The sequence below is a fragment of the Micrasema longulum genome, unplaced genomic scaffold (assembly GCF_059751315.1).
Source record: "Micrasema longulum isolate JH-2025_06_02 unplaced genomic scaffold, ASM5975131v1 h1tg002083l, whole genome shotgun sequence".
Taxonomy (NCBI): Eukaryota; Metazoa; Arthropoda; class Insecta; order Trichoptera; family Brachycentridae; genus Micrasema; species Micrasema longulum.
In genome coordinates, this window is record NW_028279250.1 from 1 (window position 1) to 62,577 (window position 62,577).

At 32.6% G+C, this 62,577-nt stretch overlaps 2 protein-coding genes across 2 annotated transcripts; one reads left to right on the plus strand and one right to left on the minus strand.

The window, feature by feature from the left end:
- The first annotated feature begins 32,882 nt into the window (after window positions 1–32,882).
- LOC148273088 (beta-1,3-glucan-binding protein-like) lies at window positions 32,883–46,109 on the plus strand. The gene is made up of 8 exons (XM_088239159.1): window positions 32,883–33,056; window positions 37,834–38,058; window positions 39,464–39,672; window positions 40,919–41,064; window positions 42,521–42,684; window positions 42,831–43,082; window positions 43,538–43,683; window positions 45,819–46,109. Exons 1-8 carry the CDS (start codon window positions 32,924–32,926, stop codon window positions 46,011–46,013), a joined length of 1,470 nt encoding a protein of 489 aa, XP_088095285.1. The 5' UTR covers window positions 32,883–32,923; the 3' UTR covers window positions 46,014–46,109.
- Window positions 46,110–48,954: 2,845 nt separating this feature from the next.
- LOC148273089 (beta-1,3-glucan-binding protein-like) lies at window positions 48,955–59,829 on the minus strand. Its single transcript, XM_088239160.1, has 6 exons — window positions 59,597–59,829; window positions 56,460–56,599; window positions 55,072–55,238; window positions 53,193–53,417; window positions 50,275–50,417; window positions 48,955–49,183 (listed from the first exon to the last, which is right to left on the minus strand). The coding sequence occupies exons 2-6, from the start codon at window positions 56,576–56,578 to the stop codon at window positions 48,995–48,997; spliced, it is 843 nt and encodes a 280-aa protein (XP_088095286.1). The 5' UTR covers window positions 56,579–56,599; window positions 59,597–59,829; the 3' UTR covers window positions 48,955–48,994.
- Window positions 59,830–62,577: the final 2,748 nt, after the last annotated feature.

Here is a 62,577-nt window from a genome sequence, read left to right on the forward strand (position 1 = left end):
GTGGTGCTCTGCTAATAAACTGCAATTGAATATTAAAAAATGCCAGGTAATGAGATTTTTTAGAATAAAAAATCCCATATTATTCGATTATCTGATGGGAAATACTCAATTAATCTCAACTTCTGAGGTGCGCGACTTAGGTGTCATTTTCGACCAAAAATTATCCTTCATTAGTCACATTAACAACATAACTAGTAAATCTCTGAAAATGTTGGGATTCGTGTTACGTGTGACTAATGAATTCAAAAACATAGGCACTTTGAAGTTGATGTATACTTCTTTAGTGAGAAGTCAGTTAGAGTACAACTCGACAATTTGGACTCCTTACTACAATTGTCATCAAAATTCTCTGGAAAGGGTCCAAAAAAAATTCTTAAGATACATAAATTTTAAACTTGGAATTAGTCATGAATTTTTAAATTACGATTTTTTATTAAAAACATTAAATTTGCTTAAACTTAACGATAGAAGAAAAATTATAGACCTGTTAAATTTGTATAAAATTGTGCATTCTATATGGGATTGCCCAGAACTTTTGTCACTCGTCAACTTCAGGGTGCCTGGAAGGATAACTAGGCGGGTGCCACCGTTTTGCAGTAGTAACTCACGCACAGTGTATGATTGTAATGCCGTATTGAGCCGACTTCATGAACTCGGCAATAGTTGTTCCCACATATCGGATATATTTAATGTGGGGTATTGTTCTTATAGAACAAACCTTATAAATTTTTTCAAAGATGAGCAGTAATCATATTTAATGTAGTTACTTCATATATGATTTTCTGTTTTTTATTTTATATATATTTTTATTATAAACCTTATTATGTTTAAAATTTGATTTACTTTTTATATTAATTTTTAAAGTTCTCGTATACTTTTTATTTCAAACTTTTGTTTTATTTAAACTTTTTTTAAAAAAAAATATTATGTTATATAATTTTTAGGCTTGATTATTGTTCCTTAGTTTTGAGTGCAAATATGTAGTTTAAAAAATATCAAACCTTATATGTTTATATTATAAATTTGTAAAAGGCAATTATGCCGTGTATGTTAATAAATAAATAAATAAATAAATAAATAAATTCATTGTTATGCCATGTGCTTTATTACCTATTTCCATATATTTTGTTTTACTAACATTTAATTTCAATTGAACATTCATATTTCTTCAACTCTTTCATCCGTTGACTTTTATGAAGTAAAAGAGCCGAAACCTTTATCGTGGGTAAGATTCATTCGGCTGAACCAATTCACCCACTATAGTCCTTAAAATATAACTTATTAGAATGATAGTTGTCAGCAAAAGTGACGACATAACTTTGTAGTAACGTCTAAGGAGTGATTTATATTGACACACGAAAAATCATTCGTATCTGGCATGTTATTTTTTTTTTAATACAATTCTTGACATATAAATCTACATAATTATATAAAATCAGCTTTAAAACTAAAAAAAAACTTTTAAAAAACATATTTTTTTTATTTCCAAGGTTACGTCATTTCGCAAAAATGTTAGAGATAGGACAAATTGATTAATGTAAATAGATCGAATTAAAAAATAATTCATTTGTTGTCGTTCATGAAAAAAAGTATTTAATGTCTTATTATTTAGTAAATAATTGTCTTAAACAAATTATAATAGGCTTGTTTTTGCGTTTTTATATCAATTTTCAGAAACAGAAATTTATGTTTGCATGAAAAAACTGATAAAATCGATTTGATCGGTACATGATCAGTGATCAGTAATTGCCCATCACTAGTGACGTTTGGCTGCTGTCAATTTAATCGAGCTATATTTTAAGGACTCTAGGCAACGCCTGGAAACAATTTTCCAATTTTTTCATATATTTCTTCTTTTACCAGTTAGTTAATTAAACAAAAATTTGGACATACTCAAGACAATATAAGAAAAATGATTGTTTTTCTGATCTTTTAGATTATAAAAAGCGTATATCGACGGCAGCTACGTGATTTTCAGGAAATCGTTGACAAACTGCAAGAAAACTCTACTTGTCTGGATCTTAATATGAATACCAAAAATACTCGGATTATGAGCAACAAATCCTGTCCAGGCTCTGATCAGCCTCTTTTTGGTCAGAAGATCAAGAAATTTGACAGCTTTAAATACTCGAAAGTTCACATACCTGCCCCTGATACGTCACGATTGACATTAATTTTCAACTTTGTTTCTAACCGTTCAAATTTTTATGGCACACCACTACAAATCTTGACGTCACAATGAAGAGCTTAAGCCCTACGGGAAATTGGATTCGATAAATGTTTTTTTGCGCGCGGTAAATCTTGGAGCAATAAATTGTAAGGCAAGGTTTCCTGAAAATGTATGAGAAAAATAACAAAAAACATTTAAATAAAAACGAACTTCTTTGAATGACGTCACTGGTTCATGTGAATCAACCTATGACATGAGAGCTATGAAAGATTTCCGGTTCGCTTGCCATGGATCAATGGACCAATGGGAATAACTGAATGAGAATACGCGGATGAGAACCTCTGACGTCACACGCGGAGTTATTCCAGAAATACAATACTTTAAAAAAATTGTAGCGCTGATAATACGCTACATAAAAATTTGGCTAAGTTTGGTAGTCTATTAACAAATAAAAAAACAAAACAAAAAACCACTGAACTTTTCTTTTCAAACATGTCGAGTTTTTCTAGTAACTTGTTTTTTAAATAATCTATTATTAAAGTTTTATAGGAAAGCATTTCTCCACAATATCCATACTGATTTTAAAAATACAATTAATTATTCTAAATCCATTTCATATATTTTTTTCGTATTTATTTATATATTTTTTTCGTATTTTTTTCGTATGTATTATTATTATTATTATTATTACGTGCAAGTAAATAATATCATGACGTTCAGAGACAGATACGATAGAACACCATATAGGTAACGCAGCATAAGTTGAGGCCAACAAACACACTTACTGGCCAGTATTATTTTTTTTACCATTGACATTTGAAAAATTTAAATTGAATTTATTGAAATCTCCAGTCACATTTACAATAATACGCTTATAATATAAACGATATTTAATACTAGACAAAAAAATATTTTAAACTTATAAAACAAACAAACAAACCATCACGCCGATGCCCCGAAGCCATATCACTCTATCTTTGCATACAGACCTCGCTTCCTCTACATTCATACATCTTCCCATGCACGCACGCCAATTATTCCTACTCTTGACGTGTCTATCTTTAAGTATTTGATGGACTTGATCGTGCCATGTCTTTCTCGGTCTTCCTTGTTTTCTGCATCGTTGATCCTTTTAGCCGTTCTTTTGCTGTCCATTCGCTCTACATGTCCAAACCAACGCAGCACCCCTTTCTTGATTCTGTCGATAATGCATGTCTCAGCCTTACACACTTCACGGATCTCGACATTTGTGAACCTATCATACATCGTTTTACAGATTCGCCTGAAGGATCGCATTTCGACAGCATTTAACCTACTTTTATCATCAATTTTCCAATTTCATACTTCGCTCCCATACATTAGAGTTGGCTCTATAACTCCATTTATGAACTGCTAGTTTATTTATATTTTATTATGGATAACTAATATAGCGCCATTTTCGTAATAAAATACCTCAAGGGCGCTTTACATGGTGATTCTATTGTTAAGTTAATTTAATTGAAGCTTTTAAATTTGTAATTTAATTAAAACAATTTATTTTGTTGTCACGTGCTACGGATTTATTCAAATGATTTAGAGAACAAGTGGGTTTTAAGTTTTTTCCGAAACATCACTTCACTTTCACAGTCTCGCACCTCTGCTGGGAGAGCATTCCATGCCATAGGGCCTGCGACCGCAAATGCGCGTTCACTAAATTTAGTGCGCTGTTTGCGTAGAGGTATAATAACTTTTCCTCTCGCCGTAGACGTAGCTGATCTAAGCGTGAGACGCTTGTCAGCTAGTTCATCTGGAATGCATAGTTCCCTTAGATATTCCGGAGCAGAGTTGTGCAGTGACTTATACATAAGCCAACAGAGTTTGTATTCGACCCACTGTGGAAAACGTAGCCAGCGTAGTTCCCGAAGTAGTGGAGTGATATGACTGAGCTTAGAGATTCCGAAAATAAGTTTCGCTGCGGCATTCAGTACAGATTGTAGGCGAGTCATTTTGTTCATTGGTAGACCTGCATAGATACCATTACAATAATCGACTCTAGACACTACAAACGCATTTATTAATTGACGGGCGGCATCAACCGGCAAATTTTTGCGTATACATTTAATTTGTCTCAGCTGGTAGAAGCATGAACTTATCGTTCTACTTATTTGAGCGTCAAGGGATAGGTCAGAATTGAGTAAAACTCCCAGTAGTTTAACGGTGGGTAAAGCGGTACTCCCTACATTAGGTAGAGTCGTATCCTGGATCAAATTTTGTTGTCTGGCTGAAGCCACCCACAGTTGTTCAGTTTTTGATGGGTTTAATGTTTAGCCTCCTGTGATAAACATTCGTTTGCCAAAGTAAATTTCAGTGCACCGTTTACCCTGTTCCCAGCACTCACCCTCCTTTCAATATCTTTCTCGGTCTTTCAATATTTTATAATAAAATTTGGAAAACCATAAATGAAATGTTTGTACATTGTTGGTACTTGGTAAATTAAAAATATAATGAAAAAATAATATGGTATTTACTCAACACTACTCACGTACGACGACAATGCCTGCATGCTGTCGCTGATTTCCATTTTGAATTTATTATTATTCAAGTTGAATATTTCACTCGCATTGGCTCCAATAAAATTATTATACAAGTTGTAAATTCTATGTATGCATGCATTTTTTGCTGCATTAGTGTTTACATCGGTGCAGTAAAATAATTTGGTGTGACGGGTACGTTTAAAAGGTACATAGAAATTAATTAAACTTAGTAAATTGGGGCAGTTAGTAATGACATTTAAAAGCTTAAATAGAAACATTAAGTCAGCAATCTGTCGTCTATTATCCAAAGAGTTTAATTTATAATGTACTCTCGCTTCGTTATAATTATTGATTTGGAATTATTTCTGTATGATAGACATTTTAATAATTTATTTTAGACTTTTTTTATTTTATATTTGTAACTTTCATAGTATGGGGACCAGATTAAAGTTGCATGTTCAATCCGACTTCTAACATATCCGTAATTCAAAATTTTTAGAGTATATATATCTTTAAACATTTTAGTGACTATCGTGACAAAACCTAACATTTTGAATGCATCACCCGTAATATGCCTGACATGTTCGATATAGTCGAGTTTACTGTTTAAAAGAACACCGAGGTCCCGAGTTTTTTTTTTTTCAATATACATAAGAGGTAAAAAAGAGTATTAAAAAATTAAGGATAATTACATAGCAATGAAATACATTTTAACAGTAAAAATAGTAAACTAAAAAATTCCACAAAGGCATGGCCTGTTCGTGGGTATACAAGAAATGTTTATGAATTTTTGCTCCTATAATAAATAGAATAAATACTATATTTGTGTAATATAAGAAAGAGAAAAGAAAATATTCCGTAAAAGATTATAAGGTCCTTTTTTATTATATAGTAATTATAAAATGAAATAAAAATATTTCAAAAAACATAAAAATATTCCTTATTATTTAAGGGCAACAAAATCTATTAACATATTACTTTACACACTGTGTAACATTCTCCATTCTGCCCAAGTGGCCACTTAAACCAGCCATTGACAGGTCATAAGCCCTGTAGATGTTTAGACTTCTATATTACCTTCTCTTAAATGTTCTTCATCTCTGTTGTAATATGTTAATATAAACAGCTCCCCGGGGAGTTGAATCCAGTCCTTGTCTACAAAAATTTGGACAAACTCAAAATATTGTTAACAAAATATATCATAGAAAAAAAGGTTAATATCTTTTGTTTGAATCCAGGACAGTGCGATAAATTTTGAAAGTTTGGGATCAATGAAATATTATCAGTAAAAAAATAATTAAAAACTTTTGAGCCTATAAAATATGCATGTCTCTGTGCGAGCCTCGTTTTACAATGTGGTATTTCTTACACACAATTCCTTCTTTGACTTGATCTATTTGAATTACTTGTAAATATATTTTGGTTCTAAAACAATAAATTCGTCTTATTTTTAAAAGTTTAGCTTCTTGGAACAATTGGAAAGAGGTAAAAGTGCGATTTTTGTGAAGCGTTATTTTTAAGGTAGTTTTTGAACAGTTTCTTGAACATTCTTAATATATTTGGTAACAAGGTTATATTGATGATGAATAGTGTCAATGTTTCGAGTAAAGGTGATATAAAAGCATTTGGATATGTTCAAATATAATTTATTACGAGCACAATATAGAGAAAGTCGGTCCAGATCTTTTTATAGACAATAGAATCGTTTGGTGATTTTAACGTCATCAGCACCGAGACATATAGACAAATGTTTAAACTCTTCAACAATGTCATTAATATATACAATAAAAAATAATGGACCAAGATGGGAACCTTGTTGGATTCCCGATGGAGTTGGTCAAAAAGAAGATTGGAAACCTTTTACAGTGACCGCTTGCGATCTATTCGTTACATATGATGTGATCCATCTTAAAAGATTTCCTCTTATGCCATAACTCCCAAGTTTTTGTCGGAGTATTTTATGATTAATTTTATCAAACGCTTTTGAGAAGTCGGTATATATGACATCGACTTGAATGCGTTTATCCATCACGCATTGGTGTGTCTGTATAGGCTTCCGAAGGTATCAGTAACTGTAGACATGGGACTTGTGTGTTTACTATTCCATATCGTGCTCTATCGTATCTGGCCCTGAACTTCATGATACTATTATGTGTGTAGAAATAGCGCATAGGATTGGGATTTAAATTGCCATCAAAGCTCCAAACAATGGTTTGAATGATAAATGTGTTATGAAAATAATAATGGACGCTGACGCAGTAGGTAAGTATTTACGATTCAATATGTATATGATATTACATAATGAATAGTTGATTTGAATCCAATTCGACTTTTCTGGTGCCAAATAATAGGAGCGATAACAGATGTGGTTCCCTTCAAATATGCGAGTGATTTCATACTTTACGGGGGATATTATGCAAATTTCTACAGAGCTTTGTTAAGAATTCTAGCAGAAAATAGCCATGTTTTGGCAACAGACTTTAATACGAGTAGTTTAAGGAGGAAAATTCTTAGAAAATTGATTTTTTGTAAAATGTTCATACAAAATTCTTAAATATTACTTGAAACGTCAAGGATTAGCAAAATTAACTTACACGCTAATTAACGACTGCGTAATCCTGACATCTTCAGAGTTGAGTTGAGCTTTTCCTCATTACAGGATATTATCATTACTTTTCTAGCATGTGCAGGGAGTACAATAAGATTCATAAGTGCAACGCATTTTCAGGAATTACTCAACTTAATTTAAAAAGATTTTTTTATCTATCATTAAGTAATATTTACAAGAAACTGTAATGTGATTTTTTCTGCGCTTTCTTTTATGTATTTAAAATTAATTTTCTTCGAAAATGTTTTGAGTTTGTCCAAATGCTTGCAGACTAGCTGGATTTCCTTCCTAGGGAGGTTTTTAGATCTTAATTTGTTGCAACCGAGTGAAAACATTTTAGGAAGAAAATACGGACAGCCTGCAAACATTTAGATATACTCAAAATATTTTTGAATCAACTAACTGGTATAAAAAGAAGTACAAAAATTCGGAAATCATTTTCAAACGTTGCCTAGGAGGTGAATTGGTTCAGCCGGATGAATTCACCCCTATCATAAAATGTTTCAGCTCTTTTACTTCACAAAAGTCCACAAATGGAAGAGTTGAGGAAATGTGGATGTTTAAACTGGCAAAATGGCGAATGTTACACAGTGTGTAAAATGGCCACTTAAACCAGCTAACGACAGGTCGTTAGCCCTGTAAATGCCTAGACTTCTATACTCCCTCCCAAAAATGTATTCCCTCTGTTGCAACAAATTTAAATCTGAATAACTCCCTATGGAGAAAATCCAGCCAGTCTGCAAACATTTGGACATATTCAAATCATTGTTGAATCAACTAGCTGCTAAAAGAAGAAGTATAAATTTTTTTTTTATGCGTTAGAAATTCATTTTTTTTAAAGAATAAGTCTCAGACGGAGGTTGAAGGATGATGTAAAAAAGATGCATCACAGCTTATAGAAGTTTCAAATTGGAAAATGGCTGCTGAGGACATGCGGAGTTGGAAGCAAAAGTTAAAGGAGGCCAAGGCTCGATTTGGGCTGTGGCGCCATCGAAGAAAAAGATAATGATTTAAAAGTGACGCACAGGAATTTGTTTAAAAAAAAACAAACTAGTCAGAAACCCGTTAAAGGAAAAACCAACTGTTCTGTGTAATACTGACTACCAACATAAGCAGAAAATAATAGAGACGTATTTAGTAATACCGGTAATTAAAAAAACACGCGGCTTTTAAATATTGATATGTAAGTGCGTGAGTAAATAAATCTATAAAATATTTCTAATACAAAGGAAGTTTTACTTCAAAGTTTTTTTTCAAACTAAGCCTAAATTTTTTTTTATTTTATTTATTAACCCTTACGGAATATTAAATTCATTTTACAAATATAATACACACATTTTTTATTTATATTCTGTTGTTCAAAATAATATTTTTTACATCTTTTGAAAAGTTTGTCTGAGTCTTTTGTTCAGTTTTGTCTGGTAGTTTATTGTATAATTTCAGTCCCTGGTTTATTAGTCTCGACTGTCCTTGTCTTGTTTTAGAAAGTTATAAATGATATTTTTCTGATATTCTCGTATTATGTCCATGTTCACTACAATTTTTTAGAAGTTTTAGTTCTTTGTCTACCATTACATCAGTGGCTAATTTATGGATAAATTTTCATGATTCTAGTTGAAAAAGTTCAGTTATATTTAATTGCTTAGTTTGTTTAAAAGTTCTCTAGTTGCAGTAAGATAGGGAAAGGTCGAAATATCGTATTATCATCGCTGTGATTTTTTATAAATTTTTGTAATTTTGAAATTATTTTGTCCATGACGTCACGAGTTGCCGTCGGTGAGTTGTATTGACATTTGAAAGTAGAACCCGTAGCAGTCAAAATACATTGAACATTGAAAAAAATGGCTACCTGGAAATCGGAAATCTATCACAACACATAACAACACTTTGATGGATTGGTAATTGTTCTCAAGAGCCTGTGACGTCTCAAAGTAGTTTATTTTTGTTGAAACTTCGCCGTTCAAAAAAACGCTCTGAATTTTACCGGGTACAAGAAAACATTTTTCGTATCCAATTTCCCACAGCACTGAACTTCATCATGGCTTTAGTAAATACATAAAAGTTTATTTATATATACGCAGAAATTGATAAGGGTAATACAAAGTGCTTGGTTGATGTAATTTTATCAGATACTGATTGACTTAAGTGATATTAAATAGTTAACTGACATTTGTTGTACACGGACGTCTTATAACGATTGTGACATCGGCGTAAATAATTTAATACGACAACTCTCACCGATAGTAAAAGGATGTCGCATCGTATTACCGCCATGTATACGTGTCAATTGACGTGACGTTCAGCACCTTCCCCGCAAATAACAATATTTGCAAATAAATACATTAAATATACACAAATATCCAATTACTAAAAAGGTCTTAGAATTTTTTTTATGATTTTCCGTTTCTATTATAATTATTTTTCATTTTGCGAGGATAAAGAATACATCCATGGCCGGTTTTCGCACTACCAGCGCCCTGGGCGGGATTTCTACGGCGCCCCCTATCTTCCACCCCTTTAAACCCATACAAAAAAAGGCAAAGTTTATAATGAAATAACCATTTGTTATAAAAATACTAATAACATTGTACTTCTCTAGTCTTTCTATCAACGAACTCTTTTATTTAAATCCTTGTCTTCCGAAATTTCGTTTCGATTGACAAAGATGCCAAGTTTGTCAATCTAGATTGAGATATTGTCGATCGTAGATAAGTTTTTATCAATATTATGTATCTTTTTTGGGTGATACCGTGTATGTTGGATTTGATCCGACGTTTCGGCTACCATTGCAGGAGCCATCTTCAGGGAAAAACTGTGTGTTTTATAGAGAAATGTATGTGTTTAAGTACTAGTAATTTGTACCGTGTCACAGTCAGCAGTAGGCACATTTCTTGTTTTGTAGGAAAGAATAATTATGTTTATGTACTAGTAATTTGTACTGTGTCGCAGCCGGCAGTAGGCACATTTCTATTCGTTTTTGTCATATGTAGTGCTGGGAACCATGTTGAATTTAATTTAAGCCCGTCGTCTTTGTTTATATTATTTGGATGTCTGTGTATTTGAAGATGGCTCCTGCAATGGTAGCCGAAACGTCGGATCAAATCCAACATACACGGTATCACTCAAAAAAGATACATAATATTGATAACAGTGACCGTGAAAACCTTCGCACCTATTTAAGTTTTTATCAGTTTAAGCTTAGAAAAACTCCTTTCCCCACTAGCAACCGTTACAGGTATAGTGATCAATATTCGCAACGCTATCCATACAGTTCTTGTAAGTTTCGATCTTTGATAAAATTCAAAACAATGACAGGATTAACCACATTCTGATCAGACAAAGATGATTTCAGACTTATGAGTTAATCACACAACAAACAACCATCTGTATCGGATTTAGAATCTACTGTTAATTTCAATTGGAAATCACGACAGAGTTTGCCAAGATCTGGTTTTTTAAACAAGATTTCAAGTACTCATTTAACTTTTGAAATCCTTCATTGAGTGAAATTAAGGTAGTGTCCAAAAAGCTGTGGAAAAATTAAACTTAAAATTTCTTTTTTGGAGAAGTTATAGGCTCATCATGGGCCACTATAACGAGTTTGTCGCTAGATTTAGGAAATTTACGAGTAAGTTGGACTGGAGGATAAAATGGGGCGCCTGCAGCGCCCCTTTATATCTGGCGCCCTGAGCGGTCGCCCATCCACCCTCTATCCTAACGCCGCTACTGAATACAGCTCTACTAATTTAACAAATTAGAAAAATTAAACAAATATTTTTTTAAACTTTAAAAAGGTATGCGTATAATATTTATATCAGCGATGTGATATGTTTTTGCCCGTCTAAGAACGTGGTTATTAACCCAAGTTATACAGTTTAAGCAACTTTAATTTAATGTTTTTATTTTATTGCAACAAATCCTGCCCTGACCCTGATCAGCCTCTGTATAATTATGGACAGAGGATCGAAAAAGTTGACAGCTTTAAATACTTAGGAGTTCAAATAACTGAGGATGGAAGCATGCACAAAGAGCTTGCAACACGCCTAGGAATTGCTGGAGCAACTTTTAACATGATGCGTGTTGTTTGAAAATCTAGTCTATACTCGCTCAAAATGAAAAGCTAATTATTTAACTCTTATATAATTTTGACACCTTACCAAAGCTCAAAACACCAAACTTCTGAGTTTTGAGAGTCAGTGCTTGAGAAGAATATTAGATATAAGGTGTTTCGATTTTACAACTAACATTGAAGTCCGAGAACACAGCAGCTTCCCATTACGAGCGTCTTGAGGGTGCGGCGGTGGACCTGGCCTGGACACGTACTGCGTTGCCTCTTCTTTAAACCTGCGAGCTCACGCCGTCCTGGAAGGCCGTCGATGATGATCTTTCGACTTTATTCGGCGGAATTAAGGGGCGCTGGATTGACGTGGGAGGAGGCGGAAGTACTGGCTAGCGATAGGGTCTTCTGGAGGCAACTGATGTCCATATGATCAAATTAGGAGCGGATGTGGAAAAGAAGAAAAGAAGATAATTTGATGTCTGCATATTTTAGAAAAATTACAACCAATTTTGCATGAAATGAATACAGAATATAAAAACAATTGTAACTTTGTTTTTTTTATTTTATACCGGAGATGCTTTATTATTTACCTTGTTTTTGCTATACAAGGTTTATATTTCAAAAGTGGATTTTTCTGCAATTGAATTTCTTTAAATTTATCTAAACTGTTGGGATCAGGAGGAATACACTAATGTGGGCCAAGCAGGAACTTCACAGCATTTGCTCATGCGAAGAGGAAAACACTTAAAACTCTTCAGGAGAAGCCGGCCTGTTGGCAGCAGTCAACAGGCCTTCCGTTCCACAAGAGAAGTGTCGGCATTTTGTTCCCTACTTTGGTTTATTTTACCAATTGCCTGCACTATACGAGTGTGTAACTATGATATAAATGTAAATATTTTCTCGTTTTCCACAGTGAACAATATCGATTATTAATCTATTAAAATGAAGAACTAAAGACGTTCGGGAAATTGGATACAAAAAAAAATGATTGCTCGCGGAAAAATTAGACCATTAAGTTTTACGCAAAGTTTCTTGAAAATGAACGAAAAAAAATATTATTATTATTTTAATAAAAATGCATTACTTTAAACGACGTCACTGGTTCATATGAACAAACCAATAATATGAGAGCTGTGGAGGATATCCGGTTTGCTTACCGTAAGCGAACCAATCGGTAAGCTGACAAAGAAGAGCCTCTGACGACGCACGCGGAGTTATTTCAGAAATACAAAACATTAAAAAAAATTAGCGCCGATAATACGATACATAAAAATAAAATATATATTTTTTTAATTAGTTTAATAGTCTGTTGACAAATTAAAAATAAAAAAACACACTAAACGTCCTCATTAATACCTAGTAATTAAATTAATTTAACAATGATAAAATTAGCGTATGCCATGAATAAACAAGTACAACATATTTTATCAAAACATCATCATTATTCCCTTTCCACACCTAATGGTGCATAGGGCACTGCATTGGCACACCAATAGCAGTGTATTTTGTCAATTTTTGTTACATGAAGGTAAGATGATTAGTCTTACGCTTCAAGTACCAGTCCAGGGACTACGAAATATAAATTGTAAAAACACATTTTAAAATCAATATATCATGTCAACCATGTCAGGAATCGAACTCGAGACCTGTTTTTCATAGTCCTAACGCTCCTATGTACCTCCGCAAAATTTTTCAACTGTTATCAGTTCATGGTTTACCACTTCGGTCTAATTCTCAAAGCACTCTCTTAATACCGATCCACAATTCCTCTATCTTCTTTTACTTATTGAGTGTCCATGTGGCTCGACTGTGGAAACATCTCCTTTCTCCTCCTTAATCTCTTTTCCTTTCCCTTTTCCTTTTCTTCCCTTTTCCCATTGAGTCTATTCTCATATATCTCATATTATTATTAAAATTTTGTATCAAAAAATGTTTTGTTACTTAAATTATTTAAAAAAACGTTTATTTTATAGGTTGGTTGGAAGAAATTGCTATTTGGTAACAATCCCGCCAATGTACAATGAACATTATTTACAAAAAGTTAAATAAATGAAAAAAACATATAGCAAATACGAGTATATAACAAATATAACTCATTATTCCATTTTAGAATAAACGAAGAGCTTGCGCTGATCCCAAATACCCACCTTTAATTTTGAATATATCGACGATGAAAATTATTTATGTTTTAAACTTATTTCAGGTGAATTTAAAATGCTTTCGATGTAACCTTTCAAGAACAGCCCGGTCTGAAATTAGGAAAATGAAATGCTGGCTGTAATTTGAAAGGAAAGTTTGTATTAAAGAAAGATTCCGAAAGTTTCAGAGTCGCTCAGCGAGATATTAAGAAATTCCTCAAATAAGCGAGTATTTACATAATATTTACATTTTGCTGAAACTGGTCGTTAGTCATTTTGCCGCAGAACTTGAGCGTTTTGTGTTGCATAAATATAAATCTTCAAAAAATTTACATTTAAATTTTGAAGATTTACCAGAAAAAATGCTGGGTGTTTAGCGCTAACATCTTTTTTAAAATTATTTTTTTAATTTAAATTTCATTGATAAACCCTTACGGGTTACATACATTTAACAAAATGTTTTTATTAACATATTATAAGAGAGATAAAGAACATGTAAGAGAAGGTAATATAGAAGTCTAGGCATCTACAGGGCTTATGACCTGTCAATGGCTGGTTTAAGTAGCCACTTTACACACTGTGTAACATTCACCATTCTGCCTATATTTGAACATCCATATTCCTTCAATTCTTTCATCTGTTGATGTTTGTGAAGTTAAAGAGCTGAAACCTTTATTTTTAGTTGAATCCAGTCCTAGTCTACGAAAATTTGGACAAACTCAAAATATTGTTGGAAAATGTTTTTACTTTTAAAATTCACATTCTACTGTTAATAATAATATTTTTAACATCTTTTGTAAAGGTTGTCTGAGTCTTTTGTTTAGTTTTGTCTAGTAGTTTATTGTATAATTTCAGTCCATGGTTTATTAGTCTCGATTGTCCTTTTCTCGTTTTAAAAGGTTGTATATGATATTTTTCTGATATTCTCGTATTGTGTTCATGTTTACTACCGTTTTTTTTTCAAGTTTTAATTCTTCGTCTACAATTACATCAGTAACTAATTTATGAATAAATTTTAAGGATTCTAGTTTAAAGAGTTCAGTTACATTTAATTGTTTAGTTTAAAAAGTTATTTAGTTGCTGTTAGATATGGGAGGTCATATACTAACTTTAATATTTTATTTTGCTGTCTTTGTAGTCTGTTTGTGTCATTTTGATTTCCTGTTCCTCATAGTAGTTGCGTATAACATATTTTAGTTTTTACATAGGCTTCATACATTAGAAATGTTTCCTTCATTGGATCAAAGTTTTTGATTTTAAAAAAAGACTATCAAGTCGCCACTTTGCTAATTAAATTGTTGATATGAATTGTCCATGTCGATTGTCTGTCTATTGTTAGTCCTAAGTATTTAACATGTCCAATTTCAGTAAGTCATTCATTATTTATGAAAACATCTACTTTTTGACATTTTTTTCTAAACTCAAAATGGATAATATTGCATTTCACTTCACTTATTTATTTATTTTTGTTTGTTTATTTTTGTTTATTTATTTACTTTACAGAAACAAACAGTCAACAATGATAAAATAACATAAAAAAGATACAGTATAAAGACAGACCAGCAAAGTTTATAAATAAAAATCATACATATTAATTTGTGGTAGGTACTACAAAAGGGTGTGTTTGTGTATATTTGTATGAGAGTGAGTGAAGAGTTGTGAGGGTGTATATCTGTGTGGAAGTCAGTGTTTAAGTGTGTGTAAGCGTGAGCATCATTATTATACCTCATTCACTGGTGCATAGGAAACTGAAAAATTGTTACAACAAATGCACTGTATCTCGATAAAAAATGAGTAGCTAATACACGTACAGGGTGATCTTTAAACCCTGTCACATCCGAAACCACGATGATCAGTATGAGGAAGAAGATTAGCATATATAAAAAAATATTTAGAACGCAGAAAATTTTTCAAAATAAAATATTTAAAAAAACAAATGGTTTCTTACTTCTGCAGGGGGGAAGTGAGGGGGGCGTGGCCAAGTGGTTGACAGTGTATCAAACTCCCCGCTCCACTCTCGCTTCTTACAAAATTTAAAAAATAAATTAAAAATTTATTTTAATTTGCCAATATGTCTTCTTGCTCATACTGATCATCGTGGTTTCGGATGCGACAGGGTTTAATGAACACCATGTATAGTCTGAAACAATTAGGACTTGCCTACCGTGCAAGAGGTCTCGAGTTAGATTCCTGACAGGGTTAATATGAAATATTTATTTAATTGGATGTTTTTATACTAAAATATTTCATAGTCCCTGGACTGGTACCTGAAGCGAAAGACTGATTATCTTGCCTTCATATAACAAAAAAAAATATCAAAATACGCTGCGATTGATGTACAAATGCAGTGCCCTATGCATTATTAGGTGCGGATAAGGAATGATGATGATGATGATATTTTTTTTTTTTTTTATGTATCGTTTTATCAGCGCCATGATTTTTCAAAGTTTTGTATTTTTGAAATTACTTCGCGTATGGCGTATCTAGTTCTCTTATCCTTTTTCTCTATGAGTTCTGCTGATTCGTCAGTGTACTTACAGTAAACCTGAAATCTATTACAACTCTCTTATCATTGGTTGATTCGGTAGAACTACTGATGTCATGCAAAGTTGTTTATTTTTTTATACTCTTTAAAATTTGATGCTTTAATTTTTACCGCGCTTCAGAATATATCTTTTATATCTTATTATTTTATATATAAAAGATATTAGATATTAGAAGATAGATTTTTTACAACAAATTAGTGTGTGAAATTTCTTGGTGCAAGAGTATTGTATTTTTGTCATTTTAATCCACTTAGTTCGATAAAACAATTACCGGTTTTATCGCTTTCTTTCCCTTTTAAAAAGTTTAAATGTAGATGGGCTATAAATTTTAAGTAAAGTAAATATAAAGTTATTCACTATTTAAATTCAAATTAATTTTTATTGGACCAAAACAACATAACATTTGTAATGTAATTTGCATTTGCAAATAAAACTTAATATTTATGGCGTTTAATAGCGAAATATCACTTACTACGAATACCGATAAAAACATGTGAAATAGATTTAAAATAATTAATTGTATTTTCAAAAACAATATGTATATTGTGGAGAAGTGTTTTCATGTATAACTTTTAAAAAGAAGTTTAAAAAATATTTATGTCACTAGAAAAACGCGACATGTGACAATTGTAGCGTCAAAATTCATGACGAGGTTCTATAAAAATTTAAACGGTTAGGAACAAAATTGAAAATTAACATGATTCGTGACGTATTAGGTGCGCGACCAATGGAATGGCCGTTTTTTCGAGAATTCAAAATTATAAATTAAATAAAAAATTTACTTGACATAGACATTTATTACTATAAAAATGTAAAAAAAAGTGATATTTCCACATTCTATAGGTTCTCTAGCGAATTATTACTCTGAGGTTTCACTAATGCAGAATATGTCGATCTCCAAAGTGATCGTGTTTAGCTGCCTAATTGCTCTTACATTACTTTTTTACGATGCACATTCATGTATATTTTATTTTTGTGTCAATTTATAATATTATAAGGAGTAGACTTTTTTATACCTGTATATTATTTCTATGACTAAAAATTGTACTGGTTTTAACTGTCAAATGACTCCTTGTTCTTTTTATTCATGTATTATTTTTATTTTTTATGTTTTGTAATTTATATTTGCTTTAATTTTTATTATTATCGGTATGTTTTCTGTCGGCCTCTTGGTGTAATGGTCAGCGCGTTTGCTTACCATGCGAGAGGTTTCGGAATCGATTCCCGACATGGTTAATATGAAATATTTATTTAAAAGAGTGTTTTCATACCAGAAAATTTCACAGTCCCTGGATTGGTACTCGAAGCGTAAAACTGATCATCTTACCTTTATGAAGCAAAAATGATCAAGATACGCTGCGATTGGTGTACCAATGCAGTGCCTATGCACCATTAGGTGCGGAAAGGGAATGATGATGTTTTCTTATTTATGTTTCATTTTTTAATTATAGATGGTATACTTTCCAATTCATATTTATGATTTAATTTTTGATACTATCGGTATGTTTTCTAATTTACATATATGTTTCATTTTCATGTTATAAATGGTATATTTTCTTATTTATATTTACTGTTCATTTTTTTATATTTATTGGATTTTTTAAGCTTTATTTAATGAAAAAAAATCCATGAAAAAAAGAAGGTCCTGCCTAAACACAGAAATTTCCTAGCTAGTCGGGACCTGAGACAATGAACCTCTGTACATTTTAAAACTGTGAAATAAATAAATAAATTGGACTTTATTACATTTATTCATAATTGTTGTCTGTTAGCTTTGCAATAAAATAAATAAAACATATGGTATAAAGTTTATATTTGAAGCACTAACTTTGTGGTTATTCATTATAATAAAATAAATAAAACAACTCTGTTTTTAACCACTAATTTTTATTTTTCACCGACCGGTTTCAAAGCAAACAAGCTTCTTTGTCAAGGTTTACGTAACTAATGAATTGATTACTTTTTATTTTATTTCTATCATGTTCATTAAATACTACACGTGGACCCAATAAATCAAGTGTTTTTTTTCTTACACGGGTGGTAATCTGATATCATTATTTTCGAAGTAAGCCAGGAGAGGACTAAAAGAAATATTGTTTATTTGGTTATTAATTATTCTTAGTACTTCATGTTGAAGATAAAATATTAAAATTAGACAACTTGGAAATCTTAGAAATTAAAAAAGCGATTCATAATAACGCAATAGCGTATTAAATCGAAACAATGCTCAATACACTATGAGATAAACTTTCACCGCTGATAAAAATAATCATATTACACAACTTTTATATTGATAAGGGATCATTCAGTTTTGATACATGGGATATTATGTATATGTGATATTATGTATCCCCGTACTGCGGGCCAACTGTTTGTGACACCTGATTTTTTATAATCCGAATCATTTCTATTAAACTTATATGTTATTCTTATTTATATATTATGTAGGTGCATATAATATGCATTTGTGTGTTTGTTTTGAATCAACGTTCGCGTATTGTCAAACCTTATTTTATTGTTGTCATTATTTCGTATTTACTGCATTTTGTGGTTACCTACTGAATTGTATAGGACTCGTCGCACATTATTCATTCGACGTGCATCAGTTAAATTTGAAAAATAAAATGCTTTTTTTTTTTTTTTTTCAGAATACGGTTTTGAAATTTAACATACTTAAAAAAAAAAAAAAAGCAATTTATATCATTTCGTCATTTGAATTTTAACAAAAAGGTTTCTAACTTTTTACTAAGCTCTTTATTGTACCATTTTCAATACAATTTACAAGTTTTAAGCAAATATATTATTTTCATACTTCGGCACCCATACACACGCACCCTCTCCTCATTCATTCCCACACGCCATGTATCCTCTCCCTCATTCATTCACGCATACACACATTCACATACACATGAATACAAACGTCACACAAATACAATTACTAAACTTATTTTCTTATATATTATGTGTCATTATATTTACAGTGGATTTTTTTAATTGGCTTTAGTATTGTTAAGATTTTTCTAATTATTTTGTTTATGTAATAGCTGTGAAAATCCCAAATAAAATAAAATAAATAAATAAATAAATATTTTTGACAGCGCAAAATGTTTTTCAGCACATTTTTTGTTTATTTATACCACATCATGCCAAAAGCACCAATTACTGCCTCCACCTTCCATGGAAGCATTTCTCTACAATACCGCAGAGTGTGTGCGGACCAACTACTGCTTCACAAAATTATGACAGGAATAGTTGACTGTACAGAGCTGCTTGGTTTAATATCAATACATGTGCCAGCCAGGATTTGTAGACGGTACCACCTGTTTCATGTACCAATGAGTAAAACATCGTATGTTAAAAATGCTTTTTTTCGTAGGACTTTTTCAATGTACAATACAAAATTTAAAAATATAGATTACACAAACATCACTCTGTCAGATTTACAATTTACACTAAAAATGTATTATGTAACTTAGTAGACATTATAATAATAAATATGTACATCTCCCCTCCCCTCCTTATCCTCTCTTCAAGCATTTTTGTCCTTATCCCGTCCAATTTACAGTAACTTAATGTTCTTAAAATTAATATTTAAAAAATCTTTGATTATTGAGTACATGAAAATAACATTTTGATATGTATAAATTGTATGTATTTATTTAATATGTAATATATTTTCTTTACTAACTTTGTATACTATGTGGAAATCTGTTATTAGTTCTGAGTTTATACACTATATCTGTTTGTTTACTAAAAATATGTATGTAGAACGAGTTGATTTCCCTAATAAAATAAAATAAAATAAAAATAAAATAAAATTACTGTGGCGGATAAAGATACAGTTATGTGGGTAAAATAGAACGCGTTTTCGAATTCGGTTTTACATGCTTTATTTTTTTTTGTATACTTTCACATAATATTATAATATACTTATTTTCTCTCGTTTGAAAGAGGGAAGGAAAAAAATAACACAGAGTCAACAAAAAAATAATCTTTTCACGTGTTCTTTTGGATAATTATTGTTCCATTTTATTTTTTAACAAGTGGAATTATACGAAGTAGCTTTTCACAGGTACACTTGTTTTCTTTTTTTGCATTGTGTTTTCTTTTTTTTATTTTTTTATAAGAAAAATAAATATTAGCGTTCTTACAATTTACCCTAATATTTCAGGTGCCAGTTTTTAACGAGTTGTAAAAAACTCACGATTAGAAAGTGGAAATCAAGTTGGGGTAGAGTGGGGTTTGAACCTCAGACCTCCGGTCCATGAGTCCGCATCACTAGCCATGGGACCGGACCACAACCCGACACTTATGTATAGGTAACTATAATTGGCCCATAGTTTTGATTTTGTTTTTAATATTGTGGATAAAAATAATAATAAAATAAAATAGCTACCATTATCATCATTATCGTTCCCTTTCCGCACCTAACAGTGCACAGGGCACTGCATTGGTACACCAACCGCAGCGTATCTTGATCATTTTTGTTACATGAAGGTAAGGTGATTATTCTTACGCTTTAGGTACCAGTCCAGGGACTCTGAAATATTATATTGTGAAAACACCCTTTCAAATAAATATTTCATATCAACCATGTCGGTAATCGAACCAGAGACCTCTTACATGGTAGGCAAACGCGCTGACCATTACAGCACGGGGCCTACAATAGCTATTCATAGGTTAAAATACTGAAATAGGAAGGGTGATATATTTGTTTTAATGGTGGTTTGACCCTGCAATATTTCACTATTCCTGGACTGGTATCTGAAGCGTAAGACTGGTCTAGATATGCCGGGATTGGAGTGTCAAAGTAGTGCTCTATGCACCACTGGGTGCGGATGAGAAAATGATGAAATATGTTAGACTTAAGACAGTGTTTAAATTTTTAAAAAAGGATTGATAATCAATTCTCAATACCTCGATAAAGGAGCATGTATTGTTCTAAAACCGGTGATTAAGTAAGAAATTAGTGGCTATAAACTGCTTTTTAATAAACAGTGTTTGAGTTTGTATAAATTTTGTAGGCAACCCCCTAGGGAGCTGTTCGTATTAACATATTACGACAGACATAAAGAACATTTTACAGAAGGGATTAAATAAGTCTAGGTATTTACAGAGCTTATGACCTGGTTTAAGTGGCCACTTCACATACTGTGTAACATTCACCATTTAACCTATATTTGAACATCTACATTCCTTCGGCTCTTCTATCTGTTGACTTTTGTGAAGTTAAAGGACTTAAACCTTTATTGTTGCGGGTGAGATTCATTTGATTCTTCCCTTCTGAAAAATTTTCTTCGTATCTGTTGTAATATGGTAATTGCTCTGAATATTTGTTTTAATATTTTGTTTACCTCGTGGGGGCCGTGGCGGGCGGCGGCCTGGGCCTCCTGGCGGGGCGGCCCTGCGCCACGCGGGCGGACTGCGACCGCGCGGCCGGCCGCCGCCGCCGCGGCTGGGCGGCCGCTATAGCCTCCAGGCTGCCCGAGCCGCCGGCCCCGCCGATGCTCATGCTCCGCGCCTTCAGCGGCGCTCGACCCTCGCGACCCTCGCGTCCGCCGGCGTCCATGGTCGCGGCGCTACTGGACTCGCTGCACAAATCTCCCCTGATGTACCCGGCGCGGGGTAGGCCGTAAAAGGTAACACTTTTCTTCAAACTTATTCTTTATTTAAACGGGTTCACAACGCAAAAAATGTGTAATTTTAAATATTATTAAATTTTAAATAACTCCAAATCAAACAAGAATGAAAATCCTTACACTGAATTTTACCAACGTAAAAATTCGTCACTTTCAAAATTTAACTCCTCTGTCTCAAACACAAAATTTGCGAAATTTATAAATGTCAAAATGATTTTATAATTTGATTGTATTTTCAATTAAAATTTAGCTGAAAACTTTATTTGTATAAAATTTCATTTAATGTTGTCTATACAATATTTTTAACAGAGTTTCAGTCTCACATAAACCTTGATTAAATTTATTGAATGAAATATCTATATTTTATTACAAAGCAATTCCGTTTCGTGTCTAGAAACACAACAAAAATCTCTTTCACGAAATCATGAAGAATTTCACTTTTAAATAATATATACTCCAATTTCATGTTCCGTTGAATAACACCACTTAAAAAACACTAAAATATACCAAAAGCAATAATAAATAATTATTATAATCGTTTTTGCTCGGAAAAATGAGTAGTATTAAAAACTGTATTTTTTTTTGAAAGCGGGTAAAAGTTGTCAGTTCACCGAAATTTCACAATGCATCGCAACGCCACGCCGCAGTGACCAAGTCGTGCCGTAAAGTGAGACCCCGCTTCGTGGTTTTCCGCCGGTTTCCGTTAATTTCCGCGTGCACGTGGCCCACTTTCCCGCCGGCCGATTGATTCCACCCGAAGTGCGGACTCCGACTAAATATAACACGGAAATATGAACAACACAGGTGCCGCGACGCGTCCGCTCCCGGCAAAGTTAGGCACGAACTGAAAGCTGGAAACTGACATTCTGAAAACGCTGAATCCGCCTAGCGTAATAAGGACATAGAGGGGTTTTCTTTGTTTGTGGATTTCGTACTATTAGTTCGGCGCGCAACAGGCGACTCTGCTGCGCGGCAAAAACTGCTTTTGCGACTGCGCACGTCGTATTTTACTCGAAGATTTATAGGAAAACTTTCCACTAACGTAATTTGACGTTTCGTATTGACGAAGAATTATTGAGAACAACGCAATGGTTAATGTATTGCTATCCATTGTCAGCCTCGTGATGTAATAATCAGTGCGTTAGCCTGCCATGCAAGAGGTCTCGGGCTCAATTTCCGACATGGTTGATACAAAATATTTATTTAAAAGGGTGTTTTCACACTAGAATATTTCATAGACCCTAGACTGGTACCTGAAGCGTAATACTAATCATCTTACCTTCGGTAGCAAAAATGATCAAGATACGCTGCGTTTGATGTACTAATGCAGTGCCCTATGCACCATTAGGTGCGGAAAGGGAATGATGATGATCCACATGAGACGAAATTCTCTAAAAACGCCAGTAAAAATTCTCATATAAATAAATTGACGTGCGGCCTCTGCGGTGTGGCTAAGACGCTTGACACGATTTGGTGTTCACGGGTTCGATTTTCGGTGAGAACACAAAAATTAAATGAGTTTTTTTTCTCCCTTTTGCCTCTGTGCAGCAATTTACCCCTGTGTTTAAGCCTGCAAAAAAAAGGTGAAATATAAAATTGGTGTGTTACTGAAATTTCCTGGTGGGCTTTATAATTAATAATACAAGCATTTTATTTTATTTATTTACTTATAGTTTACATGAAAACTTCAGCACATCTGCCAATGAGGAAGTTCACTGCTACAGGAAATTGGATATAAACAAATGTTGAGATCTGTACACTATGTAAGGCTGAGATAAGCATTATCGACAACATCAAGAAAGGAGCTCTGCGTTGGTTTGGACATGTAGAGCGAATGGACAGCGAAAGAACGGCTAACCTGATCGATTTGTTTTTTTGATCGATTGTTTCAAATGGGTTGTCAGCCTCGTGGTGTAGTGGTCAGCGTATTAGCCTACCATGCAAGAGGTCTCGGGTTCGGTACACGAAATATTTATTTAAAATGAAGTTTTCACACTAGAATATTTCATAGTCCCTAGACTGGTACCTGAAGCGTAAGACTGATAATCTTACCTTCATTTAACAAAAAATATCAAGTGCATCAAATGCAGTGCCCTATGAACCATTCGGTGCGGAAAAGGGAATGATGATGAAGTTTCAAATGGGAGCTAGGACCTTCCAAAAAACCTTAAATGCGTCCAGTTTTATCTGCAGTCTTCGGATGAACGGGATACAAATATGAAAAATATTTTTGAAAAACACAGAAAATTTCATTCTGATACTTTTTCGCAAAAAAAATGGTTCTGTTTTGGGGTGCAAAAATCGGGAATACAATACCTTGATGTTATTGATTTTAGATAAGCATAATCAGTCCGACGTGCAGTTGTCGATTTATTTTATTTATTATGGTTCACAAACAATACATAAGACATTGGTATAATAATCACAATTTGTTATGTTTAGATATTGTCCGGTGGCTAGTGTCGTGGACTCATGGATCAAAGATCCGAGGATCGCACCCCACAATACCACTTGATTTACATTTTCCTAGCAGTAGGTTATTAACAAATCCAAAATTGGCCACCAAAATGTAAATATTTGAGTAAATCGCAAAGATTTCTTTTTTTTTTTTAAAGGAATTAAAAAAGTTTATATTTGTATTTATTTAATTGAAAAGCTTAATTAAATTCTTTTAATAATATGAAAGTTTTATTTATTTATTTTTTCTGTAGAAATGACCTTTGTTTTATTTTTTATCTTGTTTTGTTTATATTTATGAGCACTCACTATTTATGCATTTGTATATTTTTTTCTCATCTTATTTTATTCAAGTAAATAGCTATTCTCAAATTTAAGTTTTATTATTTTTTTAATTTCCATACTTTAAAAGGGGAGGGTCCGATGGGAGGGTCCGATGTCTTGCAGGGTACCCGCTGGCACGGCGCGGGTTTAAACTGTGTAACTCGGTTATAAGCTTAGACTATACCCTGTATGCGTAATTTATAAGTGTGAAAGCACAACAATTAATGATATGAATCATACACGTATAAAACAAACAAAAAACGTTTTTTTCTACTTTTGTTAAGTTTTTTCTTTTCTATCTTCTTAATAATATGTTCAATTTTTCAAAGCATCAAAAACAAAATTTTATATGTGTATAATATTACGTTTGTATTGTTTCATTTGATTCTTAATTAAAAGTAATGTCTGAGCACCCGATGACAAACTATTATTTAATAGTTTATCGGGACAAAATATGATTTATACTTTGTTTTCTTTTTATAATGTTTTAATATTGTAATCATGTGTATTTTATTGAATAAAAACTCTCTATCAAATTATAATAACAGGTTATTACAAATTATTTTACCTAACTAATACAAGGGACTATTTGATTTTATAAATTGCGTTACACTTCTGCCATAATTGTTTAATGTATCAATATCAGCATTGTTCTTCTTCTTCTTTTCCACATCCGCTCCTAAGTGGAGCATATGGACTTCACCAGTTGCCTCCAGGAGACCCTTTTGCCAGCCAGCACTCTCGCTTCTTCCCATGTCTATCCGGCGCCCCTTAATTCCGCCGAATAAAGTCGAAAGATCATCATCGACGGCCTTCCAGGACGGCGTGAGCTCGCAGGTTTAAAGAAGAGGCAACTATGGTTTAGGTTCTCATGAGGCATGCGCAGCACGTGTTCAAGCCAGGTCCACCGCCGCATCTTTAAGACGCTCGTTATAGGCGGCTGCTGCGTCCATTCTCGGACTTCAATGTTAGTTATAAAATCGAACCACCTTATACCTAATATTCTTCTCAAGCACTTACTCTCAAAACTCAGAAGTTTGGTGTTTTGAGCTTTGGTAAGGTGCCAAGATTCGCACCCATATTTTATTTTATTTTTATTTTATTTATTTCGAATACAAACAGATGTACAGGTTAAATGAATATTTAAAAAATATATATATATATAAAATGTAAACATAGTAGGGCCTGCCATCCAATTATATGTATTCACTAAATAATACTGTAATAAAGCGACGACGGTTTGAAGTTTAAACTATATAAATAATAAATATACTATATATTAAAATAAGATAAATATGGACAAAACAAGGAGATAGTGGAAAGGAAAAGAAGGAAATTGATAAGGAGTGGTAAAGGATGATTGAAGGAAAGTGAGAGTGGAAAATTGCATTTGATTTATTGATTAAACGAATTATGAATGAAGAGCATGAATCAAGCCTATTAATTCTCTTCTGTACATATTGTATGGAGTGTTAAATATATCAAGACTATTAAAATTTTTGTTAAAGGTTTCACATATACGAGGGATTGTAGAATGTTTCCGATGATTAGTTTTAAATTTACGAATATAGAAAATATCAGAGAGTCTAGTTGGCCTGGAGGGGACACGGTAAGCAAGTAGATTAATGAGTTCCGGGGAATCGAATTTATTATTGACAATTTTATAAAGCAGGATCTGATCAAACATATCTCTTCTGTGTGCTAATGAAACAAGGTTATAAAATTTTAATGAAGCTAAATAATTTGGAAAATGCAAATGAAATTTGTATTCTAGTTTTTTCAGGAATTTTTTTTGAACATTCTCGATTCTATTAATATTTAATTTATAAACAGGAGACCAGATAGCAGTGCAATATTCAAGATGGGGGCGTACGTATGTTATGTAAAGCAATATAAATTAATCTAAATTTTTAAAAGATTTACACAGCCGCATGATAAATCCAGTCATTTTGTATGCCTTGTTAATTATAGTTTCTATATGACTATTGTAATTTAAGTTTGAGTCCAAAATAATTCCCAAGTCACGTATTTCGTTTACTTCTCTAATTGTATTTTCATTTATCATATAGTCATATTTTATTTTATTTTTATTACGAGTGAAAGATATTTTGTAACATTTAGACACATTGATATAAAGTTTGTTTTCAACACAGTAATTTGATAATGCATGTAAATCTTGTTGTAACTTTGCACAATCATCTCTACACTTGACTTTAAGGTAAATTTTTTTATCGTCAGCATAACACAGGTAATGGGCATTTTTGAAACATAATTGAATATCATAAATATAGGCATTAAATAAAAGTGGCCCAAGGTGTGATCCCTGTGGTACACCAGACGGAATGGAGATGAAATCAGATTGATATCCTTCAATCATAATTGACTGAAGTCTATTGTCTAAGTAAGAGATAAACCATCTGTATAAGTCACTGTGAATTCCCAGATATTCTAATTTACGCATAAGAATTCGGTGATCCACCTTATCAAACGCTTTAGAATAATCTGTGTATATGACATCAACTTGCGTTCTGTCATCCATATTGGAAGTGACGTATTCGGTGAAATTTACCATATTGGTTAATACAGAGCGCCTCTTCAGAAAACCATGCTGAAAATTTTGTATATTTTTAAGAATTTTTGGATAAATTTTATCATAAACCATGAGCTCAAATATATACGAGAACTGGCATTATACAAGAGTTGAATAATCGGCCTTTTGTTTTGACTGAGTATAGACTAGAGTTCCAGACAACACGCATCATGTTAAAAGTTGCTCCACCAATTCCTAGGTGGGTTGCGAGCTCTTTATGCATGCTTCCATCCTCAGTTATGTGAACTCCAAAGTATTTAAAGCTGTCAACTTTTTCAATCCTCTTTCAATTATTATAGAGAGGCTGATCAGGGTCAGGACAGGATTTGATGCACATAATCTGAGTCTTTTTGTATTAATATACCCAGACCAGTTGAGTTTTCCTGCAGTGTGTCAACAATTTCCTGAAAATCACCAACACAACTTTAGGGGGGAGTTCACTTATATACTTCGATCAGGTGGTATGGTAAATTCATCAGTCTGATGAATAAGAACGCATTACTTTCTACATAATTACATAATCTTAACATAGGTTAATACGGTTGGAAGATAAAATGTAGCGTACGATCTCGATCGCCGACTGGGGACATTCAGAGGTTCATTTGCTGAACAAAATTAAAATTCAATATTATACTTATTTATATTATAAATATACATCAAGTCTAAATTCTGTTTCCTTATTTTTTGTTCAAAAACCTATTTAGCAAACTCCTCTGTCACCGCATATCTTCTTATGGGCGTTTATCAATAAATATTTCGTTTACTAAGCTCACAGCTCACAGAGTAAGCAATTGTGCTATGAATATTGCCTATTGCGAGGCGCTGAACAATTTAAGGAGACCAGGGCCGCGATTATGAACGGCTATCTTCATCGATATATACCGAGGCGGTAAAAACTAATATCGATATTTATGTACAAAAGTGTGTTTATTTGTATGGAAATTCAGTGTCTTCGTCGGTAACCGGTAATTGAATATGTTTAGAAAAAAAAATTACATACATATTCTATTTTTCATACAGAAAACTTAATTTTACTTTGTAGATAAAATTGAAGATAAATTTTAACTTCCCATCAAAATAAAAACCCTGAAAATTTTAAAACAATATTTTAAGAACATTTTGGCGCAAAGAAAACTTCGATATTTGCAAAATTGAGTTCAGGAGAGCCAAAAATGTAAGACGTGCGCGGCCGGCAGAGTGCGCTTAATGGCCGTAATCCTGTTCCAAGACTTTGAGTGCGTTTTTCTTAAAACATCATTTTCCGCTAGTTATGCCGCGATGAATCAAGAACGGCTAAAGATATCGACTTGATTTATTTTTTTAATTGAAGATAAAGATTTATTTGGCCACTCGTGAATGTGTACTGCCATTTATATGTTTTGGCTGTTGGCTCTTCTTTGAGAAGTAGAAACCTGAGCAGCCTGGCAGCACCTGACAAACCTTAAACTGACAGCTGTATTTTCCTGAAAAAAACAAAAGAGGGTCTTCTGTGATCCGCATGAAAAACTGAAGCAAATAATATTCAGTTATTTCTAAAGAGGCAATAGCATTATTTTCATCACCGCATCCAATATCCAAAAATCCTGATACACAAAGCCGAATACAGAAAAAACTAAACATCCGCATCCGCGAGTTGCTCAGTCGCCTTTAGATATAAATATACTTCCCAATTATTAACGTTTTTGGAAATTTCGAAGCTTGTTTTGTTCACCAAGAATGCACAAGAAAACTTGCAAAAAATAAATCTTGTGAATGTTTAATGTTCGTTCACAACCGTTATTCGAATCTCGCCTAGTTTTCGGCCGTTAAAACTTTTCTGGTCCCCTTAATATAACTACTACTACTACCATCACGCCATTTCCAAGTAGGGGTGGACAGGGAAAATAGACCGCCACACACGTCTATCCTGGCATATAGTCCTAGCTTTTTCCACATTCATATATTTAATCATACATGCCCTTCGGTTCTGTCTGCTTTTGACATGACCAGACTTAAGATTTTGGTTTATCTGATCATGCCACGTCTTCCTTGGTCGTCCCCGTCTCACGTTGCCGTTCATTTTTGCCATATATTCTTGTTTTACCATTCTTTTGTCGTTCATTCGTTCTACGTGACCAAACCATCTCAGAGACCCTTTCTTAATCTTATCAATTATACTTGACTCAGATTTACACTCTCGCCTGATTTCATCATTCGTAACCCTGTACATTCGTGATCGCATTTCAACCGCATTCACTCGGTTTTCATTCTTCCTCTGCCAGTTCTATGTTTCACTTCCATGCATAAGTGTTGGGACTAAAACTCCGTTGTGCACTGCCAGTTTACCTTCGATTGATATATTTTTACTAGCAATTACTGTGCTTCGTGCGCCGTTCATTTTGTTGCCCGCATTCACTCTCCTTTCAACATCTTTTTCTACTCTTCCATCTCTTTAGAATATGCTTCTCAGATACATAAATTCTTCTACTTGTTCAAGACATTCGTTGTTTACATTTATTATGCAGTCAGTAACCTTATGGGAAAAAATGCACTTCTGTTCTCTCTACTGCAATATATGTATGTACACCCATATATTTTTTACTAATATGTAAAGATGTTTTTTGATATTTCTCTTATCCTTTTTAATTCATTTTATGCTTCTTATGTGTAAAATACGAGTACATGTCTGTCTTTATATTTATATTAGTAAAACATATAAAAACCTACAAGGCGTTTAAATAAAATTAAAAAACAAATATATCGGTCGATTTGGTGATGTATCCAAAATAAAACAAGTTTATTGGATTGTAATTCTACTTTATTTTTTATAAAATATACAAAAGGTATATTGTGACGCGTTTCGTCTTGTTAGGACATTTTCAAACAAACTAACTTAAATATTTACAAAGTTTCCTTATATACTAAAAATAATTGCTATTTTATGTTTGTGGATTTCTATACAACTCAAAATAAGTAGAACAAACAAACAAATGTTTTTTATAATTATTACATTAATTTTAAAGTCATACCCTTACAAATGTTTTTAAATAATGGAAGGTTTTTCCCCAATATAACCAAAATATTCCTCTAATATATTCAGTATACCCTAATTGAATTATAATTACTCTACTTATTTTGGCTTGTATAGAAATCCACAAACATAAAATAGCAATTATTTTTAGTATATAAGGAAACTTTGTAAATATTTAAGTTAGTTTGTTTGAAAATGTCCTAACAAGACGAAACGCTTCACAATATACCCTTTGTATATTTTATAAAAAATAAAGTAGAATTACAATCCAATAAACTTGTTTTATTTTGGATACATCACCAAATTAAATATGGAATTCTACCAATTGTCTGCATACACAATAAATAATATCGGTCGATAATAATTCATGTTTTATGTTGTACAATGAAGTTCCATAGTATTTACGGCGGTAATTAATAGCTGCTATTTACACGAATAATGATTCAAAAAGAATTTTAATCTTAAAAACCGGTTGTGTGTACATACGTTATATTACTTGACTATCGAATACAATCACAATAATTAAGCAATTTTCATTTGGCGTCTCGTTTCATTGAGTTTTATTAAAAAAAAATAGTAATATAGTTTTGTCCCGACCCTGATCAGCCTCTCTATAATAATGGACTTTTTTGTTTTAATTATAGGACTAGTATCGTAAAATGTACTTTTTTTATTAGCTCTTTTTTTTCCACCTTATAAACAATTATTTATAATAAAAATAATGCTTTTTACTGACGAGTCACAATCCCTGTAAATGCCTAGACTTCCACATTCCTTTTCAACAATGTTTTAGATCTTCAATTTAATATTAGGTATTACCATTATTTAGATTGAAATAATAGTGAGATTTTTGTGTTGAGCGTGACTATATTATCTGCCAGAGGTCATTATCAGAAGTTGAAGAAGTGGTTCTCAGTGACCCTCAAATGAACACTCACTGGAACAAATATGAGAAACATCATTATATTTGAATTTATTTTGTACCCATAAATTGGCGGGTTTTTTACAATCGGATCTTAATTGACCAATTTTAGACCATTGCAGGAAACTACTGCAGATATTGCATAGATTTATATACTTCTATTAATAATAATAATAATAATAATTATGGATAACTTATACAGCGTCATTTTCGTAATATAATACCTTAAGGGCGCTTTACAAAGTGATTATATAAAGATATAAATTTAATTTCCAATTTTTAATTTAAGAAAAATAATGTACTTTGTCACCGCATGCTAAGAATTTATTCAAATGATCTAGAGAACAAGTGGGTTTTAAGTTTCTTCCGAAACATCACTTCACTCTCACAGTTTCGGACTTCTGCTGGGAGAGCATTCCATACCGTAGGGCCTGCGACCGAAAATGCACGTTCGCCGAATTTAGTGCACTGTTTGCGTAGAGGTACAATAACTTTTCCTTTCGACGTAGATGTAGCTGATCTAAGCGTAAGACGTCTGTCAGCTAGTTCATCTGGAATGCAGAGTTCCCTTAAATATTCTGGAACAGAGTTGTGCAGTGACTTATTCATAAGCCAACAGAGTTTGTATTCCACCCTCATAATTTATGCTGCCGAAACAATAAAATGGTCATTTTTCACGATACTCTCTCAGCTTTAGCGAATAATCTCTTAGGAATAAGTCTTATTTAATAAGTACACGCGAGCAACTTATTTTTTATTGCATGGTATCATGTATACAAATATATATATATACAAAAATATGTATCACATCTTAATATATAAATCTATTTAGTGTAATTATATAATTAAAGATATATGGTTATATGGTCACCACATTATAAAGTGCATATAAATAATATCGAAAGAATTCAACATAAATTTTTACGTTTCGTTAATTTTAAATAAGGTATTTCAGTTGAACATATTAATTATACATACTTAAATAAATATTTAAATTTACACACATTAGAAACTAGAAGAAAATTAAATGATTTGTTATTTTTGTTCAAAATATTTGACTGTTCCGAACTGTTAAAACTAATTAACTTGCGAGTGCCCGGCCGGATTACTCGATTTAATAAACTCTTCTATATAAATGTATCTACAATTAATTGTAGTTAGTAGTTAGCTACAGTGCACACTCGCCTATGAGGAGAATTCATGTGTTTGCAAACGGATACGCAAATGATATAGATATATTTTATACAACACTTTTGAATTTAAAAAGGCAGTGTATCAATCTATCGTCTCCAAATTTAAATTCTTAAATAATACTATGTTGTTTTATGTTGTGTACCTTTTGTTAACTTATATCTGTATTCTTAATTATTATTTTTCTACATTCTTCTAATTTTAAGATTCTTTTTATATAACCGATAGGAAAAAATGAACTTCTGTTCTCTCTACTGGAATATATGTATGTATGTACTATATGTAAGATTAGTTTTATATATTTTAGTTTTCTTTTTCTTATTACTTCATTTTCAATTTTTTGCTACTTTTGTGTAAAATATGTCTGTTCTTTAAATATAAATATATGTAAAACATGTAAAAGCCTACAAGGCGTTTAAATAAATAAATAAATAAAATATGCATGTAAAATTGTATCTACGAATGCTTTCAAGTGGTATGTTTTCTAGTATGTATCTTTGTTGAATTACCTTAGAAAATAAAATAAATAAATAAATAAATCTCTGTTGTGAAGGGAGTTCAAATCCAGTCCTTGTCTACAAAAATTAGGACCAACTCAAAATATTGTTGTAATAATATCAATTTATTTTGTATGTTTCTGATTACATTAAATTAGCCAATTCTGTTGTTTTCTGCCGTATGCCTATACTACGATCTTGTTTACAACCGTATGACAGTGTGTGTACATTTTAGAAACGGGTCGGTCTTTTAGCGCGATGGCGTCTCGCGAGTTCGCTTCAGTAATTGTGTGCCTAACTTTTATTTTACACGTTGTAACCTCGCAATTCGCCATTCCTAATGTGGAAATACAAGCCATCTCACCTGTGGGATTCAGAGCGTCGATTATAGGTTGGTTAAAATCATAAAAATACACTAACTTGACTGCCAGTCGTCAATTCGCCAGCAGAAATTCGTCGCTACCGCTTCTTAGAACGATCAGTTTTGGTTTCCGTGAAATCATAAATAATCCATAGATGTTTTTTTTAATTAAAGAAATGTGCAGGTTTTTTGGTTTTGATGTATGGGTGTTAACATGAATCAATTTGTTTTTTTTTCAAAAGTTTAAAAAGAGCATAAAAAGTTTTAAACATCTTAAAGAATTGAAAATTTGAACTCAATTTTTCTCGTGTGCAAGATGTTGCGTTTGCTTTTACGTTACACATATTGCTTTGTGTGATTACAAGCCTTCAAAATGAAATGCGCTAGTATGAGTTATGTCCGTTTTTTCCACAGAACAAAAGGACGCTACGAAAAAAAATTGCAAACAAATTACTCAATTCATAGCATTTTTGCCGTACACTCAGCAAATATCGCGTGCAGCTATTTCCTCAATTGAAAGCCTTGAAGAAGTGTATAGAAATTGAAAAAATAAAATTTTCTGGCATTGCCTAGTATGTAGGTGAAATAATTTAACTAGACGAATCACACCCGCCTAAATAAATGTTTCAGCTCTTTAACTTCACAAACATCAACATATAAAATAATTAAAGGAATATCGATGTTCAAATATGGGCAGAATAGTGAATGTTACACAGTGGGTAAAGTGGTCCATGCGGCTCGAGTGTGGAATCATCTCCCATCCACCATCAAAGATGTTACTACATTATCTCTGATTAAATCACGTCTGAAGAAACATCTCCTTTCTCTTCCTTAATCTCTCCTCCTTTCCTCTTTCCTCTTTTTTCCTTTTTCCCATTGAGTAATAGTTTTGATTTAAGGTAATTTATAAACAAATATGTTTATTTATATTTTTATATATCTTTAGCTTTTTAATATTTGTTTCTATTGAATATGTTCTGGAACTTGAATTATAAAAATAAAACTTTTATTTTATTGGTTGGTTGGAAGAAATTGCCATTTGGCAATAAGCCCGCCAACGTACAAATAACATTATGTACAAAAAGTTAAATAAATAATTAAATATATTTTGGTGATTCACATATTGCAGTCCTTTTGGTTTTCAATTGTTCGTTTATCAAGCGTTTTCGACATTTTAAACAACTGTCAAATTTATTTTTCCCCCCTCCCCCCTCCTCAATCCTCAGAATCTAACGATTTATTGTTTCTAAATCTACCTATTTTCGCTTGATCGAGTCTGGCAACTCTGATATAATTGCTTTATAACTAATATATCAAATTCCTCGAACAACTTGACACTGGAGTACCTGAAGGGCTTTTATGTGAAAATTCATTGTTTTTATAAATTTAGATAATATTATATAAGTTAGTATAAATATAAATGTCCACCAACAAGCAACAGCAAGTGGCTTGGTGGGATTTAAGTTTTAGTAAAACTAAAAAAAATGGAATGTAAAATGTATACTTAAATGAATAAAATAAAGAAAAAAAAATCTCAAGGTCTTGGGTTCAATTATTAAATGAAAAGGGTGTTTTTACACTATTATATTTCATAGTCCCTAGACAGGTACCTGAAGCGTAAGACTGATCCCTTTACCTTCATGTAACAAAAATGACCAAGGTACGCTGCGATTGGTGTACCAATGTAGTGCCCTATGCACCATTAGATGCGAAAAGGGAATAATAATGATTATTTGAAAACAAAACGATATCCTCAATTATTGTAGACCTAAACAGATTAACTCTTAAAAGACTGTGGTAAATAATCCCTTTGCGCGCGGTGATGTAACACCGTGTTAACACTAGTAAAAGGCGGAACATTCTAAAGTTCAGACATTTGGAAAAAAAAACATGAAGACATACGGTTTAATATTTTTTTTCCATAATTTATGAGAATAAACATTTAATTTAGCCCTATTGCAGCAAAATAAATTAAAAATCACAAATACGCCGCTCGTGTTACGCGCGTGCGTCCTCCGTCACTGTCATCAACCGACTGAAGACTGAATCTGTTTTAGACAACACCCGCCGTAGAACAGCGTCTCTGTCTTCCTTGTTATGACTTCCATCTTAGTGCTCTCTCTTGTATAAGGTATCTGTATAGATGTGTTGCTGAATTAGCGGGCATTGATTCTTCGCGTAGCAAGGATAAATATTTTTTGTATTAACATTTAGCTTAGTTATACAAATTTTACTTTCCGAATCGGGTGTGAAAATGTCCATTTAAAGATTCCAAAAAATACGAATTCATCATTTAAAAATAAGAGAGATATATCAAGTCTTGTGTCCTTTGTCGATATATTGAGTTAGTAAATTAATACATTTTAGTGAAGGAAATAAGGAGGTTTAGACATTTACAGGGTTTACGACCTGTCATTGGTTGTGTAACATTCGCCATCTCGCCTTTGTGTTCATATTTTATAATGTCGTAATTTTATCGGACTAGAATGTTTTTATTCGTTTTGATAAAAATTGAAATTCCCGTGTCTAATTTAATCTAATAATGTTATATTTTTTTATTTAAATTTTTTGTTTTTTTACAATAAACAAAAATAAAACAGAGTTTTTAAAAAATAAAGCATAATTACATAGCAATGAAATACATATTATTAGAAAAATAGTAAACAAAAAATCCCACAAAGGCATGGCCTGTTCGTGGGTATACAAGAAAATGTTAATGAATTTTTGCTCCTATAATAAATAATGGACAGCTATAATATTTTTGTGTAAAATAAGAAAAAAAAAAAATATTCTCTAAAAGATAATACGGTATTTTTTATAGTAATTAAAAAGGGAAATAAAAAATATTAAAAAAAAAAAACACAAAAATATTCCTTATTATTAAAGGGCAACAAAATAAATCATCAAAAAAAAAAAGAGTTCATATCTTTAGTTTGAATCCAGGGTAGTTCATGTTTTTTAAAAGAAAGAAAATTTTGAAAGGAATCAATGAAATATTATCAGTAAAAAAGAATTAAAAATTTTTGGGCCTATAAAATATGCATGTCTCTGTGCGAGCCTCGTTTTGCAATGTGGTATTTCTAACACACGATTCCTTTTTGACTTGATCTATATTATAATATTATTAATATAAATATTTCATATTAATACGTTTTGTTATTTTTAATTTGAAATTTGATCCTCTTCTTCTGTTTCCTTCGACCCCTCCCACGACCATTATTTTTTCAAGTCTGTTCTCGTCTCTTGTGGCAGTGTCAAAAAAACTGGAGTACAGATGACACGCTTTAAACAGATGGAGGATAGTCTATCGTCTATGTTCAGCTTTTTGTCGCACGGGGCACTGCATCAATGCAAAAAATATAGAGATAATAATGTTTTTTTGTTGAATGTTTATGCTATAATTCTTGGTAAGCCTAATAATTCTACTGATTCTACATTACTGATTTTCAATATTTATGTAACGATTTTATATATCTCTAAAATTTAATTTTTATTTTATTAAAAATCATAATGGTTTTATTTTTAACATGAAAAACGTACATTTTGTAGATATTTCGCTTTGTTAAAACGGTCTTCAATTGGATGTCTGCATTACTATTATATGGGAAAATTGTGTATTTTTGTTATAATTGTCTTTAAAAAAGGACAAAATTAATGATATACAATGCTTTCATACTTCCATACTTTGTATGTGGAATAATAATATGATCGCAGGGTAGTAAACAAATGCAAGATTTAAAAAAAAACAATGAATAAAGCACTTAAAGTTTCATTTAATTTTAATAAATATACTAGAACTACAGATATATGTAATATGACAAAAATGCCTAATTTAGATTCATTTTTACACAGAAAAATAAATAATAAAATAAATACGAATATTAAATTGAATTTTAACTACAATATACATCCAAGAAATACAACAACATCAAATAATTTAACTTACGAACAACTTAGGACTAACTGAAATTCACTTTCTAATGATTTAAAAGATATACAAAACAAAAACGCACTTAAAAAACACCTTAAAAACTGTTTTTACAGCCCATGGACGATAAATATGTGATGTTTTTTTATCGACTTTTATTAGTGACGTAATACTCGTATATTATCCCCTCATGCCAGCACTTTTGCTGATTGGGAGTATTTTGTACAAATAAAATATGTTATGTAATGTTTTTTTTTTTGCACCACAACAAGCCAGGAGGTCCAATTATAGTAGTGAATTACATCGCAGAATACCCAGGCTTGAGAAAAATCACATTTAATTTGTGTGCTCACCGGGAATCGAACCCGGAACCTTCCGTATGTGAGTCAAGCATCTTGACCACTTTACCACAAAGGCCACTGATATGTTATTTAATAACAACATTTGATTGTAGAACAGGCTGATCCGTGTTAGAGGGAGACTATCCTAACCAGGGCCCCGATTACATGTGAAGTTAACTGAGTTATCTTTTACTGTCTATAAAGAAAAACCGATATTTGTGTACGAAAATGAGTATATTTTAATGGACATTTAGAGTTTCTTCGTCGACAACCTATAATTGAACATGTTTAGACGAAAAAAATGTATGCATATTCTGCTTTTCATTTAGAAAACTTAATTGTACTTTACCGGTTGTAATCGGGGGCCCAGGGGACGCTCCGTATTAATTTTCTAATCCACTAGTTTTATGTAGATTCCCTGGTATTATATGTGTTTGCTTATTTATGCAATAAATTTATAAAATAAATAAATATGTTAAGTAAAACAGTGTATATTATTTTGTCATAAATAAATATATCTATCTATCTATCTGTCTAGATGTTCCTGGAATCAAGTTGTTCGGTTTCCACGGAAAAGTTGACGAAGGTGTGGAGGAAAATCAAAGGACCCTGAATGGAGAGGCCCTGAGGGCAGAAGGAGGAAGATGGATTGCTGCGGATACAAATACGCAACTCAATGTTGGAGATACTATCCAGTACTGGGTGTTTGTCCAGTTTGAATCCCTGGGATATCGCAAGGACAAACAAGTTTTCACCGTTTCAAGTAAGCGTGTTTTTTTGGCAATTATTTTGATTAAGTAATTTTATTTATATTTTTAGCAAAATCATAACTACGGAGCTTTATCAAGAAATATCTTCAAAAAATATCAAACTACCAATATATAACATACTACACCCGTCATGCGTGTAAATATTTTGAGATTCGTGCAACCGTTTCAAACGTGTTGAAAACTTTCGGCAAATTAAGGTTTTAACTCTTTCTTCTTCTTGAGGTGCCTTGTCAGATCTCCCGACGTTGGCGATCACTACAGCGAAAGCATCTCGGTCCTGCGCTACTCCGCAGCCAGGACAACTGCTTATTGTATGTATTCGCCACAGTGATTCCTGGGAAAAGATAACCAAAGTGGTTTCCCATTGCTTTCTCTGGTGGATTTTTCTGTCGGGGTTACCTTCCCTTAGCTGGTTGGTTCTGGTTTGCAGGCGCAAGAAACTCGCCTTTCATCCTCTCGTTATTTGCTGCGATCACACCGTTATGAGTGTGATCCCATTGTCCGGGCTTCGTGACGTGGACGCTAACGAGTAGGACTAGTCAGTAGTGTTGCCGGTGGAATGCAACTCTTAACTCAATTAATTCTTTAGTTATTCTTAAATTAGAGATTTTTACTTTGTGTGCGATCCAACGTGAATACAACTCGGTTATATGGTCACCGTATTATAAAGTGCATATAATTAATATCGAAAGAATTCAACATCATTTTTAACGTTTCATTAATTTTAAATCACGTATTCCAGTTGAACATATTAATTTTACATCAGTTTTAGACCAATACATAAATATTTAAATGTACAACCCTTGGAAAATAGAAAAAAACAAACGATTTGTAATATAAAATACCAAATTCAATATTTAACTGTTCCGGTAATAAACTACCAGACAAAACTAAACAAAAGACTCAGACAACCTAAAGGTTAACAAAAGATGTTAAACGTATTATTATTAACAGTAGAATGTGAATTTTAAAAGTAAAAATATTTTGTTAAATGTATGTAACCCGTAAGGGTTTATCAATGAAATTTAAATTAAAAAAATATAAAAATATATATATAATTTATCAATAATATATATATATATATATATAATTTATCAATATACAAAAAAAAAATATTGTAGCTATATGTACTGAATGAGCCCAGAAATACTAAATAAATAAACAGTATTCCGTTCATAGAATTCAATAGATCACTAGCCAGTATTAAACGATTTAAACTAATCTGCGTCTATCATATATATGGCTTATGCCAATCTGGAAATTTAAAAAAATCGTTTTCTAATAATTGAGAAATGGAATAGAACCCAGATCGTCTCTTTTGTCTGAACTCCACCATTTTTTATGGTTCCTATCTTTGTCTAGTTTTTGCAGCAAATAACTTTTCATTTTTATTTGTAGAACTTGTTCCCATCAACACACCGTGGACTCCCACCTCTGGAGGCACCAAGATGCCAACAGCAGCAGCTTGCGAAAGCCCTTCAGTCACTACCGTCCGCAATTGGAAGGGTCCTCCGATTTGTAAAGGCGCAGTCATCTTCAATGACAACTTCGAGAAACTAGATACAGCCAAATGGCAGGTGGAACAGCGCTTGAGTGACGACAGACAGGTCAAAAATCAAAGATGCTAAATCAATACTTAACTGACTCCTCAAAATCAGTGACTAATCATTCCACGCTCAATTTTTCAAACAATAACGGATAACCCATCGCAAAATTCTTAAATACTTGTATGTACATCGAATTAAGAATAGTCCAGAAGGAGCGTAGAATCATATTTGAATACATCGGACTGTGTCCAATAATTCCCCCACTATGCCCTATTTTTGCCGCACGCATTCGTGAGGTCGCAGCGTAATGTTGCTTGATGGAAAAAAAATCATAACACAAATGTAAGGTAAAAAAAAAGCAATTTGTAAATTTCTCTAAAATTTTATTGTGCACGCGGAAATATTGATTGAAACAACAGAGTAGATAAGTATAGAGTCATTTAATAAAAGTAAATCAATTAATAAACCTTTGAATGAACTTGAAATATTTAAAAAAATATATTTTACATAAAACGGATATTTTTATATCATAATAAATAATATTTGATGTTTTGAAGATAATGTCGGTCAAATGTCCACCACAGAGTTGTTTAATCCGAGATCCAATTTTTATTAATTCTCTCATTAGATGATCAAAGTAGGGTAAACAAATTTACTACCCTGGCAACACTAACGAAATTTCCATTTTGTTTCTTCGACAATCTGACAGATGAACAAATAATTAAATTTTTAAGTAATGCATTTGCTACTTAAACATTCGTTTGTTAATTACACATGAAATGTGATGCCATCCTGTTTCTTTAAGATCCTAGCAGTATTTCTACACTTAAAAAGAACACAACACGGCATAGTTGAATTCAAAGCAGGAGTTGCGTACTGAGCGACGTCTACAAAGAAACTAATGGGTCAAAACGTAAACCTACTTATTTATGAGTAGTTTAGTCGCCTTCTGTTTGATGAGCGTATGCGGTTTCTAGACTATTCTTAATTCCATGTGTATGTATTTGAATATTAATATACTGTGGAATTTATGCTTGTTGATGCAGGGAGCTTATCAACAAATATTATATTTTAGTTAGTTTTAGGAAGCTAAGATTATGTTAGTGGTTTTGGCTTTTATGCGCATATGATTATATTCAGCAACCTCATCAAAATGTAATAATGTCAAAGCAATTTTCAACTTATGAAAAGTTTCAAGTAAATAATTATCTAATAGAGTCAATGAGACCCTAGTCCAACAGCTAAAAAATTTAAAGGCGATAATAATTAACCTATGGATTGACTTTCATTTTCGATTGTTTTTTAGGAGTACGAGTTCGTTTCGTATCAAAAATCCAGAGTAGATGTGAGTAACAACAAGTTAGTCATCTCAACATCTCTTCAGTTTACGGAGCCTGGGTTTGACAATGATACCAACTCAATTTTTACTGGAACTCTTGACCTCAGCGCAGGGTAAGTGCATTTTTCTATTTGCACATCGATATTGCCTAGCTAGCCCCCCCCCCCTCTCTAAATAAGAAGTGTCATCGTGCATGATTAAATAAGTCAAGTCCATTGTCAAAATAAACAATAGCGAAACGCAACGAATTCCGGATACCTACTGTCCAAGTAAACGGAAGGTTAATGATGTCTGCCAATAATCTGACTTCTCTAGTTTGCTCTTAGCAAAAAGAAAACCAATTCCTACAAATTCCTAAAAACATTATCATTCAATGGCTAACAATATGTTGGGTATATTTATTTATTTATTTTATATACGGCCTAAGCCAATTACAACAGTTACATGAAGAAACATAAATGCAAGAAACTGAACAAAAAGAACATAAAACTATTTAGCAAAGACAAACAAGGGCAAAACAATAATTGTATACAATTTATTCATAAAAACGAAAGACCTCATACTTCGAGCTAAACCATGCCAATCCAACTTCATCCCACACTGTTTATTCGCAAAGAGATCTACGAAAAGCCGGAAGATCTATCCCAAAGAATTCCAAGTGGTGTGACGAATTGACTAATCTACACATTTTGGACATTGGGGCATAAAAACCAAAGTTGCTCTTAGAAGATTTTATAAATAGCAGATTTTGACTTCTGGTGACACGGTTGGGAACATGAAAAGAAATTGATTGCAACAGAGATGGGACATCACTTAAAGCATTAAGTATTTTGAAAATGCATATAAGGTCCATCTCAGTTCTACGTCTCTCCAATGAAGACAGATTAAGAGATTGCTCTATTTCAAAATAAGAATAATTACCCCTTTGTAATCCGAGCAACCATGCCACTTTTCTTAAAAAACGGTGTTGGACAGACTCGATATGGTCAATATGAGTCCTGTAGAATGGAGACCAAATAGGAGAAGCGTATTCTAGATGGGGTCGAACTAGTGAGCAATAAAGAGTTTTGATGGTATTAATATTTTTGAAGTCCGCCGTCACTCTATTGATAAAACCGAGAAGTTTGAGAGATTTGTTTACAATATTATCAATGTGTTCACGATAGGAGAGTTTACTATCTAAAGTAATGCCAAGATCCTTTATTGACGAAACCATTGAAAGGGAAGTATTTTTTAGTTTGTAGTTGATTTGTGTAGGTTTTTTTCGTCGCGAGAAAGATATTATTTTACATTTGTCAATATTAAGTTGAAGACAATTGATGTCGCACCATTCATTAAAACAATTAATATCATGTTGAAAAAGAAGACAATCATTGGGAGATTCAATAAGTTTAAGTACCTTGTTGTCATCAGCAAAAAGCCAGAATTTTGTATTTTGAAAAACATAGGTATGTTTATCTTATATCTTTCTTTGCATTTTATAAATGATTAAAAAATAAATATTATATGCATGACCAAAAATGCGCAAGCGTAAAAATCTAATATAACCAGAAAAATGGAAATTTTCAGATGTACGTCGATGATAGATTTTCAGTGTAGCGTGGAAGCACTAGGATCGACAATTGTTCCTCCAATAATATCAGGAAGAGTCAACACCAAGAACTCGTTCAGTTTCAAGTACGGAAAAATTGAAATCAAGGCCAAGATGCCGATGGGAGACTGGATATATCCACGTATGATACATTTGCAATTTTTTCTACGCTAGAACAGACAGCTATTATTAGCTACTGTTCTAACGTTCGCATGATCTCTAATTTTGATTACAGTTTTGTTCTTTTTAGCTCCTTGCGTATTTTTACCTTATTTGTATTATACACAGAATTGTATCTGGAACCAGCCAGATCAAAGTACGGTGTCAATGGATATACTTCTGGAGTCATCAGAGTTGCGTTTGCGAGGGGAAACTTGAACTTGCAAGGAAACGGGGAGCAATATGGCAACACGGTACTGTCAGGAGGGGTGTTGCTTGACCAGTTTGAGCCATGCAGGAGCAAAGGAACGGTCAAGAACCCTGCCACTTCTACACAATGGTCTTCCAAGTATCATACCTATGGGATCATATGGTCCCCTGGTAAGTTAAATCGAAGTTTCTTTTTACGTTGTACTAGATATTTTGATTCAAAGATCTATTCTAAAGCTAGATAACTAATAATAAAGGTTGCAGAAAAAAAAAACAGAAGATCAACCCTTTGGTGAACATTTGGTGTAATTTGTTCTTCAATGAATCGAATGATTTGAAAATCAGAGAATAAAATTGACGCCAGATGTTCAAAGCCGACATTTTTTTATTATCGTTCCATGTCGGCTCTCTAGTTGGAGCATACGGTGTCCACAAAGAGTCTCCATGCATCTCTATTGGCTGCCCGTGAGAGCTCCCATGAGGATACCCAGTAGCCAAATGTGCCTACTCTAACTGCTTCACCACGAGGCAGAACAGAAATGCAATTCAATAATTATGTTTTAAGAATACTCTCGAGCCTTCAGCCGATTTCAGAATTCCTCGAAGCTTAAAAAAAATATTTTCAGATGGGTTTACTCTTTCTGTCGACGGAACAGTTTATGGACAAATAATTCCACCAGATGGCGGATTCAAGTCATACAAAAATTCATGTCCTTCCATGACTACTGATGTCTCACGTTGGAATACAAAGATGGCACCGTTCGATGATGAGGTAAACATTTCGCAATACTTAAGATTATTGTTGCGTATTAATTTTGTAATGAAAGAAATCATTCGAAATTATGTTAGCTGTAATTTTCTCGATAGATATTTATTATTCAATTATTTACTTTCTAAAGTTTATGAATAACATCCTTGTTTCAGGGGTTTTTACAATGTTTTTTAAATTTTATTTATGTTCTATGGGTAATGTATACTGAACATTACAAGTAGATGATGCCAGATAAGTTAAAACCTTTCCATTAAATGGTAAACATGACTACTAACAAGCAGAAGTGTTTCAATTCGTAAAAAAGTGGCAATTATTTGTAAAACAGAACGTGGCCCGAAATATGTTGAAGTGTGTAAAAAGATTTTTCTATCCTTATCACATTGTCAACATTGTGAAAAAATACATATGTGTATCTATCCGAATTTGAAATTTAGAACCTGGTATGTTTGTAAGCATTTGTTAAAATTGTTAATAGTGACAACATGCAATGGCGATTGTATTTAAAAAACCTTTCTCTGGTATAAGGAGTAATGCTTATAATGGGCAAATTCAGTCGGTCCAGTATTTGTGGTAATAACCAAATTTGACTAGTTTAAATATCGTGGGCATACAAGAGAAATTGACCAAGTGACAAAATCAATAATGATCAGGGGAGCCATTTTAGTGATTTTTTAGAGTTCAATTGCTTCTCAAAGATCAGATTTTTTAAGCAGGTGGTTGGTAATTTTACATTATATGTACGGTACTTTCAAATTTCATGTAAAGTATAAGTATAAACATATTTTAAAAACATTATCACTTTTTTATAAAAAATAATAATTGAAAAACTTTGTAAATTTTACCTGTAAAATTTGTCTTGAAATTTGGCAATAATCATTTTTGTTTCGTTCATTGAGGGAGGTAGTATTTAATTTTATTTTATTTCAAAATTATGGATTTTTTATTTCAATAATCCATTTTTTACATTTATGAAGGTTAAATAAACACAGAAATATAAAATAAATTAAAAAGAACAAATAATTTAGAAGTGTTACGTAATAATCTAAAGAATATATTTTATTAATGAACTTTTTATTTAAAAAACCGTATCTGTCAAATACAAAACGTATACTAACTTACTAACTACTGACTACTAACTAACTCTTCACTGGTGACATCATCTACAAGTAAAATTGACTAACTGTTACTTGGTCAATTCTTTGGATCTTAAATTTATTAATAAAAGTGACTATGCGTGTTGGTCAGTTTTACTTATCAAAAATCTGTGAGCTTCTATCAAATAGTCACGTATTTTACAAATTAAATTCTTTTTAGAGTGTCGGATCGATTTGGTATTTTTACCAGTCAAGCATTATGCTAATACGACGTCAATAATCTCAATTTCGTCGTTTTTGCAAATGGTCACTTTTACTTGTATAACTACGATTTAATTTAACAAAATAGAAAAAAAACGAATGCACCGCGACCCAAGTCTTCTACATTAGAAGCTTCATTATTTACAAATGTGACATGTTATTATGTAAACTCTCCTTTACTTAAACCTTTAATTTAATATAGCTCCGTTTGATTTAATTATTTACTACTAAAATTATGTAATGAAATTATCTGTATTAACTAAGTATGAATCTTAAAATGTTTCATTTATAGGTATGTAAACTTCCCTGTCAAAAAACCAAAGTATTTTCCAACTTTATCTGTTAAAATGTAGATTCCCCACACTGTTGTATTTCGCCATGTGTTCTCTTCCCACATTTTAAATAATAAAACTTAATCCCTTTCGGTCCAAAAACTCCCAAAAATGAATTGTATAGCAAACTAGTTGTAAATATTTATGTTTTCTGTCCCCTGTTAAAATATTGTTCTATCTTATCTCCAAAATATGTTAAGAATAGTATAAAAGCTGTAAACGTTGTAAACAAATCACCAGTCTTGAAGATGCCTACTTAGGCGAAAGCGCTCGTTGGTCAAAATAATAAAAAGTAAAACTAAACCAAGAAGTTTCATTGATAAGTTTATTTATAAATTTTATCATTATCATTAAATGTGATATTGTAATATTTTTTTTGATTTTCTCATCCGACTTCCTTAACCATTATTTTTATTTTTTTAAATGTTACATGTTTTTTTCTTTCTAGTTTTACATAACTCTTGGCCTTGGAGTGGGAGGTATATCAGACTTCCCCAATGGAATCGGCAATAAAAAATGGACAAGTACTGACCCTAAAGCCATGTCCAACTTCTGGAAGGACTTTGGCACGTGGTACAACACGTGGGGAACAAGTGAAACCAGGGACCTTTTTATAGACAGTGTCAAAATCTGGGCCCTTTGATATTCCCTTTTAGTCCAAATGCTATCAACCTCAATTCCTCTTTTGTAACTTGTGATAGATTTTTCCAATTAAAATAAACTGAGATTTTTATTACAATATTTGAGTTTGTCCAAATGTTCATAGACAAAAGACTGGATTTCCATATTCCCTTATTTAAGGTATTCTCCATTCCTGTTGTAATTTGTTAATTGAGATTTTTATGTATTATGCTAATTAATAAACCTTAAAAAATACATATTTATTGTAATGTTTGCTCCCAAAACCAAGTGTTGGATAGCTATAAATTACAATCTTGATTTTTTTACTACAATACTAAAAGGATCTCCGTGTCCGTCTAGGATAAAAGGTGGTCTAGAAAAACACACAAAAGTAATCTTTATTCTAGATTCTAAGCATAGCATAAAATTTGAAATCAACATCTTGAATATGGATTTAAAAATATTTTAAATAAATCCAGGCCAAACTGACAGAATGAATAAATGCTTGCAGACTGGCTAGATTTCCTCCCTAGGGAGTTATTCATGTTTCCTGAATCGTTTGTTTCATGAATCCCAACATCTTATGTGACTTAGCGCATTAAACTCATATGTTTAAAGACTTAACACATTCTGTCAGTAAAGCATAATTCATATTGAACATGTTAAAAACTTCTTGGATTTATTAACAGAAGCACAGCTGACTTCAAAAATATCAATACCCTTAAAACTCTCTTCTGTTCCCTAGTTCGCCCGCACCTAAAATATTCCTTTGTTATCTGGTCTCCATATTATAATGTTCACATCAAGAATATTGAATCAGTTCAACATCGATTTTTGAGAAAGATAGGCTGGAGGTTGGGCTTATCCAGAGACCTATATACGTATAATGAGTTAGAAACTACCTCGAATATATCTTCTCTTCAAGACCGTCGAAATAAATCCTACCTTATAGTCCTATAAAATTCTCAACTCACTCTTTGATGCGCCTGAACTACTGAGCTCAATAAAATCAAATATCCCAACTAGAAACCTCAAACAAAACTTGCTCTTTCATACCGATAACCATAGAACTAACTATGGTTTTCATTCCCCTATGCCCAGAATTCTTAGGTCTGCCTACAAACATACCAGTCTTGATTTCTTTGATAACAAGTTGTCTTCTTTCAAACGATCACTGAATTAAATTAAATTATTAAACACCTCTCTCCCGCTTCCATTCCCACAAAGTCTACTATAAACCATTGAGTCTTTCTATTTTTTTATAATAATTTTCTATGTATAAATGTGTCCATAAAAATGTCCATTGGACGTATATATAAATAAATATTTAAATAAATAAAGCCTCGATATTTTCTTTGGCATAATAATTCATTAATTTTATAAAATTCTTAGAATTGCTACAATAACAATTGGTTACGCCATTGAAATACATTATATATCTAGCACATTTGCTGGGATGAGGCGTTCGGATTTGTTTACTACCTACGGGGCCCTGGTTAAGATGTTGCATTTTCCCTACCGTGGGTACCTATATTGTTCCGACGCCAGAACAACAACTGAACCGACCGTGTGCACATGTGATTCTCATATCGTCATCGCGATCGCAAAAATATATTTTGCCATCAATAAGTATTAAATCTACTGTATGTATAATTCGTTAAGTGCCCCTCCTTCCTGACAGCAAGGTTGGATCTGATCCTGACTGCCGCGACAGAAGTACCAGCAATAGAGGCGCCAGAACCCAGAATAAGGTAGGAATTGCAATCATTGTATTTAAGTGAACAGAGGACAACGCATCCATCGAATCAGCCATTTTCGAGCGTGCAACTGCTAACGGGCAAGTGGCGCGACCAACAATGTTTTGAGGGTTCTAAAAATTTGGACAATCTCAAAGCATTGTTGGTAAAATCCACCTGTCCAAGAAGTATAAAAATTAAAAAATATTTTCAGGCGTTGCCTAGTATGTAGGTGGAATAATTCAGTCAGATAAATCTCCCTCGCATCAATAAAGGTTTCAGCTCTTGAAATTCACAAACATCAACAGATGGACGAATTGAAGGAATATAGATGTTCAAATATAGGCATAATGGTGAATGTTACACAGTGTGTAAAGTGACCACTCAAACCAGCCAATGACAGGTCATCAACCCTGTAATATTTGAATAAATATTTATTTTATGTTTTAAAATTCAACCATAAACAAGTACCTAGGTACCTACTTAAAATCAATATTTGAATTTTAGTTTTGGCAAGTACCTAGGTACCTACTTATCAATGAAAACTCTTTTTCCAAGCAAGCCAACGTTCGGACAGGACAACGTCTGTCGGGTCCGCTAGTAAGTAACATAATTATAAATGGCTGTTTTTCTGTGGTTCTGTGAAAATCAACTCAAACAACAATTATTATTAACTTCCCCGATGTACGTAGCTTTATTCTACACTATTTTCATACAACACTTGTACAAAAGTTTATTAAAAATACCACAATAGCATTTAGCAGATACTTCCATTATGATTGAAATGTCAACACTAAACACTGGCCAATTCCTTTTAAAATAAATAATTCCAAAACCGGCCACTTAAAACGCCACATGTCCTATGTGATACATATTATGTCAACGATAAACGACAACGACAAGAAAAATAGCTATTCCGAAACAATGTTCGAAACACTTGTTTCCAAATAAAGAATCGTTAAATAATATTTGTAATCTGCAAGCTTGTTTTTGTACTAAAAAACCAAGACTGGGTTAAAAATGTAAAATAAAGACTACTTTTTTGTATGGAGTAATAAGCTAATGTAATTTAGTTGGTTAGTTTCATCGTTTACTGAGAATGGGCTCACTTTATAGATAATATTTTTTTGTAGGAAAAAATAAATGGTGGTGGAAATTTTAAGAAACAAAAATTGTTTTATTTATTTTACCATAAATGGTGCGTCGATAAATGAAAGTATTATTGGATACAAATAAATATCTTTAGTTTATTAAAATGATATAATTTTCACAATGCAAAAACTTTGATTGAATCCACTTGAAGAGCGCTGGACTCTCCACTCCACGTGGAATGCCATTGGTTCTTCGCGTTCCAGAAGTCTACGAGATATTTCTTGGACGTATCTCCCCAGGGCTTACCAGGAGTATCAGGAAATTGGTTGACTCCTCCAACATGAACAGCGAGTGACAAGTAAAACTAGAAAATAATAAAAAATTGTTAAAATAATATTCATGTCTGTTGGCCCTTCTACAAAAATAATATACAAGGAGTATTCTTGGAACTCCCGTCGGGTCTTTATTCCGTGAATACGAAATCACATACGTTACTCTCGTTATTGGGAGATTTGTTGTTTTGTTTGTTAGAAAGCAAGTTGAAATAAAAAAAGAAAATAAAGCTATACATAACATTTATTCATCAAAATATTTCGTAGAAATGGCTAGATAATAATAAAATAAACACCTCGATTACTGAAATCGACTATCTCGTTCCAGAGATACAACTGAACTGAGCGCGCGCCGTGCCCTTACAAGCCCAAATTTAGACCCCCATGCGCAGCACTGTAACGTCATTCCGCAACCTTCCTCCTATTCGCGGCAAGCTATTTCCGGTAGTCGATGAAACGGACTATCGAAAATACGAAATCAATCAAGACTAGACGATACGAGACGACACGAGACGAAACGAAACGAAACTAAACGAAACGAAACGAAACGAAACGAAACGAAATGAAACGAAATGAAACGAAACGAAACGAAATGAAACGAATCTGAACAAAACAAAACAAAACGAACAAAACGGAATGAAGCAGAATGAAACAGTGTGGAATAGAATGGAAACGAGACGAGACAAGACAAGACGAAACGAAGCGTTTCGAAACGAAACGAAATGAAAAGAAAAGAAACGAGAAGAGAAGAAACGAGACGAGACGAGACGAAAAGAAACGAATCAAAACAAAAGAAAACTAAACGGAATGGACTGTGGTGGAATGGAGTGGGCTTTCGTGGAATTGAATGGAACGTAACAAAATAAAATGACCTGAAAAGAAATAAGTTAATAACTTTTTACATATTTTTTTCCAGAATAAGCATATCATTCTTACAATCTAAGGTTATACTTCTATAATTCAATATGAAGTTTATATCGTAAATTGTATTGTATCGGTACTATCCAGAAAACAAATTAGTGATCTAAAACATTTTATCAATCGAGTTCTATAGTTGGTATCCAAAAATCATAGTAAAAAACAGTAAAAGGGTTCGTTAACTGAGATTGTTTTTCTTTCTTACCAATTGGTCAAACGGTGCGAGGATGGAGCCTTTTTTCCACAAATTTCTGGTAACTACATCTGCATCAGAAATACTGGAAAATCCATTCGGTGGAGGAATTATAGTTCCGTATTCGTGCCCATTTGCATAAACAGAAATGCTGTCTGAAATGAAAAGAACATTTATTCATTTATTTATAAACGCCCATAAGTATTTTACACGAATAAGTACATCATGATATCATCATCATTCCCTTTCTGCACCTGACGGTGCATAGAGCACTGCATTGGTACACTAATCGAAACGTATCTTAATATTTTTTGTTTCATGAAGGTAAGATGATCGGTCTTACGCTTCAACTACCAGTCGAGCAGCGTTACCAACCCTACCGATTCTGGAAGCAATATCAATCGAATTCTACTGAAATTTTACCGAATTTTAAACACTTCTTTATGGATTTGATTTGACAATTCTTGATGGAATTCCATTGTTATGATATTATAGCTTATATTGACATTCCCCTATTGAAATAATATGTATTTTATTTCATTCGACTTATTTTTAAAAAATATACCTACACTAAAGATAATATTCAGTTTTATATAAAATTTTCTTACACTGTATAATATTTACCAGACTGAAAATGCCCATTATTATTATTATTATTATTATGGATAACTTATATAGCGCCAACTTCGTAATAAAATACCTCAAGGGCGCTTTACATAGTGATTATATAGTTTAATTGAAGCTTTTAAATTTGTAATTTAATTAAAACAATTTATTTTGTTGTCACATGCTACGGATTTATTCAAATGATTTAGAGAACAAGTGGGTTTTAAGTTTTTTCCGAAACATCACTTCACTTTCACAGCCTCGCACCTCTGCTGGGAGAGCATTCTATGCCATAGAGCCTGGGACCGCAAATGCGCGTTCACTAAATTTAGTGCGCTGTTTGCGCAGAGGTATAATAACTTTTCCTCTCGCCGTAGACGTAGCTGATCTAAGCGTGAGACGCCTGTCAGCTAGTTCATCTGCAATGCATAGTTCCCTTAGAAAATTCCGGAGCAAAGTTGTGCAGTGACTTATAAGCCAACAGAGTTTGTATTCGACCCTCTGTGGAAAACGTAGCCAGTGTAGTTCCCGAGAGGGTGAAAGCGCTAATTGGTCAAGTAAATGGGTGAAAGTGTTGTTAAAGTAAGTAAAATAAAATTACAAAATAGAGATGGTTTTATTTATGAAATTTTGAACAAAAGTTTTTTTTTTACATAATTAGCAGCTACCCTCTCCTGCTCATTGAAATTTTGAACAAAAGTTTTTTTACATAATTAGCAGCTAACCCCTCCTACTCAAGGTTTTTTAGTGGACAAGAAACTCTGGCGGCCCCCCCTCCCATGCTTACAACCTCTGGGGGAACCCCACCTTAATGAATCCACCGATTTTTATTTAATAAAAGTTGACAACCCTGCAGTCCGGGGACTTGAAAGAAAAAAGTATAAAAACATAGTTTTAAATAAATATTTCATGTCAATCGAGTCGGGAATCGGACCTGAAACCTTTTGCAAATAATATTGGGGTGACGATTTATAATTTGCGTGGATTTGAATGAATCGTTGATCTGTGTTAAGAAAAATGCATTTGCGCTATGATGGCAGATGCGGACAAAACAGTATGCGGCCAAACAAACCACAGCGGACAAAAATCCTATCCTTGGAAAGTCAGGAAAGGGGATCAGAGACAGGAATCCGAATGCTAATCTCCATGTCCTGGCTTCTGGGTGGTGTTTCCTTTTTTCGACGAACACGCGCTTTCACTATAGTTATGCGGGGAATATATAGATGAAGGTGACGGCGCGGCGGTCAGAAGATGTAAAGGTGTGCGGATGTGGGCAGATGATTAAAAGGCGAGCGGATGCGGGCAGATAAATTATGATACATGCGGTTGTTGACAGAACAAATTATGAAGATATAAAAAGCGATATTGTTAATATTGGTTGCTCTGGATGTGTAAAAAGTGTTATCATAGCAACCGTAGCTACCCATGGCCATAGTGACGAGGAGAATAAATAAATATTGGAAGTTGGGAAATCACAGGATAGGATAGGTGGGTAGAATAGGTGTACCCTTATCAACTAGCGGTCCATCCAGCCACAAACTACTCAATCCCATCAACCACTCGCCCATCCGATTATATAATACGTAGTGTTTATAGCTGTCTTAAAATTTTCTTATTTCTCTCCGTATATTAAGTCTTCTTTGCAGATTCTCACATGTAAAAAAAAGTATGTTTTTAAGTGTCCTCGGTACGGCTAACAGTGAGGACATATTATTTTTATTATTTATGATGTGAAAAAAATGTGCAAAAATAAACAATCATAATTATTTTCCTCTCCGCACCCAGTGGTACATAGAGTACTGCATTGGTAAACCAAATTCAGTCCCCTACGCTTTGGGTCCAGTCCAGGATCAATGAAATATTGCAGTTTTAACAATTTTCACAATAGGAACGTGCCAACCGCTAAACCACTAAGCGACATACTTGTCTTCGCTCGATTTTCTTGTTCGGGATTTTCACCTGATAGCAGCCATCGAGTCGGAAGCACTCGTCCAGGGTTTTGCTTATATTTTACAAACAGAACTGTATTACCTCCCCAGGGGTTTATTTAGATCTAAAATTGTTGCGACGGAGATGGGAAACATTTTTGAGAGGGGAATATGGAAGTCTACGCATTTACACTTAATACACCGTTTAGCATTCGCCATTCTGCCTATGTTTAAGCACCCACATTGCCTTAAACCAGACAATGACAGGTCATATTTCTCGTGAATGCCTAAACTTCCATACTCCTCTCTCAAAAATGTTTTCCTCTCTATTGCAACTAATTTAGAAATGTATTATTCTTCCGCTTAGACATAGAAAATTAAATAAATTAATCTTACCTGGTCTCCAAACGAGGGTGTAGTTGAAGAAGTTATCAGTCCAAGAACTGCTTCCTTCAAGACCTCTAAGCCCAAAGCTTCGCAAAGGCTCAGAGCTGGATATCAGAACACCCCCCTTTAACATATCAGACTGCGCAGCATTCCCAGTAGCCAAGGCAATCCGCATGACGCCCGATGCATAATTTTTACTGCCGTAAATATTCTCTTTTGGCTCCAACAATATTTCTAAAAAGACAAAAAAAATATTAAAATGAATTATTTCATCTACCAGCATTATAATACATTATTCCCAAACTAACTAGATTTTTAAAAATTTCGTTTTCTTCAAAAGTGGAAATAAAGAAACCGCAAATCTTAATACATGTTCAAATTCAAAATAACATTACAAATAACAAAATATTTAAGGCGTTATTTTGGGACAAAACATCAAACCAGAAACCCTTGAGCGTTTTCGGAACAAGGTTTTTGATTTTATAAAAAAGACTCGATAATGTTGCTATTTTGCTAATTAAATAATTATTGATGTGAGCTGTCCATGTCAATTATCTGTCTATTATTAGTCCTAAATATTTTATTTCAAATTTACTTCGTCCCATGAAGATCCCCTTATAATGTGATAATTGACCCTCTACATTTAAAAGGACTTGCTTAATGTAAATAGCCGATACTATATATATATTTTTTTAAATATCAAAAACGTTTTTCACTTTATTCACACTTATTTATTTATAAATTTGTAAAAACCACTTTAATTTTTGAGTTATACGTCGACCGGTTTCGAGGTTACTTCCTCATCATTAGGACTTGAACTAACTTAGAATTACTCGCGTTTCTATTTGTATTATAAAATATTGTAAGAAAGAAACAATCCCTTTCTTGGCAATGTATCCTATAGGCTACATTACATGATCTCATTTTTTCTCATGAACTGAAACTGCATTCAGTTAAAACTACTTTACCATGTTTTTCATCGTTAATAGTGCACTATCGCAATCTTTATATATATAATTATTCTGTACGTGTGATGTCACTGAACTTCTTCTAAACGGCTTAACCGATTCACGTGCGGTTTTCAGTGATATGTAGATCTTTGCGCTATGCGTGTTCGTAGATATTAAAATTTTCAATCGAATCTGTGAAAAAAAAGTTAAAAGCATAATTTTTTTTTATCGACCTACCAGAGTTGCATTTGAAGAGGGTATTGTTTTTTTGTGTTTAAAAAAAGTTTCTTTTTGATTGTTTACAAACAACATTAGATTTTTACGGGTCCCAAACGGATTTTTTCCTTACATTCCTTATAATTTCATCTTATTTATTTATTTAAAAAATAAATACATTTCTTAAAATCACATTCATGAATAAAGTGCTCCCCTGTTGGTGAGAAGAGCTGAATTTAACATTTTCAAAAAGAATTCTATAATTTAAAATTAAATATTTTATGTTTTGGAATTCAACCATAAACGAGTACCAAGGTACATACTTAAATTCAATATTTAAATTTAATAATTTTGAGTTTTGGAATTCAATCACAAACGAGAACCTAGATACCTACTTATCAATGAAAAGTATTTTTCTAATGTGATAGCGGGCAAGCCAACGTTTGAGCAGGACAACGTCTGTCGGGTCCGCTAGTTCATAATAAACTTTAAATAAAACAATCTTTTTTTTTGAGATTCTGAACTTTTTTTAATTTTCAAATGTGCAAAAAAATCTTTTTTCCGGTCTACCAATTCGGTTCTACCAATTTCGGGTTAAATTTAACAACACAAAATGACTTTAACCTTTTTAGCGTTGTATTGAAAGTCAAAAAGGGTAAAAAAACATATGAAAATGTATCCTCTCAGCTCTTAATTATTTGTGGTGGATATAAATTATTTACCTGGGTAAATCCAATCCCCCTTGGGTAACTTCGCGATAACTTCCACTCTGCCATATTTAAAGCTGAATGCGTTCTTAGATTGGATCTTGGCGCTGATGATTGGTGGCAGGATAGCGTTGCCGAAGGCAGCTAAATTACACTCCCCTAGACTGGGCTCTCCGGTACACCTTTGTAAAATAAAAATTTCATTTGAAGAAACGCGTATTAGTATAAGCGATCTAATATTTTCAACAAGACTTTTCCATGAGATAGTTTTACAAAAAATATGCTGTGACGAAAAAATTGTATGTTAATTTCTTCATGCTATTGAAGAGAAAAATTCATTATTTTTATTTTCTTGACCATATATATACACACACGGATGAACATAAAAAGAACACTTAATTTAATTTGTTATTTTTGAAAATTAATTCATTTCATTTATATATTTAATCCAATACATAGTTTACAAAAAAAAATGTTTATACAATGAAGGGCGGAAATGCCTGGACTGTGAAATAACAATAAATCTAATTTAATTTGCGGGTTATAACTGGCGCCACACGACATATCATAAGTTTTAATATCTAAATCAAGATAATAGACCTTTTAGTAACTTTTACTAACCAAAATATGTCCTGGCCTAAGATTTCATTCATTTCAGGACTTGACAGCAACTCTGTTTTATGGGCGGACCAATATCTCAGAATGTTTAATTTATTACGTGATTTTAGTACATTCAATATAATTTCCTTTTTATTTATGGATATTTTTTTCAATTTCTATTCTCCTTCATAGACCAGGTAAATTTATCAACAATATTTTGAGTTTGTGTTGAAAAAAAAACACAATATTCAGTCATAGTATGTAGGCGAAATAATTCAATTAGATGAATCTCATCCGCATAATAAAGGTTTCAGCTTTTTCGCTTCTCAAACATCCACAGATGAAAAAATTGAAGGAATATAGAATATAGATCGGCGCCTTCCTTGGTGCAGTGGTCAAGACGCTTGACTCACGCACGGTAGGTTCCGGGTTCAATTCCCGGTGAGAACACAAAAAATAAAGGTGATTTTTCTTAAGCCTGGGTGTTATGTTTAATTGGTGTCCTGACTAAGAGACGGGTACGTCTCGAAACCGGTAGACATAGAAAAGTCGGTAAGTGGTTATATACAAATATTTAATAACATTTAGTAAAATGTTTGACCACAAAGTTAATGCTTTAAATATTAATAATATAGAACATATTGTTTTTATAATCAAAGTCGATTTTCGGCACTGAACTGAACAAAAATGAAGCAAACGACAGTGAAAATATTTAAAAACAAGTCAATTTTACTGAGAATTGATCTCGGAAACTCTTAGTTTTTCCTCACATGACGCTGCATTTCACAAATGCTTACACTTACCCGTAATTGGACAAGTCCAGCGATTGCCTGACGAAGTCTGGTCCGAATTGGTTCTCCAAAAGATCCGGTTTGATAAAAAGCTTTCCGCCTTTCACAGAAAGTTGATTTGTATTATTCATGTAAACAACGAACGGGTAATCCTGGAAGTAATATCAATTTTTTATATTATAATTAGTTTCATTTAAATTATTTATTGACAATTCTTGATGGAATTCCATTGTAATGATGTAATAACTTATATTTACATTTAAGTTATTTTTTTTATTTAAATCTTAAAGTAGTAGTAGTTAAAATCTTAAAATAAAATGCTACTACAGTAGTTAACGTGTGGTTCAATAATTGCTTTGTAAATAGTTTTGCAAGAGTCCTTATCAATAAATCTTCTGATCCTTCCCAAAATTGATATTTTTTTTGCAATCTTATTTATTACCATCTTAGCGTTTTGGTGAAATTTTTTTTTTTTTTTTTTTGTGTAAGTAAGTAAAATGTAAGTTTTGAATCCAACATTACACCTAAATATTTAATTTCAGTGACTTCATTAAGTTTTTATTTTCTATTACAATTGATGGTGTAATTTCTATTCTTTTGTTTCCTATATTCATATATTTAGTTTTGTTAACATTTAATTTTAATTTATTAATTTTTAGCCACAGTGATACACTATTAAGATCATGATTTAGTCTGTCCATAATTGTTTTATAATTTTCTCCCGATATATATATATTAAGGCATCGTCTGCAAAGAGTCTTATTCATTTCAGTTATTCATTTTTTTTTAAATACTTGGTACACTTCCACTTATTTATTTTGACCAATTAGCGCTTTCACCCTCTAATGGGCATCTTCAGACTGGTGAATATTATACAGTGTAAGGATAATTTATTTAAAACCAAATATTATCTTAAGTGTAAGTACATTTAAAAATTAGTTGAAAAAGATACAATACGCAATATTTCAATGGAACAGAGTGAGACAAATTATTGAAACACGTGTTGGCGGTGTACTTTAAGAGAAATATTTATTGTTTTATTACAATGTACAGGGTCTAACTAAGGAGGCTAATAAGGGTGAGTTTTTAAATTCTATCTGCTGATTTATTAAAATTCTTACGCTATTATTTTTTTTCCTATTTATTTCTAAAATTTCCAATCAATCTAACTTTTGACCTTTATGTCCTACATGTAATTTTTTAAATGTTTTTTGCTTTATCAAAAGTATGTTAAAATTCATTTAAATGTGATGCATAGTTTGATAAGTCGTTATTTAATCAATGTGAAGCTAAATGTTCTTTCACTCTATAGTGTATTTAATGTCATAAAACAAAATAAGTGTAATAAAATAAAATACTTGAACCCACTAAAATAGCATTATATCAACTCATTAGTTAACCCGAAAAAAAATTGATAGTGATCCTTAAGATAAAAATAACTTTATTTAATTTACTTTCATATAATTTGGAATGAGGAATTCCAGCATAACCCGGAATTCAATTTTAAAAATGTTTTCGTGTACACGTGAATATTTAAAAAATTTGGAGTAGGATGAAATATCTCAAAAACGCACGCAAAAATAAATAAAAAATGCTAAAAATAGTATTCATTTTAAAATCGTAAATAATAACGTCACTCTTTATATCTACGTGTAGTATTTCCGGTTTCCGCTTTAAAGCCCCCGCACCTTGTAAGGAACGTTTTGATCATAGAAAAAAAAATTGTAGAATTTGACATTTCAACCAGAGATTATGTCAACTTTCTAGGTTTTTCTAAATCGAAACGTTCGAAAAAACAACCATAACATAGAAATGAGCAAATTAAGATCAACTAAATGAAGTAATCAAAGCAATATTCCATAGATTCTTGTCAGGTCAGTGAAAGTAAGAACGCCAACCGTTTCATGACGTCACTCCTGAAAAGTGACACACTGATTACAGTCATTTGACGCGGTATTTGATAAATGTAACTTTAAAAAATCCGAAGATGTCGCGAAAGCGATGAAACCGGTCACTGGATATTCCAAATTTATGGATTCAAGTATCACTCGTCTTTTATTCATATAATAAATTACTATGAACTTCCATCAAGAATTTTCACTTACAAACTTAAACAGTTGTTATTTCTGGAAGAAAACTGCCGAACCAACGTCAATTGCTTTAATATTATTAATAGGTTGGCAATTATTGCTAATAAATTTGATAATATTGTTTATATTATTAACTCGAGTGACTCATAAATCAAAAGTTGTCTAGAATCTCACTTTTTAACTTAAATTTATGCTAAATAATGTTAGTAAATATTAGTATAAAACCACATGCCGAAAGTGGTTATATACTAATATTTACTAACATTATTTAAAAAGTTTTATCACAATTTATGTGAACTTATGTTAATTATATTTAGTTTTCTCTTCACATAAAACTGTTTATTGTAGATATCTTATCTTTATTTTCATTTTCCATTTTAATTTTGATCTCGCAAATTTTATTTAGTTTATTTAATGTAATACATCACTTGTACTAATGTAATAGGCATATTTAGTTTTGTATTGATGTGTATAATAAAAGGCAGTCAGCCATGTAAAATAAAAATAAATTAATGTACTTGTGGGGACCAGAGAGTTGTTGTCTATGGCCACAGTGCCCAATGGGCCTATTGAAGGGCGCGTAACACGTCACTCGCCCTTCTCTGTCTTCACCAGTATTCAAATTCACTCTAAAATATTATTTCTGTAATCTTTGTATTTTCGAGTGTAATAAACCAAAAATTGTCAGTCACTTAAATTATTTTATTTATTTATTCCTTTAGGTTAAATCCATTAAATCCATTCAATCATAATATGTTTTACATAAACTATCAAATAACTACTATTAAGTAGATATAATAATAAATCCTCTACATACTCTTATTTCTGTCCTAACAGGGGATGAAGGGAAAATGGAAATAATAAATTTGATAAAACTTCTATAAAAATTCATTCATGATATATGTAAGATCTCCAAAAAAGTTTCCCTACTAATTTTAAGAAATCTTTGATAAAATTTTGGTACTTTCAAGATGATATTTTGAAAACATCATTTACAATGTCAGTAAAATCATAAAATCTAACTCACTGCGATTATTCTGGTATTAAAACCATACTCACCGGCTCGTCGACGAATTTAATTTCAACTTTCCAGATTCCACCGACATCTAGACCCGTATCGAAGGTATCCTGGAATAACAGAGCACCTTTGCACACTATGCCCGGTACTGAGACCACAGATTGGGATGGCTCACATTGCGGTCTGGGAGTGGGCCTCGGGCGAGGCGCAGATGTTGGACGAGCTCCTGGACCACTTATTACTCCGGTGTATGGAGAACCGTCTTCATTTACATAACCTGGAAAATCAAATCAGTCGTTAAATCTGTGGCAATGGCTAACAAGGGCCGATGTCGTAAATTGTAAAACTGCCATGGTTTTCGGTAATACACGAAAATGGTGTCGATCACAAAAACAGCATTCCTCAATTTGCAGAAAATACCCGCAGCACTAAAAAATTCTTACGGTACTTTAAAAATCATTAAAACTGGTCAATTATGTAATTAGATTCGTGTTTTAATGTATAAAAAACCAACGTATTTATTGTTTATCATTTGTTAAAGTCAAAAACATTCCAACTGTTGTGTAGATTTAATTATTCACTCTTTACACAATGGAGCTATTATCTTAGTTTCACTTTTCTATGGCTTTGCTTTCTTCGTAACTACTTTCATTTGAGAGTGCCTCAATGATTTGGAACCACGTGAGTTAAAGTACTCTCTTATATATATATATATATATATATATATATATATATATATATATGGATAATTTTTATAGTGTCGTTTTTGTGAAAATCCCCTCAAGGGCGCTGTACAATAAATAAATATCCCACCACGTCTTGCAGCTACAGAGCGCATGGACGGTTGGGATTCTTGTTCCTCGTCTCCAATTATGATATACAGGAGCTAGATTACAGCACGTCTTGCAGCTACAGAGCGCATAGACAATTAGAAATCTAGCCCCTATTTACATTTTTTATTTGACAATAAAGTTTAGAGATTTCGTGATATTTAAAAAAATAAATAAAAAACAAATTTATAAAAATAGAAGTTAGATAACAACAAGTCTTGCAGCTACTGAGCGCATGGACGGTTGGAATTCTAGACCTCACTTACTAAATTTGGATATTTGATAGTTGATAACATTTACCTATCGAAGCTAGATTACTAATCGTTTTGCAGCTACAAAGTGCATGGACGAGTGAAATTCTGGCAACTTAAAATTATCAATAAATTTACAAAAACAAACATTGAGAATAATAGTAAATTTGCAAAGTGTTCGTGCTAAAAAGTAAACAATAAAAAACTAAACAGATAAAGCACTTCAACACTGTGGATAACATTACAGATAAAAATATCCGAAGGGTAGCTTTTGTAGTCACTAGTCACTGTCGCAGGATCGCACATGTGCAAACACATTTTTTGCTGAATTCCTAGAAGATGTTCCGGTCCACGTGTAGTTGCCGGAGGGTATGGCGGCAAGGGTTCAGAAGAAATATCTTCGGTTTCTCTACACGAGGGTGTGTGGATATTATCCATGGCTTTATCTCACCGAGTTCTTCGGGGTATGCTTGGTTACAACAGTTTGAAGACCAAAACGAATATGTTTTTAATAACGCCAACCCTGAAAGCATGCGGAGCATTAGCTTTTATGTTCCGGATAATTACTAAGGTAGGTTTTTTCCAACTATTTCTCCCTCAAAATCAAACATCAGAACAACAAATCAGCGAACATTGATGTTAGCTACTGACATCGAGCATTTTGTCAACACGTTGATTAACTATTTTTGTACAATTGCTACTATAATGTAGGTGTAAGTGGGTATTGCATGTTGGTGTTATTACAATAACAGGTGGGATAGAGGGGATGTGTAAGGAAGTAATGAAAAATACACCACAACACCCAGACCAATTGAGAAAAAAATCTTTCTTGTCTAACCAACTGCTCCACGGTGCCTGTCATATACTAACATTTAATAAAATTTTAAAAAAATAATGTTGCGTCTCATAAAATGAAATAATACGGACCAAAATGGACACCAAGTCGTTGGAACAATAGGCATAATCTCTCAGTCTACACACGTGCGTTTCCAGAAATTCTCCAGCAGCCAGTGGGCCACATGGTGACGGTATCTACCTACTGTCTACAAAAGATTCTCTTCGGACATCTATCTCCCTTTGTTAACCATGGAGTTGATACAGTGCTTTATTTATTTAGTTTTTTATTGCTTACTTCTTGGCATGAATACTTGACAAACTTACTACTATGCTCTATTTTTTGTAAATTTATTGATATCATTCTAACTTTGCTAGAATTCCACTCGTCCATGCGCTTTGTAGCTGCACGATAATCGGTTATCTAGCTTTCATATATCAACTTTAAAATACCTAAATTTTGTAAATGGGGTCTAGAATTCCAATCGTCTATGCGCTTAGTAGCTGCAAGACGTGTTGTAATCTTACTCCTTTTTATTATTCATATTATTAATTTTTTTTAGTATCATTAATACACTAAATTTATTTGTCAATTTTTTAAATGTGTAAATGGGGGCTAACTTTCTAACGTTTTGTAATCTAGCTCCTATCTGTTATAATTTTTAATTGATCTTAATTGAAAACGAGGAACTAGAATCCCAACCGTCCATGCGCTCTGTAGCTGCAAGACGTACTGGATATTTATTAATTGTACAGCGCCCTTGAGGTGATTTTCACAAAAATGGCGCTATATAAATTTTCCAACTATATATATATATATAATGGTGAATCACAAAGCTAATGCTTTTCAAATTAAGAAAATCAATCAAGTATCATTGTTTCGTAATATTTTCTTTATGGAACTCTATTGTTACACCAATCCCATGCAGTGTCTCGATAATTCGACAATCAAAGACATAGGTATTTTGGTAAAAGTGTAAGAGTCACCAGGAAATTAATTCCCTCTGTCATCTGACCATCTACCGAGAAATTGAATCATACAGTTCTTGTATGTGAACAATAGATTACCAAAACACCCAAATAACTAATGACAAAGTGCTGACACGA

What these genes read in the sequence shown, in the direction of transcription:
- LOC148273088 (XM_088239159.1), top strand. Translation starts at nt 32,924, where the DNA reads ATGGCGTCTCGCGAGTTCGCTTCAGTAATTGTGTGCCTAACTTTTATT. An exon ending in GCTTGAGTGACGACAGACAG is followed by an intron (nt 39,673 to 40,918) that starts GTCAAAAATCAA and finishes ATTGTTTTTTAG; the next exon opens with GAGTACGAGTTCGTTTCGTA. An exon ending in ACTCTTGACCTCAGCGCAGG is followed by an intron (nt 41,065 to 42,520) that starts GTAAGTGCATTT and finishes GGAAATTTTCAG; the next exon opens with ATGTACGTCGATGATAGATT.
- LOC148273089 (XM_088239160.1), bottom strand. Translation starts at nt 56,578, where the DNA reads ATGAATAATACAAATCAACTTTCTGTGAAAGGCGGAAAGCTTTTTATC. An exon ending in CACCCTCGTTTGGAGACCAG is followed by an intron (nt 50,418 to 53,192) that starts GTAAGATTAATT and finishes TTTTCATTTCAG; the next exon opens with ACAGCATTTCTGTTTATGCA. An exon ending in TCGCACCGTTTGACCAATTG is followed by an intron (nt 49,184 to 50,274) that starts GTAAGAAAGAAA and finishes ATTATTTTCTAG; the next exon opens with TTTTACTTGTCACTCGCTGT.